This window comes from Artemia franciscana, chromosome 21, assembly GCF_032884065.1.
Source record: "Artemia franciscana chromosome 21, ASM3288406v1, whole genome shotgun sequence".
NCBI classification, from domain to species: Eukaryota; Metazoa; Arthropoda; class Branchiopoda; order Anostraca; family Artemiidae; genus Artemia; species Artemia franciscana.
This window is the reverse complement of record NC_088883.1, coordinates 18,618,008-18,690,096: the sequence shown is the minus strand read 5'-3', so window position 1 is coordinate 18,690,096 and position 72,089 is coordinate 18,618,008. Positions and strand designations below refer to the sequence as shown.

Here is a 72,089-nt window from a genome sequence, read left to right as displayed (position 1 = left end):
TCAATCGTTCGATTCCTGGTTGGATTTTTTTTTTTCAATCATGGTTTGTGCCTTCTTATGGTTACTTCTAAGGTAATCCACTATTTTTGCCGATTTGATGCACTCATTTTGTAAAGCATATCCCGGGAAGGCTCATTTTAAAGTCATTACTCATATCTACGTGCTTTTTCTCGATTATACCATCCATTAGTGTCATATAGTACTAAAAACGGCACCTTTGGTGCCACTTCTTAAGTGTAAGGGTTCGGAAGCATAAAACGGTACCATTGCAATAATTGTGGTCCAAAGCTCTTACCGGGATTTTTATAAAAACCCCTCACCCTCACATATAATCCCCCTCCAAGCCCTCTTAGTAAGTTCCATAAATCGCCTACTCATCTTAAAAGTAAAAGACTATTGCAAAAACGAATTAACTAAAACTAAAAAGTTTTCAAATAAAAATTAAGCTTGAATGATCAACAGTCTTGAATTGAGCTTTCAAACTTCACTCTGTGGTGAAGCCTGTGAAATAGTTCTAACGGAGGTAATTGAGGGGAAGGGACGTTCTTGCCCCCTTAGTTTTTTGCTCCTGTCTAGGTTTGAAAAACACCTTTTTTTAGTCATTTCATTGGAAAAATACACTTTTTTTTATTTGAAAAAAATGGAGGAAACAACCAAAGTGTACTTTATAGGAATATCCTATCGAGTCAAATGTATTAAAAGCGAATAGTTATAAATATAATCTTTAAAATGAGACCTTAAACAGCTCTCTTTTGTTTCAGAAGCTTGTAAAGTATAGATAATAAACTTTGTTATAGACTGAAAGTTTTCCATAGCTGTCAATGTTGTCTGCAGTATTTTCTATAGGTGTTTTATCTTCCATAGGTCGGTGATGGTTAGAAACTATATTAAAAATAAGTTTTCAACTGAAACTAAGGAGTGATATTAAAAATTAAAACGAACAGACATTATTGTGTGTTAATAAAAAAGATCATGGGAGCATTGTTTCTGAATTAAATTTTAATCAAAAACGAGCAAAGATAAATTTTAAAAAAGGAAAGTTTTTCCGAGGGAAGTTGAAACTTGAAACGGACAAAAATTATTACTTCATAGCCTATCGAATATATATATATATACAAACACAAACATATACATATACAGCACAAACACAAAAAAAAAAAAAAAGAGACAGAAGGAGAAAAGGAACATTTTTAGATTGTTGCTGCATTAATTTTTTTTGTTTAATTTGGTATCACTTTTGCACAAGGGATAGTTAGCGAATATGCACTGTAAATAACCTTCAATGTTAAAGTACTTTTATCAACTATGCGTCCGAGACTCTTTCGGAGTAGGATATCCCACCAGCTCTTGATGAAAAGTCTAGAAAACGAAAGGGTTCGACTTAGTGCGACCCTGAATTGGAGGAAGAAAACCTGCCCGTACTTGATAAAATAATTATCAGAATGCTTAAAGCTAAAAAAGCAGAATACTAAAAAAAATTCTTTCAGAATTAAAGAGCCAAGTACGAACAAGAAGAATTATTGCTTCAGAGATTGCGCAAGCTATATCTACAAGACTACTTCAACTAAACTAACTCAACAATAATATTACTATTACTAAAAACTTACTGCACCACCAACCCGCCTGAGGGCAGCACACCAATGACCACTACTCTTGCGTCCCAACCTATTCAAAGCTGACCTGTTTACACCCTCCCAAAAAGTTCTCATTTCCCTAAAAATGTTCTTTACGAAACCCTCCCATCCAATTTGGGGACGGCCTGCTTTTCGTTTGGCCCTAGATGGTTGGTCGACAAGGACGATTTTTGGCTATTTGTCGATCCATCAACCCCAGAACGTGTTCTAGCCATCTCAAACTTTCTCTCATTATAGCCCTAGGAAGCAGGATTGACCAACATTTTTCGCGCAGCTTACTGTTAGAGACACGGTTAGTTAGTCGGCTATTCAAGACAATCTATTGACAATTTCCCTGGAAAATCAAATTTTCCTCCGTTTTTCGGAGCATCCTCGCTTTAGAACCATACTTGACCACCGTCATTCTTGCTACGTAGACTTATCTTCCTATTCTTCCAAACTCTTTTCAATCTTTAAAAAATACCTTGGGTCTCGGCTATTCTACTTTTAACATCTTCATTGCACCCACCGCAAAAGCACCCGTTTAGTCATCTATTTTCAAACTCCCCCTGTTTATGTTCAAGGGTTTCAATTTTCAGGGGTACCTAATTTCAAATTGATGATAACTTTGAAGTAAACAATTAGGTTCAACCCCTTATACAGAATTCGAAAAGAGTATAATAAAAGAAATACGGAAACGAAACTTGTAACAGGAGGTAAAGAAACATATAAACAAATAAGTGCCAAAAAAGATCATTAAAACTCGAAGCAACTCATATTAGCGAAAGACAATTCAGTAAAAAATTAACTATTGATTCAGATCGAATTCTAAATCTGACGGTTAAAGCATCGGCTTCCTCTCAAATTTCGAACTTCTAATGCGTACCTACTTCGAGTCCAAAACAGAAATACAAAAAAAAATTACCCAATAAAAAAACGGAGAAATTTGCTTCCGTCCAGAAACAAAAAGCTTACAGACCTAAAAAGTAAAAGCGATTGTAACTTAAAAAACTACAGCAAAAACAGAATTTGTTTCCTCGCTCTTTGAGAAGGAGGAGAGGTTCAACAACTCCAGCTGAGGATTAAATACTAAGAAAAATCGGTTTGTAATCTTAGAATGTACAGTCCCGAAAATTATATACTCTTTGAGCAAATATTGATGTTTTGTGCCACAAAATGGTTGAAAACGCTATTTTGATGTAACATTATTCCTTTTAGTATTTAAAAAGATTATGATTTGCTGATGAGGATGGCTTGACTGCTTAAGCTAATCACTGTAGTATTCATTCTATTTTCCGCTGAAAATTTGTGAATAAATATGGCACTCACTGCGGCCTTTATGTAATACTGTAGAGCTTAATCTGCCTACTTTAAAGTCGTTTCTGAAACCAGGGGGGCTCAAAACAATCTTTCGAGGGCTTTAGATCATGACAAATCAATTGCACTTCTTAGAATTCATCTTTCTTAGCATTTTGAACGTCTTCGGGCAAAAATTAGTGTCATGGGGCGCAAAATGGTATAAAAAGACATTTTCCTGTGGCATGACTTCTTTGGTTACTTAAAAAGGAATAAGATGTTACGCACTCATTTCATGTGGGTCATCTCCCAACACTCTACTACTCATCGTTCGACAGTCAATCTACGACTCCTCGTTCGACTTAGTTTGAATATCATCCCTGGGGAGAAGAAGAAAAAAAGAAAAAATAGACACATGTGTGGAACATTTTGTGATGTTAAAGACTTTCCTTATTGTTTAATACGAGGCACTGTGGTCCTCTTTTGTAGGGTTTTTAGGATCACTATTTTGTTCAGAAAGCATATTTTTTTTTGGGGGGGGGGGCTCAGGCTTCTTTTTAAAATTCAAAGAAATTTGATGTTACCGCTTCTGAATCACCTCAAGTTGAATTTTTTTAACTAGTCAGTTTTTTTAACGTATTTATAACTCTTGGTTGTAATTGGGTGGTTTTCGCTCTTTTTACAAGTTTGGAGCTATTGGTCCATAAACATATTATGGCATGTGAATTAAAAAAAAGGTTGAGCTTGTGCATCTTTTTTTTCCTTCAAAAGACTAAACGTGTAAATAAACTATTTTTCTGGGTATAAAAAAATCTATTTGGCCTATTTGATTTGCCAAAATGTTTCATTTTTCTTTTTTCTGGTCCTTGGTTTTTCAATATATTTTTGAAGTTTTTTTTTTGGAATCGATGCATACTTGCCCCCCCCCCGCTTTCCTTTGGTCGTGATTTAATAATTGCAATAGCTGTGACATAGTGTTTTTTTTTGTTTTTTTTGTTTTTTTTGTTTTTTTGTGCAAAGCTGGCAAAATGGAACTCAATCTAGTAAATCTTTAGGTGAAATCTTGTAAATAAAAATTCGTCGGGCTGGCTATCCTGACCAGCGTTTTTTTTTTTTTTTTTTTTTTTTTTTTTTTTTTTTTTTTTTTTTTTTTTTTTTTTTTCTTTGTGTGTGTGTGTGTGTGTCTTCGGCGTATAGCATTTTTTCGGTAAAGTTAATATAAAAACAGATTTCTTATTTGACTCGTGCACTTAATTAAATACAAAACGTAATTTAGTGCTATATTCGATACCATGAAATCCCTCGAGAAATCCATGCTGATGCAAAGGCCTATGAGAACACTAATGTTGTTGGGAGTAATTGGAGGGAGGTCTCCAGGGTGACTTCTGGACTCGCCTATTCATCTACTGTTCGGACTCATTTTGTGTGTATATCCTTACACCATTCCAGAGGTAAATATGTAAATACACTAAATCAGTTCCTTCATGGTAATGACAGAAAGTAGAAAGTCGGCAGTAAAAGATCAGAGAAAACGCGTTTTTAAAAACATCAAGTTACGTTTACATATTTTAACTGCCCTCCCTGAGGCTTTTTATTTTATTATTATTTTATTTTCTTTGAACCTTTTGCAGATGGATTCAAATAAAATTGATATAAAATTCCGGTAAAATTGATTTATTTCAGTTCAAAAAGTAATTCACAATAGTCTTCTTTTTTCTCATCACTTCTTTGATTCTTTCAGTGTAAGCCACTATATTATAGTGCAAATCACCGTCAGGAGGATATCCGGGTTTCTGGGTTCTTTCCCCACTCTGTGACGAAGCACAGAATCATTGAAAATTCGTCTTCGTTTTACTTGTCATTGCTTTTATGACATAACAAAAGGTGTTTGGAATACTTTTTGTTAGGTTTTTTTTTTATTGCACTTCGAATTACGGATGCTCACATTACAACATAATGAAACATATTGTTCTAGGGCCTACCATGACAGGCGTTTAAAAATAAACCTTTTAACACGACTTAGGGGCAGGAATCATCCCTAATGTAATTTTATGTATGAAAGTTCAGTGCAATTAGACTTAAGGATTCAGAGACTATTTTATGACAAAAATGGAGGTGGATTAATCTAATTCTAAAACCTGTTTATGGCGATATTTTTCGATGTCGTATATAGAATTAGAAAGCTCTGACGCCAAACAAAAAGTGAAAATAAGAGAAGAAGAAAAAAGAATATACCTTTATGAAGATGTTAGATATATGTGCTTTATTCAGTTTAAAGTCTTGCGAACATAAATTTTCAGTTTTAGCGCTGCCTCCTAGACCCTCTGTTCATTGTGCTAAAGTTTGATTTACACCACACTAATATTTGAAGAACCGTTTTTTAATGATATTAAAATATATTTCTATGATAAAATTTATGTAGTTTTAGAGGAAGGGGAAGCCGCACTACAAAAGGGCAACAGTGTTGATGAATATTACACCATCAAGTGCAATACATCTGAAAGCTCCAAGCAGAAGTTTTGGGAAACCCTTCCCATCAGGTTTTTTTTTTTTTTTTTTACCGTGGAAATCGTGTTGAATCAGCCGTCAAAGAAAACAAGAGAGGGCTCATGCGAACGGATATTTTCAGTTTTAGCGCTGCCTCCTCAGTCCTCTGTTCTTTGTGCTAAAGTTTAACTTGCACCGCACTGAAAGCTGAAGAACCTTTTTATCCCCTTAAATTAGCAGTTTAAGAAGAGATGCAAGTTAATACATTGTGAAAGCGTTTCTTTTCTTTCTCACAAACTTCGCGGGTAGAAACTGAGGAACTTCCAAAAAGGCTCAGCAAAAGCGGCTCTGAAGCATATTAAGTACTCCCTCGAAAGACATTACTATATAGCGCCCAGGTTCATAGAAAGTTTCGGGCTTTCTGAAGTATATCAATATGAGATTCTTTCTTGTTTTCTGATATCCTCCATTTTGCAGGTGTCTCGTATTACCAATATTAGACTAACTTAAAGTATATTTTCCTACTTTAAAACAGAGGGGTCTATTCAACCTTTTGAGGCCCCTGGTAGCTTAAAAATATACTTCTTGATTAAAAATGAATTCTCTAAGAATAAAAGTGCTTCACGGTGAGACCACTGTAATTTTAACTCCAGGCCAGTGGCACTTGCCCGTCTGCAAGTTTTTTGTCACTTGCCCGTCGGCTATGTGCCATATAGCGACCGCAATTTCTGTCCATCAGTCTATCGGTCGGTATATTGGTCCTGGGTTTGCTAGTTCGGGCACTGCCAGATAAGCTAGGACGATGAAAGTAGGCAGGCGTATCAGGGAACTAGATTAAATTGGAAATAGTCGCTTCCCGATTCGACCATCGGGGGGGGGGGGGGGTTTATTCGGAAAAAATGACTAGTATTATTTTAAAACTTTCGTTGCAAGCCTGCCTAGCGCAGTGGATATGGTGTTGTTATTCTGCCCTGAGGGTCGTAGGCTCAGTTCCTGACAAAGACAATTTTTTTTAGGTTTTTTTTCTTGCTCTGCCACTTTTAGCTCTGCCACTTTTAGCTCTGCCATTCGATTATCATCACCATCAACAAAGCTCGAGGGCAATCATTAGAAAAATGTGGTATAGATCTGAATACGGATTGTTTTTCCATGGACAATTATATGTTGCATGTTCAAGAGTCGGTAAACCTGACATTATATTTATATGCACGGACAATGGGACAGCGAAGAATGTTGTATATTCGCAAGTTTTACGTAGTTAAAAACATGTATCTATATCTATCTATATTCACAGGTGGGACACACGGACACAACTACAATGGCGCGTAACTAATATGGCGCGTAACGACTTACGCGCGTGGGGGGGGGGGGGGCTATGGGGGCGTTTGGGGCGAAATGCCACACCAACAGCTAGTAAAATATATATTTGCATATGCTCAATAAAGCCTAGTATAGCGTTAATTTTATTAAAGAGAACTTTCACAAATGAAACTAACCCCAAGTTACTGTCTCGAGAACCTCCAATTTAAAAACTTCACGCTCAAAACATGCAAGAAATAAAAGACCAATAAATTAGAAAAATTCAGTGACCTTAGAGTTCAAAAGAATTTGAGGAAAATAACTTGGAAAAGCAAATTTTGGGTCTATATTTTTCAAATGTACTAAAGATTATAAAGAACTTCAAAAGTATTTTTTTTTACTAATCTAAGATTTTATATTATAATTTCAGTTTTTCCTTTATCCAGCTGATTGAAGATGATCATCGTATCCCTATGATTTTTTTTTTACAGTTTTTTAAGGTTATTTGTTACTTTTTGATTTTGTCCTTTTTTGTATTTCACTTTTTTGGACCAAAATCACGCAAGGGTTTCAATCTTTATCTTTCAAGAGCCAAAATTGGCCTGTATAAAATTTGGAATAAATAAAATGGAATAAATAAAAATGGAATAAATTGAACAGAATAGTGAATTCAAAAATAACTCTTCTGTTAGATGATATGATCTTAGCTAACATCGTGAACGCAGTGTCTACTGGCTACTGCTGCAATCTATTGTTTTGAAACCTGTTTTATTTCTTTAGGTGAAAATTGCATAAGTGATATTTCTTTCGGTAAAAATTGCAAATTTAATTCCATTTAAACTTGCTCTCTATCAAATCTCCTCCCACACACACACACATCTTGCTGTCAAATTTATTTGGGGAAAACGCAAGAATATTTCACTTTTTTGGACCAAAATCATGCAAGGGTTTCATTCTTTATCTTTCAAGAGCCAAAATTGGCTAGTATAAAATTTTCGAATAAATAAAAATGGAAAAAAACTGAACTGAATACTGAATTCAAAACTAACCAGAATTCAGATAAAACTCTTCTTTTAGATGATATGATCTTAGCTAACATAGTGAACACAGTGTCTACTGGCTACTGCTGCAATCTATTGTCTTTAAACCTGTTTTATTTCTTTAGGTGAAAAGTAAGCCACGAAGCAAAAAAACTGAAGGTGATTCGACAAGCAAAGGCAAAGGCAAGGTAACTCAGGGTGGTAATAAACCTGCAAGAGGAAGAGGAAGAGGAAAATAAGATAAATAAACACATGTAACTTTTTGGCTCTGTGGATTTATTGATAAATTGTATTTTAAGTTTTTCACCAATTTGTCTAATTAAAAAGTTCGAATTTTAAAAATGTCAAAATGTAGGGAAGCGATGCAGCTTTTGATAATGGTTAAATAAACTGGCCGCAAGACCCACTGTACAAGAGGTTTAGTGGCGACATGTTAAAAAATCTGAAGACTGCAATTAGATTTAAACTTCTTTTCCGCTGGTTAGGTTAGGTGATCAATATTTTCACAAACACTTCCAGGACAGGGTGGGGGGGGGCTGACGTATAAAAGTAATTGTTATAAGAATAACTTATTTTTTCCCAGATGGTTTCAAAGTATGCCTTTTCTAAATTGTTGGTTTTCTAGAGGGGATGACCTCTCCCCTTCCAGGGCCCTTTCAAGCTGGTTTTGCCATGATTGTTTATTAGTAAGTTATTCCAGAGTAGCGCATTCAGATCTCAATTTAACTAAGACTGCAAAATCAAGAATTAAGATAGCTTATAAAATTAGTTTATTACTGGTTTACCTTAATGCTTTAATCGTCAGGTAGGGAATATCCTGGACGTTATTTTTTGTTTCCCGTTTCACTTGTGTATGAGCATGCGCTGGAGTATGAAAGATGTGTTTAAGTTCATTTTACTGTAGACTTCTGTAAAAAAAAAAATAGTATGCTACTACTGCTACTACTATTAACAACTCATCGCATCACCAAGCCGTCTGAGGCTAACAGAGCTACGCACGCTCTTCCTCTATCCCAATCCGTTCAAAGCCTCCCTTTTTACATCCTCCAAGAAAGTTTCCATTTCCTTTAAATCTTACTTTATGACGTCCAACTACCCCAGACGAGGACGACCTTCTTTCCGTTTAGCCCTAGTTGGTTGGTCGAAAAGGACAATCTTCGGCAATCTATCATCCTTCATCAGCACAACGTGCCCCAGCAATTTCAACCTTTCTTTCGTTATAGTCCTAGAAAGCAGGATTGAGCCACATTCTTCGTACAGTCATCTGTTCGACATACGGTAAGTAAGTTGGGTATCAAGATCAAACCCTAGGCAATTTCTCCAGAAAACATCTAGCAAATCTTCATCTGCTTTTCGGACCGCTGTCTGTCATCACTGTAGCTTCTAGTTTTCTAATCTTGGTTGGCCGACTTATCTTCCTATTCTTCCAAGTCTTTATTAACTGTGAAAAAAACATCCCGAGCCTTTACTGCTCCTACTGTCTTTACTAATAATGCTACCAAGGTAAGCAAAGCTGCCCACCTGATCAATCTTTTCGTTACCCAAGGTCAACTTTTCATCTTCACTTATTCCTAGCCTTAAGGACTTGGTCTTACTAACATTAATTTTGAATCCTATTCTAGCACCATGAACTCGCAAAACCTCTAAAAGTTCATTCATTTTGCTTTCATTTTCATCTAGGGTGCTTAAAGCATCAGCATAATTTAAGTCCAGGAGAATTTTTCCTCCCCATTTGATTCTGTGGTTTCTTATTGACTTTCCTGTGCTCCTGGTGACAAGATCCATCAAAACCATCCATATTAAGTGGAATAGAACCCAACCTTGCTTAATTGATGATTTAATACAAGACCAGCTGCTAACCTGATTTCCTACCTTAACCAAAGCAGTGTTATTCTCGTACATAGCACTGATCATTTTAATGTATTTGTCTGGTATACCATACACGGATTACCTGGCTTACCACACAAGGACAAGACATTTGCTAAATATCTTCTATCAGAAGAATCGAACGCTTGCTCATAATCTATACAACTGAGGACCAAAGGTGTTTGACAAGTAAGGCACTTCTCAATTATTAACCTACAAGTGAAAATTTGGTCTACACATCCTCCACCTTTTCTACCTTTATCCTTTACCTTTACCTCCACCTTTTCTAAAACCGCACTGCTCTTCTCTTACAACTTTGTCTACAACATCTCTTAGTCTAAAAAGTATCATATTACTAAGCAATTCGCTACCTAATTTTTTTCACCTTTTCTTATACAGTGGTTTAATTAAGGTTTTCCTAAAATCTTTAGGTACCTCCACTTTTTCAAAAATCTTATTCATAATTTTCTACGGCTTTTCACCATAGTCACCATATTTAAGAAACTTATTTAACCCAGTATCAGCCCTTAGATCCTTATTTATTTTTTTTTCATCCTTTTAATACTGTTGCTAATTCTTTCTCACAAAACAAATCTTCCTTCATATCCAAGATATCACACATTTCTTCATTTTCCTATATATCTTTCCGCGTAAATCTATCTTGGTTTAGCAGATTTTCAAACTGTTCCGCCCACCTCTCTTTAACTTTTTCCCTATCACTAATTGTGGTCTCGTTCCTATCTTTAACTGGGATAAGTTCTGATTGACTACTTCCTCTAAATTTACTAACATACTAGTGCAACATTTTACTATTATGCTGTCTGCATCCTTCAGATCTTCGGTAATTGTATCCATGGCCTCTACTTCAAACCTCCTTTGTTCATATTTCAATTTTTTCTCCGCTTTCTTACATTCCTTTTGTTTTTATATGATCTATCACTCAGATAATTCTTGTAAACGCCCCTTCTCCTCTCTATTAAATACTCTAGTTTAGTATTCAACTGCTCCTGGAAGATTTATCTTTAATTCTCATCTTGGAGTCTACCAACATTATAACTTCCTGATAAGTAGTTACCATTTAGATATTTTCTCTTTAAATTAACCCTAGACACTAGTAGATGATGATCTTCAGTACTTCAGTATTGGTATTGATCCTGTCAGTTTTCGTTTTACTATAACATAATTAATAAGGGTTGCTGTCTTACCCTCATGTGAATACCACGTTAATTTATGGACCATTTTATGATCAAACGCCGTATTGGTTATAACAAGATTAGTATACCTGTAAAATTGCAGAAGTCTTTAGCCATTAGGCTGCTGTTTTCTTTTCCTATACCAAATTTATCTAGGCTAGGATATCACATATCCCTATTTCTACCCCCCTGGGCATTAAAATATTCTCGTAAAAACATCATATTTCTACCTGGGTTTCTGTCTATTGGCTCCTGTGTAGTAACACAGTAAACTGTAAGTAAAATTAATCTATGGGGAGTCACTAGAATCTCTGTCAGTCGGTTCTACAGGAGATATTACTCTAACGGATACCGTGAACTTTTTAGTCATTAAATGAGCAATTAGTATTCTATTAGTAATAACTCCCCAGTCTAAACAAGACTTAACAGCTCCCATATTCATGTCTATATACTCCATCCTTCCTACCTGAGTAAACAAATCCCATATCACATAATTTTATTCTTCCTACCCCTGAGATATGAGTTTCTGAAACTCCTAATAAGTCCAGTTTGAGTCATCTTCATTCGTGAGTCAAAATGTAACTACGATAGTCATTTTTAACCTCATAAAATCCCAAGTTCCAATGTTCATGTTCTTTAAATCATTGAAATTATTTTGGCCTCAGGAAAAGTAATGATCCGTTATGCCAGTGCAGGATCACATATCCTATCAAGGCTACACCGAAGCACTTAGGCTGGTTTAGCAGGGTTGCAAACCCTAGTGATTTATCACTAGTTCTCATAATTTTTAAGTTGCCTAGTAATTTTCTTCTTGCTAGTGATTTATAGTGATGTCTGTTCTGAAGCCAGTGATATTTCCCAAATGTAGTGGTTTTCACGATATAGCGCGCAGTTTTGAATAACCAAAGACGGAAAATCAATGTCCACATAAAACTGACAAAGCATTTAGTTTTTCTATAATCTACTGTCATCAGCTCGAAATTCACTGTTCAGCAAATAGACCCATTATCTGGCACCGTTTTTTTTTTTTTTTTTTTTTTTTTTTTTTTTTTTTTTTTTTTTTTTTTTTTTTTTTTTTTTTTTTTTTTTTTTTTTTTTTCTCGGATAGACCAACACAATTTCTCAAGTCTGCACCGAAGTTCCTAAGCCGGCTTAGAACCGGACAGCATTAAGTCCCTGGGACCTCCAGTAGGAATGGAGTTTCTTCACAATCTTGGGTCCACTCTTAACCACAACATAGTTTTCAGCACTTTACGATGCTCTTCTATCATCAAGAGACGAAATCCTGCACAGACAGTCTCAATAGTTCAAAAAAACAAATTGAGAGATACAAATTTTCATAGAAGGTAAGTAAAACATTATTGAAACTATCTCCACCAAGATCATGAAGCTGTACGTCTTTCTAAGTTCCTTGCAACTCAAAGAATATAGTTGTAAAAGTGGCAGGTGACGGTCGGTCAGAATATTCTACGGGAGTCACCGGATCGAAATTCCGAGATAGGGATTTTATTCACCACAGTCAAAAAACCTAATAACTATGTCTTTGGGGACGACTTGCTCCCAAACAGTCCCTGTGGGAGGGGCTGCAAGTGTCAAACTTTGACCGTTGTTTACATATACTAATGGATATTGGGAAGTGTACAGACGTTTTCAGGGGGATTTTTTAGTTTGGGGGGGGAGCTGACGGGGGGTTACGTGGGAGGATTTTTCCATGGAGGAATTTGTCAAGGGGCAAGAGAATTTCAATGAAGGAAGCGCAGGAATTTCTAGTATTATTTAAAAAAAAACAATGAAAAAATAAATATGAAAAGTTTTTTCAACTGAAAGTAAGGAGCAGCATTAAAACGAACAGAAATTATTACGCATATGAGGGGTTCTCCTGCTCGTAATACTTCACTCTTCACGCTTAAGTATTTTTAGTAATTTCAACTATATATTCCATGACCTTTGTCATTCAGTGGTCATTCTTAAGCAATTAGGACAAAATTCAAGTTTCAGTGTAAAGAGCCAGGTATTCACGAGGCTCATTTACGTAATAAAACATACGAATATAGAAGTTTGTTACATAAGTTATGTATATATTTTTACTAATGATAGCGTTAGTAAAAAATTCAAAGTTCGAGTTGCCTTTTTAAGTAATCAAAAAATTAGAGAGCAAGTTGGCCTCCTCCCTCACTCCTTTTTCTCTCAAAATCTTCCGATTTAAACTGTGAGAAAGTCATTTAGCCATATCGGGGGGGGGGTGGTTTATTCGGAAAAAATGACTAGTATTATTTTAAAACTTTCGTTGCAAGCCTGCCTAGCGCAGTGGATATGGTGTTGTTATTCTGCCCTGAGGGTCGTAGGCTCAGTTCCTGACAAAGACAATTTTTTTTAGGTTTTTTTTCTTGCTCTGCCACTTTTAGCTCTGCCACTTTTAGCTCTGCCATTCGATTATCAATCACCATCAACAAAGCTCGAGAGCAATCATTAGAAAAATGTGGTATAGATCTGAATACGGATTGTTTTTCCCATGGACAATTATATGTTGCATGTTCAAGAGTCGGTAAACCTGACATTATATTTATATGCACGGACAATGGGACAGCGAAGAATGTTGTATATTCGCAAGTTTTACGTAGTTAAAAACATGTATCTATATCTATCTATATTCACAGGTGGGACACACGGACACAACTACAATGGCGCGTAACTAATATGGCGCGTAACGACTTACGCGCGTGGGGGAGGGGGTTTGGGGCGAAATGCCACACCAACAGCTAGTAAAATATATATTTGCATATGCTCAATAAAGCCTAGTATAGCGTTAATTTTATTAAAGAGAACTTTCACAAATGAAACTAACCCCAAGTTACTGTCTCGAGAACCTCCAATTTAAAAACTTCACGCTCAAAACATGCAAGAAATAAAAGACCAATAAATTAGAAAAATTCAGTGACCTTAGAGTTCAAAAGAATTTGAGGAAAACAACTGGGAAAAGCAAATTTTGGGCCTATATTTTTCAAATGTACTAAAGATTATAAAGAACTTCAAAAGTATTTTTTTTACTAATCTAAGATTTTATATTATAATTTCAGTTTTTCCTTTATCCAGCTGATTGAAGATGATCATCGTATCCCTATGATTTTTTTTTACAGTTTTTTAAGGTTATTTGTTACTTTTTGATTTTGTCCTTTTTTGTATTTCACTTTTTTGGACCAAAATCACGCAAGGGTTTCAATCTTTATCTTTCAAGAGCCAAAATTGGCCTTTATAAAATTTGGAATAAATAAAATGGAATAAATAAAAATGAAATAAATTGAACAGAATAGTGAATTCAAAAATAACTCTTCTGTTAGATGATATGATCTTAGCTAACATCGTGAACGCAGTGTCTACTGGCTACTGCTGCAATCTATTGTTTTGAAACCTGTTTTATTTCTTTAGGTGAAAATTGCATAAGTGATATTTCTTTCGGTGAAAATTGCAAATTTAATTCCATTTAAACTTGCTCTCTATAAACTCTCCTCCCACACACACACACATCTTGCTGTCAAATTTATTTGGGGAAAACGCAAGAATATTTCACTTTTTTGGACCAAAATCATGCAAGGGTTTCATTCTTTATCTTTCAAGAGCCAAAATTAGCTAGTATAAAATTTTCGAATAAATAAAAATGGAAAAAAACTGAACTGAATAGTGAATTCAAAACTAACCAGAATTCAGATAAAACTCTTCTTTTAGATGATATGATCTTAGCTAACATAGTGTCTACTGGCTACTGCTGCAATCTATTGTCTTTAAACCTGTTTTATTTCTTTAGGTGAAAAGTAAGCCACGAAGCAAAAAAACTGAAGGTGATTCGACAAGCAAAGGCAAAGGCAAGGTAACTCAGGGTGGTAATAAACCTGCAAGAGGAAGAGGAAGAGGAAAATAAGATAAATAAACACATGTAACTTTTTGGCTCTGTGGATTTATTGATAAATTGTATTTTAAGTTTTTCACCAATTTGTCTAATTAAAAAGTTCGAATTTTAAAAATGTCAAAATGTAGGGAAGCGATGCAGCATTTGATAATGGTTAAATAAACTGGCCGCAAGACCCACTGTACAAGAGGTTTAGTTGCGACATGTTAAAAAATCTGAAGACTGCAATTAGATTTAAACTTCTTTTCCGCTGGTTAGGTTAGGTGATCAATATTTTCACAAACACTTCCAGGACAGGGTGGGGGGGGGGGCTGACGTATGAAAGTAATTGTTATAAGAATAACTTATTTTTTCCCAGATGGTTTCAAAGTATGCCTTTTCTAAATTGTTGGTTTTCTAGAGGGGATGACCTCTCCCCTTCCAGGGCCCTTTCAAGCTGGTTTTGCCATGATTGTTTATTAGTAAGTTATTCCAGAGTAGCGCATTCAGATCTCAATTTAACTAAGACTGCAAAATAAAGAATTAAGATAGCTTATAAAATTAGTTTATTACTGGTTAACCTTAATGCTTTAATCGTCAGGTAGTGAAATATCCTGGACGTTATTTTTTGTTTCCCGTTTCACTTGTGTATGAGCATGCGCTGGAGTATGAAAGATGTGTTTAAGTTCATTTTACTGTAGATTTCTGTAAAAAAAAAAAATAGTATGCTACTACTGCTACTACTATTAACAACTCATCGCATCACCAAGCCGTCTGAGGCTAACAGAGCTACGCACGCTCTTCCTCTATCCCAATCCGTTCAAAGGCTCCCTTTTTACATCCTCCAAGAAAATTTCCATTTCCTTTAAATCTTACTTTATGACGTCCAACTACCCCAGACGACGACGACCTTCTTTCCGTTTAGCCCTAGTTGGTTGGTCGAAAAGGACAATCTTCGGCAATCTATCATCCTTCATCAGCACAACGTGCCCCAGCAATTTCAACCTTTCTTTCGTTATAGTCCTAGAAAGCAGGTTTGAGCCACATTCTTCGTACAGTCATCTGTTCGACATACGGTAAGTAAGTTGGGTATCAAGATCAAACCCTAGACAATTTCTCCAGAAAACATCTAGCAAATCTTCATCTGCTTTTCGGACCGCTGTCTGTCATCACTGTAGCTTCTAGTTTTCTAATCTTGGTTGGCCGACTTATTTTCCTATTCTTCCAAGTCTTTTTTAACTGTGAAAAAAACATCCCGAGCCTTTACTGCTCCTACTGTCTTTACTAATAATGCTACCAAGGTAAGCAAAGCTGCCCACCTGATCAATCTTTTCGTTACCCAAGGTCAACTTTTCATCTTCACTTATTCCTAGCCTTAAGGACTTGGTCTTATTAACATTAATTTTGAAACCTATTCTAGCACCATGAACTCGCAAAACCTCTAAAAGTTCATTCATTTTGCTTTCATTTTCATCTAGGATGCTTAAAGCATCAGCATAATTTAAGTCCAGGAGAATTTTTCCTCCCCATTTGATTCTGTGGTTTCTTATTGACTTTCCTGTGCTCCTGGTGACAAGATCCATCAAAACCATCCATATTAAGTGGAATAGAACACAACCTTGCTTAATTGATGATTTAATACAAGACCAGCTGCTAACCTGATTTCCTACCTTAACCAAAGCAGTGTTATTCTCGTACATAGCACTGATCATTTTAATGTATTTGTCTGGTATACCATACACGGATTACCTGGCTTACCACACAAGGACAAGACATTTGCTAAATATCTTCTATCAGAAGAATCGAACGCTTGCTCATAATCTATACAACTGAGGACCAAAGGTGTTTGACAAGTAAGGCACTTCTCAATTATTAACCTACAAGTGAAAATTTGGTCTACACATCCTCCACCTTTTCTACCTTTATCCTTTACCTTTACCTCCACCTTTTCTAAAACCGCACTGCTCTTCTCTTACAACTTTGTCTACAACATCTCTTAGTCTAAAAAGTATCATATTACTAAGCAATTCGCTACCTAATTTTTTTCACCTTTTCTTATACAGTGGTTTAATTAAGGTTTTCCTAAAATCTTTAGGTACCTCCACTTTTTCAAAAATCTTATTCATAATTTTCTACGGCTTTTCACCATAGTCACCATATTTAAGAAACTTATTTAACCCAGTATCAGCCCTTAGATCCTTATTTTTTTTTTTCATCCTTTTAATACTGTTGCTAATTCTTTCTCACAAAACAAATCTTCCTTCATATCCAAGATATCACACATTTCTTCATTTTCCTGTATATCTTTCCGCGTAAATCTATCTTGGTTTAGCAGATTTTCAAACTGTTCCGCCCACCTCTCTTTAACTTTTTCCCTATCACTAATTGTGGTCTCGTTCCTATCTTTAACTGGGATAAGTTCTGATTGACTACTTCCTCTAAATTTACTAACATACTAGTGCAACATTTTACTATTATGCTGTCTGCATCCTTCAGATCTTCGGTAATTGTATCCATGGCCTCTACTTCAAACCTCCTTTGTTCATATTTCAATTTTTTCTCCGCTTTCTTACATTCCTTTTGTTTTTATATGATCTATCACTCAGATAATTCTTGTAAACGCCCCTTCTTCTCTCTATTAAATACTCTAGTTTAGTATTCAACTGCTCCTGGAAGATTTATCTTTAATTCTCATCTTGGAGTCTACCAACATTATAACTTCCTGATAAGTAGTTACCATTTAGATATTTTCTCTTTAAATTAACCCTAGACACTAGTAGATGATGATCTTCAGTACTTCAGTATTGGTATTGATCCTGTCAGTTTTCGTTTTACTATAACATAATTAATAAGGGTTGCTGTCTTACCCTCATGTGAATACCACGTTAATTTATGGATCATTTTATGATCAAACGCCGTATTGGTTATAACAAGATTAGTATACCTGTAAAATTGCAGAAGTCTTTAGCCATTAGGCTGCTGTTTTCTTTTCCTGTACCAAATTTATCTAGGCTAGGATATCACATATCCCTATTTCTACCCCCCTGGGCATTAAAATATTCTCGTAAAAACATCATATTTCTACCTGGGTTTCTGTCTATTGGCTCCTGTGTAGTAACACAGTAAACTGTAAGTAAAATTAATCTATGGGGAGTCACTAGAATCTCTGTCAGTCGGTTCTACAGGAGATATTACTCTAACGGATACCCTGAACTTTTTAGTCATTAAATGAGCAATTAGTATTCTATTAGTAATAACTCCCCAGTCTAAACAAGACTTAACAGCTCCCATATTCATGTCTATATACCCCATCCTTCCTACCTGAGTAAACAAATCCCATATCACATAATTTTATTCTTCCTACCCCTGAGATATGAGTTTCTGAAACTCCTAATAAGTCCAGTTTGAGTCATCTTCATTCGTGAGTCAAAATGTAACTACGATAGTCATTTTTAACCTCATAAAATCCCAAGTTCCAATGTTCATGTTCTTTAAATCATTGAAATTATTTTGGCCTCAGGAAAAGTAATGATCCGTTATGCCAGTGCAGGATCACATATCCTATCAAGGCTACACCGAAGCACTTAGGCTGGTTTAGCAGGGTTGCAAACCCTAGTGATTTATCACTAGTTCTCATAATTTTTAAGTTGCCTAGTAATTTTCTTCTTGCTAGTGATTTATAGTGATGTTTGTTCTGAAGCCAGTGATATTTCCCAAATGTAGTGGTTTTCACGATATAGCGCGCAGTTTTGAATAACCAAAGACGGAAAATCAATGTCCACATAAAACTGACAAAGCATTTAGTTTTTCTATAATCTACTGTCATCAGCTCGAAATTCACTGTTCAGCAAATAGACCCATTATCTGGCACCGTTTTTTTTTTTTTTTTTTTTTTTTTTTTTTTTTTTTTTTTTTTTTTTTTCTCGGATAGACCAACACAATTTCTCAAGTCTGCACCGAAGTTCCTAAGCCGGCTTAGAACCGGACAGCGTTAAGTCCCTGGGACCTCCAGTAGGAATGGAGTTTCTTCACAATCTTGGGTCCACTCTTAACCACAACATAGTTTTCAGCACTTTACGATGCTCTTCTATCATCAAGAGACGAAATCCTGCACAGACAGTCTCAATAGTACAAAAAAACAAATTGAGAGATACAAATTTTCATAGAAGGTAAGTAAAACATTATTGAAACTATCTCCACCAAGATCATGAAGCTGTACGTCTTTCTAAGTTCCTTGCAACTCAAAGAATATAGTTGTAAAAGTGGCAGGTGACGGTCGGTCAGAATATTCTACGGGAGTCACCGGATCGAAATTCCGAGATAGGGATTTTATTCACCACAGTCAAAAATTCTAATAACTATGTCTTTGGGGACGACTTGCTCCCAAACAGTCCCTGTGGGAGGGGCTGCAAGTGTCAAACTTTGACCGTTGTTTACATATACTAATGGATATTGGGAAGTGTACAGACGTTTTCAGGGGGATTTTTTAGTTTGGGGGGGGAGCTGACGGGGGGTTACGTGGGAGGATTTTTCCATGGAGGAATTTGTCAAGGGGCAAGAGAATTTCAATGAAGGAAGCGCAGGAATTTCTAGTATTATTTAAAAAAAAACAATGAAAAAATAAATATGAAAAGTTTTTTCAACTGAAAGTAAGGAGCAGCATTAAAACGAACAGAAATTATTACGCATATGAGGGGTTCTCCTGCTCGTAATACTTCACTCTTCACGCTTAAGTATTTTTAGTAATTTCAACTATATATTCCATGACCTTTGTGATTCAGTGGTCATTCTTAAGAAATTAGGACAAAATTCAAGTTTCAGTGTAAAGAGCCAGGTATTCACGAGGCTCATTTACGTAATAAAACATACGAATATAGAAGTTTGTTACATAAGTTACGTATATATTTTTACTAATGATAGCGTTAGTAAAAAATTCAAAGTTCGAGTTGCCTTTTTAAGTAATCAAAAAATTAGAGAGCAACTTGGCCTCCTCCCTCACTCCTTTTTCTCTCAAAATCTTCCGATTTAAACTGTGAGAAAGTCATTTAGCCAAAAACAATTAATATACAAATTTGTTTTAATTATTTATGTGCGGAGAGCAAAAATCAAAACATGCAATAATTCAAAAACATTCAGAAATTAAATGAAAAAGCAAGTTTTTAACTGAAAGTAAGGAGCGACATTCAAACTTAAAACGAACACAAATTACTCCGTATATGGAAGAGGCTTTTACTCCTCTACACCCCACTCTTTACGCGAAAGTTTTTTACGTAGATAACTTCTGTTTTTACTTCAGTTAACTTCTGTTAACTTCAGTTTTACTGCTGATGATGAACACTGTATATGTGTTCGAAATATCCAGTTAAATAATTTTATATTTCACTGTCAATAAAAAGGTATCATCCCTATTTTGAACTGTTTTACTTTCGTCAAAGTTTTTTACTGTTTTAAAAAGTAGAATTAAGAAAAATAATCAAACTTTAGCGTAAAGAGCGGGGCGTAGAGGAGGAAAAGCCCCTTTCATATACGGAGCAATTTCTGTTCGGTTGAAGTTTTAATGTCGCTCCTTAATTTCAGTTAAAATTGAAAACACTTTTTTTCTTCTATTTAATAGCGTAAAGAGGGAGGTGTTAAGGTGTAGTAGTTTCTTATTTTAATCTAATGCAAGCTTAACAGGAAGTATTACGGCAATTTACATTTGGTTAAATGGATTTATTATGTTAATTTCTATTCGTTTCGTTTTACACCATACCTTTATCATTATTTTAATGTCTAACAGAAATGATATATCTTAAGATATAGTTTTACAATTAGCACCGTCAGAGAACAGTTTTGATATGTGTCAGACTTCAGATGCCACCTGGGAAACCACCTGTCCCCCAAAATAGTATGTTCTGACCTGTCAGATCACTTTCCAATCTATCTCTCCCTACCCTCCCTACCAGCTACTCAACCGTCTAGAACTAATACCCCTACGTATAATAGAATATATAATACTGTGAATATGAACAGGTTCACGGATCGTTTGAAATCCTTCGACTGGTCCAAGGTTTTGGTTTGTCAGGATGTTAATTCAGCCACAAATGGTTTTACACAGGGACTGAGTGATCTTATCAGTTCAACCTTTCCAGTTCCTAAATCAAACCGAAAAACTATCCATATACGCCCCTGGATGTCTAATAGCCTGATAATCTCTTCATACAAATTCATATAAATAATTTTGTGGTTTTTTAAAGTTTTTTTCCCCCTCCTTTTCCTTCTACCCGATAAAATAACCCCTTTCCTGTTTTGTTCAGCATAATAGAACGGCCTGGCAGCTTTGTCTTAGGGATATTTGGCATTTCAATCCCCCAAAATTATTCAATTGGCCTTTTATGCTTTAAAATTAAATATTGCTTTAAAATCAATCAAAAGGCATTGTGTTTATGGTTGCAAATAAGACACCTCAGTAATTTATCGAGACCGACTGGGGGTAGTAAATTGAATCTTCTGGAGATACTACTATTACTACATCTGTTCTTACAATTTAAATAAATGTAAAGAGTGCAGGTGTATCCAGGTTGTCAAAGAGTACAGAGAGAATTTTTTTGGAATAATATTAGGTTTTATTTATCAGGTCAACTTCAGAAGCTATATAATTGAGTGAAAAATTACTGTTTGCGTCAAGATTAAAAATTGCTGTAAAACTTTCTCAAACATATAAATAGCAGCCCATACTATGGATTTTTATATAAAAAAAAAAACTGAAAAGATTTAAAATATAACTTTTCACGAAAAAGACTGTCTCAATATAAAACAAACAGAAGTTATATTAAAAGAAACTTTTTTCCGCAAAACAAGTTTTTCAAAGAAAATTAAAGAGCTCTATTAAGCCAAGAAAGAACAAAAATAAGGTCAAATAATCTTCTAAGTGCAAAGGGACCATGAAATCACTACAATAAATAAATAAAACTCAAAACGATAAAGTCAAATAACCTTCTAATTACAGAGGGACCATGAAATCACTACCAATAAATAAATAAAATTCAAAACGAGCAAAAATTAGCATAAATACGGCTGATAAATCCCATTTCCTCTCAATACCAGAACACAAATTTTGCTTTACTGGAAAAAAAGTTTGCAAGTATTTTTTTTTCGTTATTTAGTTATGATATCCAAACAAAGGAGCCATGCTGTTCTACGTTTAAATGTTCATTTGCCAGGACATTACCTAATGTAAAATATCAGCCAAGCCAAAAATGATTTGGTATATAACGCAAGTTTTCTGGATCATACCAAGTGATTCTATTTGCAAGTATTTCTGCATTATCTGAAGAAGGCAACAAGTTTTGAAGATTTTAAAATAGATGATAACATTGTTCATTCAACGTACAAAACAGCATGTCTGGCTCATGGCCTTAAATTCGACGACTATCCGTGGTTCGATGCCCAAAATGAATTGGCACTGTCCAAAATGCACTTCTGTAATGCGAATACTATTCACACAGATTCTTGGTTTTGGTAATCCTACAGATCAAGAAGCTCATTGGGAAATATTGAAAAATTAATTAGCAAAGGAAGTAATTTGCTAATTAATGCATTCGGCATCCAAGACGAAGTAATTTGTCTAAAGATCTTGCAGTAATGCATGCTTATCCCATGATTGTAGTTAAATACAATGACAAAAGAAGGTTGAAACTTAAGTTTTTGGGCAGAACGATATGGCATGGACAACAATGAGACCAACAAAAATGATCAAAATTTGGAATTTCTAAATCTAGTGAGTCAGCTGTTACTGGAGATTGCCTGTATCGGCTTCTGCAAGGAAAACAGGTTGAAATTGTTGACAACATGCTGATAGTATGTATTGGCTTCTGCAGGGAAAACAGCTTGAAATTGTTGACAACATTTTACATGCTGTCAACGATCCTAATTTTTTTGGAAAAAATGTTTTTTTTATAGATTGACGAGGCAGTATCTGTAAAACATTTGTTTATGAGACCTTGTACCACATTCTTTGTGAAAAAAATTATAAAGTAAAATATATGGCTTATACAGCAATGGCACCAACTTTCCTATATAAGACCCGGTTTAAGCAAAGGTTTACAAGTGCTCTCAAGTAGATGATATCTACTTGAAGAAGAACCTATGCTTCCTATATATGATTTACCAAATATGAATCAGATTCTAAATTATAAAATAAGAATTGGATTCTAATAATAAGAATTTAGATTCTAAAATCTAATTTCTTTGGAATTTGCAAAAAGATGACTGTGCTATATAGCACTTGCAAGTGGGGAAATTTGTGAAAAGCCCTTAGATGTGAGATATGGCTTATAAGATTTGCTGTGAAAACTGTTCCCACTGTTTCATTTCAGTTAGAATGAGCCCTCTCGCAAAAATGACGTCACTGTTCATATACAATAATTTTTTCATAACGTCACCTCGTAGAAACATCGTAACAGCGTGAAATTTATGACGTCATTTTAGGTATATAAGACGAGTTAGTGAGCTAAGATATTTAGTATAAAAGGTATATAAGACGAGTTAATGAGCTATGATAGTTAGTATAAAAATGACCGATGAAGATAAAATTAATAAGGAGCCCGCATTTGTGAGCGAAAGTTTGAAAACTAAGTATATTTTACAAGAGAGAGCAGACCCTGATTTGAAGGATGAGAAATGGAGAAAAGGTTCACATATTCCTGCTGAAGATGGTAGATTATACATTTTTCAGTCACTACCAATGCCGTCAAATGGTGCAAATATACATGCTTTAGATTTTAAGAAGAAGACATATGGGACAAAACCTCCTTTAGAAAAAGAAGCACAGACAAAAAAGCTTGGTTGGTTTCAAAAGAAAATAATTGGCTGGTTTCAAAGGAAAACTGACGTGAAAGATAATGAAACTTCTAAGAAAAGTCGAAACTCGCCAGTTGGAAACAAAGATACACTAAATGCAGACAAGACAAAAGATAAAGCATTCTGGAGAAACTTTAAAAATCCAGGAAAGAATAATCCAACTCACCGTCATTCAAACAAACTGGGTAAAGTAAGAAACATCATTGGTGACGAAAAACCTCCTGCTCTACCAGCAAAGATATCACCCGCTTTTTGTGAGTCATCAGCGAGTTCCTTAAAGCCACCTACGTTTCAAAGTCCTCCGCCAGTATTATCTGCGAGACTATCCCCCTCGGGCCTTGAAAATCGGCCAATGACCCCCTATTCATCCCCACTGCCACTACCTTCTGTAGTCTCTTCAGATGGTGCTCTGGAAGATGAACCACAGCCTCTTCCTCCGCCATCGCCACTTCTTTCAAAAGGAAACAATAAAGAATCCTATTCAGAGACAGCCGGGAAAGTGACAAGTCCTGTCATGTCTACAGACAATTTTACAAGCTTGGATTCACCTTGTGCTCTTATGAGTTGCGAGAAATTGCATAACATCAACTCGACTGAGACGACAGTGGTATTCACCTCTGAAGATTTGGCAAAAATCAAAGAAAAACATAAAATGGTTCAAAAGCTATCCACTGAAAGCACCTACAAAAGCAAAATAATTATATACCCACCCAACGAACAAGTACAACTTGAAATCCTAGCTAAAAAACAAAATACTGAAGACTTAAGTTCTCATTTAATTGTACCAAGAGAGAAGGGGCTTGAAGAAATCGAATGTGATAAACTTACCGTAGAACTAGCTAAACAGCTACCTGAATCTGATGAATTGAAATCTTTGCTGGGTGTTACAGATGTCAAAACTGCTTCTGATTATGTGAAAGAAATTTTTGGACCTGGTACAATAAACATTGTCTCTAAAAATTATAGTTATCCTGCAAAGAATGACATAGCAGCGATGGAAAACGGAGAAGAAACGTTTGAAACAGGATCTCCTCAACGTTCTGTTTCACCATTAGCTAAAAACTCTGTGTATTTGATATCATCCGAGCCAAAAACCAATCTGTTGACACAGTGCAACGATTATACTGAAAAAACATACAGCGACACAGATTCCTTGTTGCAGTTAAAGGAGGACCTAGTGAAAAGGCTGAACAAAAAGCTGGAGATCCTGTGTTTGGAGAGTCAAGCCACTCACAAGAATATGTCGTTCAACGAAAAACTGGGAAAGGAGGTTTCTTCACGCTTAGCCGAAGTCGCTACGTCTGGTGAGCAAAATAAGGTGGCGCGGCATGTCCTTGAAGTTGAAACGATTACTGCCCTCCTTTTCGGCTTGGCTGGTCGACTTGCCAGGGCTCAGAATGTATTAGCATCCCTTGGCGAGGATGTAAACTCCCAAGAAAAGACGGTTCTGGAGAGCAAGAGAGACAAATTAATAGACCAGATCGAAGAGGCCCGAGTGTTGAAGCTGGGTATTGAAAAACGAAGACGAAACGTGTCGACATTACTCCAAAAATATTTCACACGAGGAGAATATGCTGACTACGAACATTTTGTCACAATGAAAGCCAAACTTGCAGTTGACGCTCGAGAGATCAAAGAAAAGATTAAACTTGGCGAGGAACAGCTATTGGCATTGAAAGAAACATTAAGTGAAAATCTAGGGCCTATTCTGTGATTATATTAGTCGTCTTGGATTTGTGCAGCAATGCCGCTAAGTGATGCATTCAAGGCACTTCTTTTTTTTACTGGCTAACTGCAGATTTTGTTTCATGAACTGAGCTCGAAAATAAAATCAGTTTTAGGCTGGTCAAATTTTTGTTTTTCGTGATAGGTTGAACTAGTCTTTCAATGAAAGAAATAGAAGAAATTAAATAGTGATGTAACCGAGCTACTACCAATTTATTAAAACAAACTCTGATTTAATGTCAATAATATTCTCTAGTATCAGTCCTTTTTCTGTTATCTGAATTATTCTAAAATTTCAAATTCAATTCAGTTTTGTGCTTGCACCGCTATTAACCGAATATCTACTTTGAATGCTCCAAGTTTAAGATCAAGAGTAATCCTGCGAAAGGGAGTTGGCACAGGTGGCCAAAATAATAAATGGAGCCCTGAACTTAAAAATCCAGGAATTGAGAACATTTTACTACTATTTAAATATGCTCTTCGTTAGAATTTTTTAACTCCCCTGGAAAGTATGTCCAACTCGTGAAAATGTAAATATAAACACATTTTCGATGCATAATTTAAAGTTTGATGCAACCCCTCCCCTGAAACAATAGCTTTGTAACCCCTTTGAATAATAATCCTTATGTTATTGACATAATTTTGATGGAAGACTAGTTGGGTCCCGGCGGCATCGCCACCAGGCCCCAGCATGGCACGTGACAGGCTTTTATATATGGATTCTCATTGTTCTTTTTGTTCTATTGCAGTTTTTTTCAAAGATATTTGATTATTAAAGCAAGTCCAATTTTTAACAATCATATCTAATAAGCTTCAATAATGTCTGGTGCCGTTGCTTAACAGCTTATTGTCTGTTGCTGTAACAGTTTATTGTCTGTTGCTGTGCTGTAACAGTTATATTAAATGTTGCTGTTGCTGTCCTAAGCCGCAGTTTTGAATTGCCAAAGACAGAAAATGAATGTCTGTTATCATTTAGTTTTTCCAATTTAATGATGGCAACTAATGACCTTTTTTTATTAATTGTCAATACCGTGTTTGACTATAGCCTTCCTAGGCCGTAGTTCTGTGATGCCAAAGACGGAAAATGAATGTCTGTTATCATTCAGTTTTTCCAATGTCATGTTGGCAACAAATGATCTTCCTTTATTCATTGTTAATGCCGTGTTTGACTATAGCCTTCCTAGGCCGCAGTTTTGAATTACCAAAGACGGAAAATCAATGTCTACATAAAACTGACAAAGCATTTAGTTTTTCTATAAACTACTGTCATCAGCTCGAAATTCACTATTCAGCAAATAAGCCCATTATCTGGCACCGTATTTTTTTTTTATTTTTTTTTTTTTTTTTTTTTTTTTTTTTTTTTTTTTTTTTTTTTTTTTTTTTATACAGTCTCGGATACCTGTGCAGGACGGAGACCAACACAATCTTTCAAGTCTGCACCGAAGTTTCTAAGCCGTCTTAGAACCGGACAGCATTAAGTCCCTGGGACCTCCAGTAGGAATGGAGTTTCTTCACAATCTTGGGTCCACTCTTAACCACAACATGGTTTTCAGCACTTGATGATGCTCTTCTATCATCAAGAGACGAAATCCTGCGCAGACAGTTTCAATAGTACAAAAAGACAAATTAAGGATACAAAATTTTCATAGAAGGTAAGTAAAACATTATTGAAACTATCTCCACCAAGATCATGAAGCTGTACGTCTTTCTAAGTTCCTTGCAAATCGAAGAAGAAAAACCTAATAGTTTTAAAAGTGGCAGGTAACGGTCGGTCAGAATATTCTGCGGGAGTCACCGGATCGATATTCTGAGATAGGAATTTTATTCACCATAGTCGAAAAACCTAATAACTATGTCTTTGGGGACGACTTGCTCCCAAATAGTCCCTGTGGGAGGGGCTGCAAGTTACAAAATTTGACCGTTGTTTGCATATAATAATGGGTATTGGTAAATGTACAGACGTTTTCAGTTTTTTTTTGTTTGGGGGGGGGGAAGCTGACGGGGGGTTACGTTGGAGGATTTTTCCATGGAGGAATTTGTCAAGGGGGAAGAGAATTTCAATGAAGGGGGCGCAGGACTTTCTAGTATTATTTTTAAAAAAACAATGAAAAAATAAATATGAAAAGTTTTTTCAACTGAAAGTAAGGAGTAGCATTAAAACTTAAAACGAACAGAAATTATTATGCATATGAGGGGTTCTCCTGCTCGTAATACCTCACTCTTCACGCTTAAGTATTTTTAGTAATTTCAACTATATATTCCATGGCCTTTGTGATTCAGTGGTCATTCTTAAGCAATTAGGACAAAATTCAAGTTTCAGTGTAAAGAGCCAGGTATTCACGAGACTCATTTACGTAATAAAACATACGAATATAGAAGTTTGTTACATAATTTACGCATATATTTTTACTAATGATAGCATTAGTAAAAAATTCAAAGTTCTAGTTGCCTTTTTAAGTAATCAAAAAATTAGAGAGCAACTTGGCCTCCTCCCTCGCTCCTTTTTCTCTCAAAATCTTCCGATTTAAACGGTGAGAAAGCCATTTACCCAAAAACAATTAATATACAAATTTGTTTTAATTATTTATGTGCGGAGAGCAAAAATCAAAACATGCAATAATTCAAAAACATTCACAAATTAAATATAAAAAAACAAGATTTTAACTGAAAGTAAGGAGCGACATTAAAACTTAAAACGAACACAAATTACTCCGTATATGAAAGAGGCTTTTACTCCTCTACGCCCCACTCTTTACGCGAAAGTTTTTTACTGTTTTAAAAAGTAGAATTAAGAAAAATAATCAAACTTTAGCGTAAAGAGCGGGGTGTAGAGGAGGAAAAGCCCCTTTCATATACGGAGCAATTTCTGTTCGGTTGAATTTTTAATGTCGCTCCTTACTTTCAGTTAAAAAACTGACAACACTTTTTTTTCTATTTAATAGCGTAAAGAGGGAAGTGTTAAGGTGTAGTAGTTTCTTATTTTAATCTAATGCAAGCTTAACAGGAAGTATTACGGTAATTTACATTTGGTTAAATGGATTTATTATGTTAATTCCTTAATTGGAGTAATGGCGACACAGATTCCTTATTGCAGTTAAAGGAGGACCTATTGAAAAGGCTGAACAAAAAGTTGGAGATCCTGTGTTTGGAGAGTCAAGCCACTCACAAGAATATGTCGTCCTGAATATGTCAGTATTGATTCAGAGTTCAAAGTGAACGCACCTGACTTAGATTGGATATTTTTTTTAACATTAACAAATCAATATACTTTTTCATACCGATCTGTCATTCAACGTGTGAACTAGAAAAGTTGTTTGACTAGTATTACTGACGGAGCCCAGTCTCTGTTATTTGGATTAAATATAAAAAAAACAAGTTTTTTTAACTGAAAGTAAGGAGCGACATTAAAACTTAAAACGAACAGAAATTACTTCGTATATGAAAGAGGCTGCTTCCTCATCAACGCCCCGCTCTTTACGCTAAAGTTTGACTCTGTCTCTCAACCCTTCTTTTTAAAACAGTAAAAAACTTTAGCGTAAAGAGCGGGGCGTTGATGAGGAAGCAGCCTCTTTCATATACGAAGTAATTTCTGTTCGTTTTAAGTTTTAATGTCGCTCCTTACTTTCAGTTAAAAAAACTTGTTTTTTTTTTATTTAATTTCTGAACGTTTTTGAATCAATGCATATTTTGATTTTGGCTCTCCGCAGAGGAATAATCAAAACGAAATTTGTATTTTTTTTTTTTTTTGGCTAAATGGCTTTCTCATAATTTTGATCGAATGATTTTGAGAAAAAAAGAGCGGGGGAGGAAGCCTAGTTGCCCTCCGATTTTTTGGTCAATTAAAAAGGCAACTAGAACTTTTAATTTTTTTTACGTAACTTATAAATTAGCTTACGTATAGAACTTTTGTATTCTCATATTTTTATTACATATATGAGGGGGTTCGCCCCCTTGTCAGATCCTCGCTCTTTACACTAAAGCTTAAATTTTGTCCCAATTCATTAAGAATGACCCCAGAATCACAAAAGCCGTAGAATAAATAGTTGACATTACTAAAAATACTTTAGAGTAAAGAGCGAGGTATTAGGAGGAGGTGAGCCCCTCAAATGGGTAATAATTTCTGTTTGTTTTAAGTTTTAATGCTGTTCCTTACTTCCAGCTGAAAGAACTTTTTCATATTTATTTTTTCATTGTTTTTTTTTTAAATAATGCTAGTAAATCCTGCGTTCCCTTCATGGAGATTTTCTTCCCCCATGACAAATTATCGAGGGAAAGTTCCCCCAGCATATCCCCCTCTTCTCAACCCCTCCCCCAACCAAAAAAATCCTCCTGATAACGCCTGTACACTTCCCAATAGCCATTACTATATGTAAGCATTGGTCAAAGTTTGTAACTTGTTGCCCCTCCCATGGGGACTGTGGGGGAGTAAGTCGTCCCCAAAGACATAGTTATAAGGTTTTTCGACTACGCTGAATAAAATGGCTATCTCAGAATTTTGATCCGTTGACTTTGGTAAAATAATTAGCGTGGGAGGGGGCCTAGGTGCCCTCCAATTTTTTGGGTCACTTAAAAAGGGCACTAGAACTTTTCATTTCCGTTAGAATGAGCCCTCTTGCAACGTTCCAGGACAACTGGGTCGATACGATCACCCCTGGGAAAAAAAAAATAAATAAAAATAAATAAATAAACACGCATCCGTGATCTGCCTTCTGGCAAAAAAATACAAAATTCCATATTTTTGTAGATAGGAGCTTGAAACTTCTACAGTAGGGTTCTCTGATACGCTGAATCTGATTATGTTATTTTCGTTAAGATTCTATGACTTCTAGGGGGCGTTTCCCCCTATTTTCTAAAATAACGCAAATTTTCTCAGGCTCGTAACTTTTGATGGGTAAGACTAAACTTGATGAAACTTATATATTTAAAATCAGCATTAAAATTCGATTCTTTTGATGTAGGTATTGGTATCAAAATTCTATTTTTTAGGGTTTTGGTTACTATTGAGCCGGGTTGCTCCTTACTACAGTTCGTTACCACGAACTGTTTGAATACGGCTAGCAACTGAGCTAATGTTTTTAATTAAAGTTTAAATTTCACTTGAGAGCGGACTTTAAAGTTAAACAAATATGTCGTCAATCAGCCAAAAAATGTTTGATGATTGAATGAAGGCTCTGGAAAAGAAGCTAGATTTCATAATTAAGAAACAAAGTGAGTTAGCTATTACACTGTCGTCGATTTCGGACGAGGTTCAAATTTTGAAAAATGAATCAAAGTCTCGTGATTCGAAGATTGTCATCCTTGAAAACCAGCTTGAAGAGCAAAAGTCGAGATGTGATACAATCGAACCGAAATTACTCGAAATGGAAGTTAAAGACCGTAAACTCAACTTAATCATCCACGGATTATCAAAAGAAAAACAGCAACAGACAGTTTTCGCGAATGTATCAACATTATTCTCATCGACAATGGAAATCACGGACAAGGTTCAAATATTAGAGTGCTACCGAATGTCTCAGAAGTCGAACGTGTCTACCCGTAAGCCGACCGCCCCTCCAGTTTTCCTCTCAGTATCCTCAGAAAAAGATATTCAATGTATTTTCAGATCAATATCGAAATTGAAAGGAATAGGGGTCCGGATCTGCACGGACTTGCCGACCAAATTAAATACTGTGAGAAATGAATTACTGGCTAAAGGCAAGGAATTACGAGATAATGGATCCGTACAATTTACACGCCTGTAGTAAAAAGGTGCCAAATTGTGGCTTGAATACAAATCGGATTCAGAGTCGCAGTGGGAAAAAGCGTAAGATCACTAAAGGCGACTAGTGTGAGAAAATAAGGTCTACTCCGCTCTTGATTGATATATTTTGCATTTTTGTGTTTGTGTGATGTTGATTATTTACTTTCGTGTGTTACTTAGGCTAACTTGGTTCAAGATTCTCTTCATTATTTTTGCCCCAGTTATTTCAGTTCATTTATACCTACTCAATATAAGTTTGCTCGAAGGATGGCAGGTTTTTCATGATTCATCAATGGCACGGGGTCCTTGTCGCGCGGACTTGCTGGCACGAGGTAGGATCTTTCCGACTCTTTTTAAATGAATTCTAAGTTTGCGGTTGTGGGGGGACGCGATAGGCTGGCAGCTTTGAAGGGGAAACCTCTAAACCTTTCGTTACTTTCTGAAACTTTTAATGTTTTTGGCCAAAGAGAAAATAATACTTTTTCAGAAATAAAACCGTCATCGTATGTTTCTCCTGATGAAATAAATAGACTTGAAGATAATTCGAAGAGAATTGGATTTATAAACACACAGGGACTAATTAGTTCTATTGATGAACTAACCAGATTATTGCCAAGAAATCAAATTGATATTTTGGGAGTTTGTGAAACATTCATCAGTGATGCGACAAAACATAATGTTAAAATTCCGGGATATAATTTCATTGAAAAAAGTAGATAAAACCATGGAAAAGGTGGCCTCGGGTTATTTTTGAAAGAAGGAGTGCATTTTAAACGTCTGCCAGAGCTCAAAAATATGACGTTGAAAAATTGTGTGAAATTTTGGCTGTTGAATGTCGGGCTGGAACCAAGAAATTACAAATTTGTGTCGTTTATAAGCCTCCGTTGGCACCAATCCCGCCTTTTCTGCAATCTTTGGAATCCTTATTAGCATCTTTAGACGATAAAGATGTTGTGGTCATGGGGGATTTTAATATAAATTTACTGAATTATGATGAAAATACTCAAACAACCGAATTTATTTCTCTAATGACATCAAAATCACTGATTCCCTCATGTACAATACCAACGCGGGTTTCACTTACTAGTGCAACTCTCATCGACAACATATTTTTAACAACACCAGCCACGTCTTCACAAGTTGTTTTAACGGATTTTTCTGATCATTTTTTGTTTATTTCCGATGTGAAATATCAGCTTCAAACAAAAAAAGCACCAGAAATATCACACCGGATTATCAACAAAAAAAATCTGGACTGTTTAAAGGATAAATTGAATATTACCGATTGGTCTCGTGTATTTGATGCTGAAGACGTAAACTCTGCAATGGCTCATTTCTTCGAAAAATTTAACGCTGCTTTTGACGAGTCATGCCCCAGAGTAAAAACACGAAAAGGAAAATATAATCAACCCATTCAACCGTGGATATCACCCTCCCTTTTGACCTCAATAAAACAAAAAAACTGTCTTTATAAAAAATTGTTATCATTCCCAAGCGAAGAAAATAAAAAACATTCAAAAAATACAAAAATCTACTTTCAAAAATAATACGAAATGCTAAAACAAAATTTTATTTTGATTCTTTTAGAAATGTAAGTAAGTCACCAAAGAAAACTTGGGAGCTAATCAATTCATGCTTAAATCGATCACCCAAAACTTCTAAACCATCAGAAATAAAGGACGCTCATGGTCATATAATTGAAAGGGAGCTAGAAATAGCTAATTACATGAATTTGCATTTCGCGTCAATTGGACACTCGGTAGCCAACAAGCTCCAACATAACCTGCCCTATGGTCAATGTGATTATCGTACATACCTTGTAAAGCCTTCTGTAAAATCTATGTTTTTAACACCGGTAACAGAGAAAGAGCTTGCCAATATTGGTAAGCTTTTGAAAAATGGGAATTCCCCGGGGATTGATGAATCGTCTACGAACGTTGTGAAAGTTGTTTTACCGAGTATTAATAAAGTAATGTGTCATTTGATAAATCTGTCATTTAGATCAGGAACTTTTCCGTATTCATTGAAGAAAGCAAAGGTGATACCACTGTATAAAAGCTCTGACCGGAGCGATTGCACGAATTACAGACCGATATCTATTCTTTCATGCTTTTCTAAATTAATGGAGCGATGTTTTTATAATCGAGTGTATAATTTCCTTACTTCGAATGATTATTTTTCAAAAAATCAGTATGGGTTTAGAAAGGGATATAGTACGCAGGACGCTATCCTGACAATGGTCCAATTTATTCACGAATGTCTTGATAAAAAAATGATTCCGGCAAGTATTTTTTGGATCTTGAGAAGGCATTTGACACGATTTGTCACGAAATATTGTTGTTTAAATTAAGCCATGGCGGGATACGAGGACCAGCGCACGATTTTATCGCATCTTACCTAACAGGTCGATCCCAAGTAACAACTATCAATAAAACAGCTTCGGATCCATGCTTATTGCCCAATATTGGTGTTCCTCAGGGTTCAATTCTGGGACCACTGCTCTTCCTAATATACATAAATGACCTTCCATCAGCAACAGAAACCAACAGCCTGAATGTCCTTTTCGCCGATGATACCGGATCAACACTTGCAGGGAAGTCGGAAGATGATGTCAAAGAGAAGCTGCAAATCGTGTTTTCCCAGCTGATTGTATGGCTAAAAGCTAATCTTTTGTCATTGAATGCCGCCAAAACGAAATTCATCATTTATAGTAGACTTGGACACAAAGCAAAAGGAATTTCAACTATAATTGATCAGGCTACAGATATTCGAATTCAAAGGGTAACTTCACTCCGGTATCTTGGTATAACTATTGATGAAAATCTATCTTATAAAGAACATTGTGATAGATCACGCGTTAAAATCGCCCAAGGAGTTGGTATAATGAGGAGGCTTCAGCATTTTTTCCCCTATGAAGTTCTACGACTCATTTATTTTGCCTTGGTGCATTCCCATCTTACGTATTGTCCCCTAATTTATTTAGCAACTTTCAAATATCATATAAAACCGATACAGACTCTTCAAAACCGGGCTCTTCGAATTTTGCAAAGATATTTACCGTCACCTTCTTCCTATCCAAATAAATCTAAAACTGAAACTATATATTTATTAACTAATATTTTGCCTGTTTCAGAATTATTCACTCTTCATTCTTTTTTATTCAAGGTAAAATATAACCGCTCAGAACTGCCTCCGTACTTTCGTACGAGAAAATTTTTCCCTGAGCAACCTGACCATGTTTATGAAACCCGTAATAAATGGAGAATGCAGCACCTGAAATTAACCACTGAGAGATCACGGTTCTCGCCATTTTTTTCGATCATGGGTTCATGGCATTTTTATCTACCATATATTGACTGCAGTAAATCTCTCCCATATATTAAAAAGCAACTTCATTCTATCCTTATAAATAAATTCAAGAATCAGTAATAAAAAAAATCTTAAAGTGAATAGTTGTTTGTTTGATATTGATAAGGTGGGCTCATTTTATTTTTTTTATTTTTTTTTTTTTCAAATATGTTGCCAGTCATCGGTCACCCTCGCTTGCACACTGTTTTGTTTTGTTTTTCGGATTGATATTTGCCGAGTGTCAGTTGTTTTGTGGGCGGTTTCCCGTCTAGTGGTGAGTCGTGGATTTATTGATATTTATTTTATGCATTTGTTTTTGTTTCTTTTTTTCTGTCAAATAGGTGTGCTATATTGTTATACCGGGTCTTTGTCAATCGACCTTGTGTCTCCGGCTTGACCCTTTTTTTTTATATATTGTGTGTGTTGTACAGAAGTTTAAATAAAATCTTGAATCTTGAATCAACGAAAAACTGGGAAAGGAGGTTTCTACACGCTTAGCCGAAGTCGCTACGTCTGGTGAGCAAAATAAGTTGGCGCGGCATGTCCTTGAAGTTGAAACGATTACTGCCCTCCTTTTCGGCTTGGCTGGTCGACTTGCCAGGGCTCAGAATGTATTAGCATCCCTTGGCGAGGATGTTGGCACATCCTCGCCAAGGACATGCCTTGCAAAGGACTTCCTCTCTTGCAAAGGGAGGATGTTGGCACAACCTCCCTTTGCAAGGGAGTTGGCACAGGTGGCCAAAATAATAAATGGAGCCCTGAACCTAAAAATCCAGGAATTGAGAACATTTTACTATTATTTAAATATGCTCTTCGTTAGAATTTTTGAACTCCCCTGGAAAGTATGTCCAACTCGTGAAAACGTAAACATAAACACACTAGCTGTTGGGGTGGCGCTTCGCGCAACCCCAATACCTAGTTGGTGGGGGTGCTTCACGACCCCAAGCCCCCCCCCCCCGCGCGTAAGTCGTTACGCGCCATATTAGTTACGCTCCATTGTAGTTGTGTCCCTGTGTCCCACCTGTGGATATAGATAGATATATATATATTTTTTTAACCACGTAAAACTTGCGAATATACAACATTCTTTACTGTCACATTGTCTGTCCATATAAATAGATTGTCAGGTTTACCAACTCTTGAACATGCAACATAATAATTGTCCATGGGAAAACAACCCGTATTCAGATCTATACCGCATTTTTCTAACGATTGCCCTTGAGCTTTGTTGATGGTGATTGCATATCGAACATTCCCTGCGTCCCTGTCGTCATTTTTAAATCCCCCTGTGCCCCCAGCGTCCCCGATGTAGTTGTGTCCCTGTGTCCCGGTCGTCATTTTTGTCCCGGTATCCCAGTCTGTAATTTCTCTTTGAGTGTCCCGGTCGTCATCATTTATATTTCCTCTATCCCGGTTGTCATTTATGTCCCGGTCTGTAATTTCTCTTTGAGTGTCCTTATTACCTTTTTTCTTTTTTCAGTTTCCTTTTTCTTCTTTATTTTTCAGCGTCACTATGAAATACATATCGCCGAACCTTTGTTTTTTTTTAACTAAAATCTGGTAGGCATTGATGACCTTATCCAAGTGAAAATCCCAAACCGAATCATCATCGCTATCATTTTCAGTTTTGATATGTTTTGACTCTCGCTGTCCAGGTGAATTTTCATCTAACTGCTCGGTTTTGCGTTCTTTAGCCGCAAGCCTGTTTTCATGCTGCTCTTGTGATTCCTCGGCATGTTTTCTTTTCTTACTTTCTCTATCAGCCGCAAGCCTGTTTTCATGCTGTTCTTGTGATTCCACGGCACGCTTTCTTTTCTTACTTCCTCTATCAGCCGCAAGTCTTTTGGCAGTCATTTTACAATTAAAAATTTCTCTTTCAACGATCTTCTTACAATTAAAAATTTGTCTTTGAACGATTTTTTTTTTAGTTTTTTAGTTTTTTTTAAGTATTTTCTTCTTAGTTTTTTTTGTAGTTTTTACCTTTTTTAATTTTTTTTTCTTTTGCATTAATGCTAATAATTTTTTTTGTTTTTTTTCTTTTGTTCTTTTTATTTTTTTTGTTTTTACCTTTTTTTAGCTTTTTTAGTTTTTTATTTTTGCTTTTTAGTTTTTTTTGTAGTTTTTACCTTGTTTTATCTTGTTTTTTTCTAGCTTTTTTTCTCCTTTATTTTTCAGTTTTTTTCCTTTTTTAGTTTTTTTTATTAGTTTTTAGATTTTTTTTTTCTTTTTAGTTTTTTTTTGTAGTTTTTACCCTTTTTTTAGTTCTTTTTCTTTTTTAGTTTTTACCTTTTTTTAGTTTTTTTTTTAGTTTTTTAGCTTTTTTAGTTTTTTCTCTTCTTTTGTATGGGTCGAACCTGGAACCTCTCGAACCTAAAACCTGGAACATAACGCTTTACGAACTCAGGTACATCGCCTTGAATACTTTCATTCTTGAATTGGTATATGATGAAATAATTCAGACGTCATATGCGGACAGACAGACCGACAGACAAACAGAAAGACAACTTATTTATATATATATATAGATTTTTGTTGCATAATTTAAAGTTTGATACAACCCCCTTCAGCCCTAGGCCGCAGTTTTGAATTACCAAACACGGAAAATCAATGTCTAGATAAAACTGACAAAGCATTTAGTTTTTCTATAAACTAGTGTCATCAGCTCGAAATTCACTATTCAGCAAATTGGCCCATTAGAAAGTTTTTTGATGTTTTAAAAAGTAAAATTAAGAAAAATAATCAAACCTTAGCGTAAAGAGCGGGGCGTATAGGAGGAAAAGCCCCCTTCATATACGGAGTAATTTCTGTTCGGTTTAAGTTTTAATGTCGCTCCTTACTTTCAGTTAAAAAACTGAAAAAAAAACTCTTTTTCTATTTAATAGCGTAAAGAGCGAGGTGCTAAGGTGCAGTGGTTTCTTATTTTCATCTAATACAAGCTTAGAAGGAAGTATTACGGTAATTTACATTTGGTTAAACGGATTTATTATATTGATTTCGATTCGTTTCCTTTTACACCATACCTTTATCATTATTTTAATGTCTAACAGAAATGATATATCTTAAGATATAGTTTTACAATTAGCACCGTCAGAGAGTTTAAATGACCTTAGAACAGTTTTGACATGGGTCAGACTTTAGATGGACATCATGCTTTTTATCTTGTCTCTGCGTCTTCTTCTGTCTCCTGCGTCTTCTTCCGTCTTCTTGAATCAAGATTCAATTCTTTTGATGTATCTATCGTTATCTAAACTCTGTAACTTAGAGTTTCGATTACTATTGAGCCACATCGCTCCTTTCTTACAGTTTTTTACCACGAACTGTTTGAGAAATTATCTTTGTTACAAATAATCATTGACTTATTAGTTGCTCTCAAATTTTTTAGCATTAAATTGCTATACCCAAGAAGTTGGCTCATTCAAAACCCAATAATTTCTCTACAGAAATGACATCTGTTTTACTTACACCTAGCATTTCCAAGAAGAAACGTCCTTGAAAGAAGCTGAAGAAATTGTCGAAGGGCGTATTGTGCGGAAAGTCTAAAAATGAAAAATGCTGGATTTCTGAATTAGTCAAAGCTTGATTATGTCTCTTAAGGCGTGTGTAATTTAAGAAGGATTGGAATAGTGGGTAAGTCAATTGAATTCGCTTAATTTAGTAGAGCAGATGTATAACTTAACAAAATGTTTTCATTTGCTCATTGATCCTAAAAGGCTCAGTCCAAAACTAGCTTATGTGTTCCTTAATTTACATCTTGGAGCCACCTTAAGATCTGATCTGTGTGGATTTCAAATTTACACTGTTAAAATTGTGTTTTATCAAGAATTTGCTTGCTCAAAAATTGAATAGCCAACACCACTTCATGCATCCTTCAAAATGGATAGGCCTATCATTTATACTAATCAGTAGAATTCTATTTAATTGACTTTTTGCTATCTTAGAAAGGGTTTTGGTTAGGAAAATGAAACTTTCATGGATGGATCTACAGGCTAAAGTAGCCTATGTCCCAGGAAGATATTTTAAAGTACCTACCTCCACTTCTTCTCCCTCTAGAGGGTCCTGAAATTTGCCTACATGACAGGTGAAATTTTGAGAAAACAACATTTTACCTTAATTTTCAGTTTATTTTTCTTTCTTTTTCTCTGTAATAGTTTCTTTTTCTCTGCCTTTAGTTCTGAAAATGCAATTCATTTTATTTGAGTAGCCTGGAATTCTGAGCTGTATCAGTGTTTTTTTTTTTCAAAATTTAGGAAATGTATTTGCATATCTTTAAAACCTTATAAAATAGAGTTGAGCAAAGTTATGAAGCTGAAAACAATTTTGTTGTAGCCTATTTAATTAAGCAGAAGATCTATTTTGCAAGGTTTCACTTTTGTAACACACATATTTGTACAGGTCATCAAAGGTCAGGGCCTTCTAGAAGGAGAAGGAGAGGAGGAAGTTGCTTCAAAATGCCTTCCTGGGACATACTTTAGTCTGTAGATTCATCCCTGAAAGTTTCATTTCCCTAACCTAAACCCTTTCTAAGATAGCAAAAAGTCAATTTACTAGAATTTTACTTATTAATCATTATGTTTGTAATTTTGACCCAGCCCTTCCTCCTAATGGGACCAGATATAGACTGTATAAGTAGTATATATGACTATCAGTTATAACATCAATTAATAGGCAAGGCTAGTAAGGGAGCTCAGGGTTGTTTAGGACAAAGGTTGGCTTTGACACTGCCATTATAGAATCAAGTTTTATACCAAAAACCACAACCAAGAATTGACAAGTGGCCAACTTTGTGCCAAAGTTTCTTTACACACATATCAAAAATATTTTCTTTGAACCATTTTTTTAAGCTATTTTTTCATTTCCACTAACATACACAAGTTTTGGTAGTTGTGTTGTTTATGTGATTATGTATCTAAGTTTTAGCAAGTACTTGGATTTATCATATTGCTAGCTAACAATAGTCACAAATTATATCCACCTTAACTATTTTGTTTTCTTCAAGCATTTTTTAGAAATGGTCAGTGTGGGGTTAATTTGGGTTGGCCTAGACAACTTTTAAAAGGCATCTGGAACAACCCTCTTTTGTCAAATTAGCCCTAGGAGAGGAGATACAAAGGCTAATTATCACATTTAATACAGTGCTTCTGTATTTAGCCCAACAATATAGGTTACAGTTTTGCTGTTGAGGTAAACCTAGAGCAGTCCACATTTCTGACCTATGAATAAACTGAATATACCACTTAATGAGTCAGGTCAATAGGATAACCTCTTTACAAGGTCATCATAAGACCAAACCTTGACTTTGGAAACTGCATAGCCACTCCCCAATATAAAGGCAACATGAGAATTCTTGAGGGTGTGTAGAGGCATGCCACTAAGGTTATAAAAGGGCTGAAATACCTCCTCTACAATGAAAGACTAAAAAAACTCAAATTACTCAATCTAGTGTACTGCTGCAGATGAGGTGACATGCTGCTTACCAATAAACTCTCTACTGACACATCTAGTCTCCTCAACTTGAATATGTCCTACCAATCCCATACAAGAGGCCATTCTAAGAATCTTCCTAAATGCCACATGAACACAAGAATCTATCAAAACATCTTCTCCAAAAGAATTGTCAATGACTAGAATTCCCTTTCTGTGTCCACAGTGTCAGCAACTTCACCTATTACTTTCAAGAAGTCACTGGATAGCAAGTGGTCATGCAGGAACTGGAAATACTGCTGGCAAGATTCAGATCAGTTTCAGATGTCAGTCATGATCACTCACAGAGCAACACAGATCCATTGGACCTTATTGCTCTGAAGTGCAAATTAAGATCATGCCTTTTCTATGCTCTTTCCTTTTTTCATCCTAGGAAATAAGGGCACAAGCTTCAATAGAGCTGGATGAATACATTCCTGAGGTGAGAACAGTGCAATTTCCATCTGATCCTCCAAGGCAACATGTCAAGATAAGTTAAAGGGCTTCAACAAAGTGTTTATTGGGAGATTATTTGCTAACCTTACCTTAGTCTATGCCTAATACCAAATCCCTCCAGACCGTGTTTGGCACATCTACAAAACATCCCAACTCTATTACCTACTCCTAGAGTGCTTGCCCAGAAGGACTAGAGGCAAGTGGCCTTGACAACATCAGCAAAATATTCTCAAAACATGACCATGGTATCTTTTATGTGATACCATGTAGGTAAACATAATATGTTTATGTGAACCAAGTAGGCTACTTCTGTTTTTATTGTTAAAGGGTTAATTTCCAATCACAGATGCAGAAAGATAGGTCACCTGAGTACTTTGGAATTAGTTTATCTAAGTGGTTATATTAATTCTGAATCTTCTGTGAAGACCATGAAACATTTTTGTAAAGCACACCAGATCATCAAAAGAGACCAAACTTTACTGTTGCTAGGTAATCATGACAGTCACTTGGACATCCAAGTAGTCAACTACTGCAAAGAAAATGAGGTATTCTTAAATATCTCCCAACCTCACTGCTTGTATCCCTTGTAACTCTACAGACAATTCAAATAATGATGAGAAGTAACTTTAATGAGTGGTTGAACCTTTGTCCAGGGCAATGTATCTCCATATGTGAAATAATAGAACTCAGCCATGTTCCATAACATAAGAAGTTTAGTATGGGTAATATTATGGCTGGCTTTAGAAAGCCTGGACTATGGCCATTTGACTATAATACTTTCTTCTGTGCTGAATTTTCTGCTGCTTCAATTTTAGATAGTCAATTGCTAGACAGCCATTCTCAACTTGCTGAGCCAGACCAGGGTGCTGACAAAACTAAAGAGCCTTCTGTAGTCTTTTCTGTAACTCCTGAGTCTTAATTCAAAAACAACACTATCCTTATACCAGTAACACATCTAAAAAAGAAGAAAAATTGATTTAGAGCTTGACATTTTTATCTGGAATGACCATTATCCTGTCGTTTTTTAGTTATTTTTGTAATTATATTCTATTGTCTATTTTTCAAACACATAAAACGGCTTTTATTATTGCACCAAGGTTTACTAAATTAGCAGCAAACTAGGTTTGGTTTCCTCGAATATTTGAATTATTTTGTATTACTTTTCTCTTCTAAGTTCAACGGCTAGTTTCAAGATTTCATCATAAATCAAATTTCATTGTATATAATTCATTTGCTTTGTTATGCTTTATAGTAAAATTGTTTTAATAATAGTATTGGTTTTTCCAATTTCCTCCTTTCTTTAGTACGATTTACGAAGAAGGTAGATGCATTAATGTATACACTTTTCTGTTTATTTGGTATTAAAATGTGAAAGTAAATAATCTGCAGGGACACTGAGTGGTAGTTTCCTCATAAATAGGAATGGTAGAAGAAGTTTGGGAAGTACTATGTTAATTAAACAACAAACGTGACACATATGGGCCTGCTATTAATGGCACTTGGAATTTACCAAGTGAATTTTCTAATTTTGAAAAATTAGAATAATGAGGTATTTTTAACTTAAAAACAGGCGATTGGATCCTAAAGAAATCTGATATTTAGAAGGACCTCTTGTCACTAGACAAAACCATAAAATCTTGAAAAACACAGAGCGGAGAAATTGTAATGATACTTGCTGGGAAGAATAAGCATAATTCCTAGATACATGATTGACATAATAAGACCAGATCGGCTCTCTTTGGGGGAGTTGGGGGGGCTAATTTGGAAAAACTTGAAGAAATCAGGTATTTTAACTTACAAACGGGTGATCAGATATTAATGAAATTTTAAATTTTGAAGGAACCTGTCTCAGAGTTCATATTTTAAATCTCAACTTGATCCAGTGACATTGGAGGGAGGTGGAGGGGGAACTGTAAATCTTGGAAAACGCTCAGAGTGTAGAAATTGGGATGAAACTCGGTCGGAAGAATAAAAACATGTCCTAGATACATCATTGACATAACGGGACTGAATCTGCTCTCATTGAGGGACTTATGGGGAATGTTAATTCAGAAAAATTAGAAAAATTGCAGCATTTTTATCTTGCAAAAGGGTAACCAGATCTTAACAAAATTTGATATTTAGAAAGAATCCATGTCTCAGAGCTCTTATTTTAAATCCTGACCAGATCTGTTTACATTGGGAGAAGTTGGATGGGAAAATGAGAAATCTTGGAAAACACTCAGAGTGAAGAGATTGGGATGAAACTTGGTTGTTAGAATAAGCAAATATCGTAGATACGTGATTGATGTAACTGGACTGGATCTGCTCTCTTTGGGGAAGCTAGAGGGGTCCAGTGCTTTTGCAAGTTCAGTGTTTCTGGGTGTGCTAGGACGATAACAATTGTTGCGTGTTTTAGGGATCTGCACAAATTGACTTGATTAAGTCGTCTTCCCTGATTCGACCCTCTTTTGGGCTGAAGAGAGAGGAAAAATTAGAAAAAATGAGGTATTTTTAACGTGCGAATTGGTGATCAAATCTTAAATGAGTTTTGATATTTAGAAGATCCCTGTGTCTCAGGGAATTTTAAATCCTGATCTGTATTAAGCTTCTGATTTTCCTTTTAAATCAGTCTATTGATTCTTAGAATTTTGCTATTCTCTCTCTCTCCTTGTATTCTATTTTCATTCATCTGTAATGTTTTGGACTTCCTCATAGGACAATTCTTTCTATTATGTTATTTAGAGACAGTTTAGAGCCTTTCTAAGAATTGATTTCAAATTATGTAAAATTTGAGGAACAGCTTGGTTGAATGCAACCAAAACCAATGTTAGATCAACTTATGTAACTGCAGTAATTCTGTTTTTATGCAGTTTAATTTAACTTGCTCAGTGTGGTGAAATGTAAATCCCCTGAAACTCATATGATCAGCCAGATCCACTTCTAGATACATTGAGTTTTTACATACATTGGAACTACTTTTAGCAAAGACTCAGGACTTCAGGAAGACTAAAGAACAGCTTTAGCTTTACAAACCAAATGGATTCAGTCTAATTGGCCTGATATTTTAGATAGGGACTGATTTGTACTGGCAATACATACATCAGATAGCTGCTTCTATGTTATAGATAATCAACAACAACGAATTATAGTTGATTGTAAATAATTCAATTGTTCAATTTACAACCTATTGTATCTAATGAAACTATTACTCATGATTAATAACTATGACTACCATCACGTAGTAAATAATTAACCATTTATTCATTAGTGAAATTTATTGCCGTCTTTCAGTCCAGACTACAATTTTATTTTAGTATATCAAGCAAAACTTTCAAGATGAAAATAAAAAGAATTTCTTGTCATGATACACCATGCATGCTAAGAATGGCTGTAAATCAAAAACCTATTCAATATTTACCACTGATTTTTTTTTTCAGGTGCAAAGCAGAAGAGAAAGCCAGCAGCTCATTCTTCACAAAGATGCTTCTGTAAAGCTTTCAGTGAAGAATGATTTCAAATACTTATTGCTGAAATGTTCGTGTACAAGAAATTCAGGGACGTTTGATATTACGTTAGATAGTAACTTTGGTGGAAACCCTCTTTTGTATAAAGGCTGTTCTAGTGGTACATGGACATTCTTATTAAATAAGAAATCCCATGGTACCTTAAGGATGAAGAGTAACTACCCAAAAGAAATTAAAGTATACAAATTAGGAACAGGAGATGTAACAGAAGAAAAAACGCTTGGTGTTCTCCAAGAGAGTGGTAAAATTCGGTTAGAAGAGCTAGGCAACTTTTCTAGGCCACAAGTACTTGTGGTTCTTTTGGGACTTCGTGGATCTGGAAAATCAACCACTGCCTCATTGCTATCAGGAAATGAAAAAATGTTTCTCCAGGGAAGAAGTAGCACAAAAACAACAACTATAGGCATTGATATATCCTCAATAATTCCTGCTAATGAATATGTTCCTGCAATCAATAATGCATTAAAAAACAGTTTCAATAACAGTGGATCAACTTTTCCGTTAGTATTTACTGACAGTGAAGGAATTGGAGTGAAAGGCGACAGCATTGATTTTGTTTCAACAATTCCTCCTTTGCTTTTTTCCAACGTTATAATATGGGTGACAACTGATTCTTTACGGGCAGATGAGGAACTTACAAAATTGAATCGCTATCTGAATTTGGCAAATAAAATCCAAGATGAGAATGGTGAGCTTTGCACTGACTTTATGGGCGGGCGATTAGTCGTAATAGTGAATAAAATGCAAGGCTATGAAAGTGACGAAGAGCTTACAGACGAACTTTTAGGAGAGTTTGAATCAGAAACCCAAGCAACAAACAGAAATTCTATACGCAAAAAACTAAAGCAATGTTTCAAGTCAATTCAAGTTGTAGGATTCCCTTATTTGTATCTCCCGAGAACAGATGAGTATTTAAAATATACTAGCCTTAAAGGAGAAAGATCAGATCGTTTCAAACAAAGTCTAATTAAATTAATTACATTGATTTTACAAGAAAGAAGCCAAGCTAGAGTTCTTGCTGGCACTGTTGTTACACCAACAATAATGACAAATTTGTATGAACTAGTACTTGAAAAGATTAATTCAGGTGCCAAATTTCTTAATACTGATATAATGGATAATTTGTTTGCTGCCAATATAAGACAAAACTTAACCGAGTATGCGTTTTTCTTTAACGAAAATTTAAATGAAATCGAGAGAAATAATAAGATTGAAGATCTGGTTGAAGCTATCAGTTCTTTAACAGAGGAGAAAAAAATCAAATTGAATGTCCTTGTAGAGCAAAGCGAAAATGAACGACAGAAAAAGATTGTTAAGAAAGAATGGGAGGTTAACAAAATTAATGAAAAATATGATAACATACAGATTTAATGGTACTATAAGTGAAAGTCATTCATTGTTGATGAAACTCCTTCACGTCTGCATGTACTTACCAAAACAAGACCGTGAGTGCTTGAAGGAACATTTTTCCACCACACTTTCAAGCTCCCAAGATCTACTAAGTAAATTACCATTAGGAATTACACAAAAAATTAATCATATGTTAGACTCATTTTTATTGGAAATAGAAAATATGTTTATTCGATGTTCCATACAACGAATGTCAATTGCTTATATTGAACGTGCTGAAGCAGAGAAACTTGTACAGGAAGGTATTCGAATCCTGAATACGTTGAACTCAACAAGAGACATTAACAAAGCATTTAACACGTTTGAAAGTTTTAGAAATAGTGTTGCAAAAAAAAATCAGTTTGATATACCTTCATCAATCTTACCATGTAATTTGAATGGCCATCTAGAAAACGGACACAGGATGGTTCAATATGTAGTATTATCTTTCAACAAAAACTTGGAAATGCTAAGGAATAGACTCGACTTCCATGAACGGATGGATTCAAGTGAAATATGATTCGATTTCAATATCCTGTCCCCAAGGAATACTTTAAACGGCAATACAACGAGAACATTTGATAAGGAATGTGATTTGAATTCTATAGTATCATCTTTATCCTCAGATATAGAGGAACTTCAGCTAACTTGCCTCAACGTAAATATTCATGGCAACACCAGCACAACTTTAAAGTTTCTTTCGATCGAAACAGTTTATTTAAATATTGATGATAGCGGTTCCAATCTCTATTTAGTAACGCCTGATCCTCCTTTGAAGTCAAGTATTGGTCACGTAGGGAGAAATGACTTTAGCGGAGGAACCGTATCAATAAAGGTGCATTATAAAGTCAGTGGTGGTGTGTTGAGCATCAGCGGAAGTGGAGAAAATGGTGGTGAAGGAGGAGATGGTTTTAATGGTTCACAGGGAGCTGAAGGAAAAAGCGGAACCATATATCCTATGTTTTATAACATTTCCTTCTATGATGCTAAAAAGGAGCATTTACTAAACGAAACCTCTAAACATGTGGAGGAAACAATTGAGAGCAAACTAAGGGTGTTTAGCTGTTTAGCTCCATTATTGATTAATAATTTTGTATGTCTTTTTGTTCCTTTCACTAGGATTTATTATGTCAAAATTACAACTATTACAAACTTGAATTACACATCGACTAATGCAATGCCTGGCGGAAAAGGTCTTCAGGGGGATCCTGGCCAACCTGGAGGAAATGGAGGTAAGCCTGGAAGACTTCTGCTTGATGTTAATGCAAGCTTTAGAAAACATTTTGTTCTATTAACTGAAGGTGGAAAAGGAGGAAAAGGTGGTAGAGGTGGCAAAGGAGGTCTTGGAGGTAAAGGTGGAAAAATTATGGTTTTGACGAAAACATACACTAGAATATGGGAGTACTATAATCATTCATCATTCACAGCTATTGAACGTGTAATACAACCTAATCATGTAACATTCAAACCTGTCGAAGGAAATTTCAATACCACTACTGAAGTCAAATCGAAAAAAGTTCTTACGACTGACTTAAGCAATGACAAAGAAACTTGGTCTGAAAGACAAGAAAAGCGGTGAAACTGGAAATGCTGGAAAGAAAGGAAAAGATGGAAGTGAAAATAAAATTAGAAGTGAAATCGAATACACAATAATTACTGAGAGCAGTCTTTTTTCTATATTTAAAGAAATACACTCTTTAAGCTTAAAGGAAAAAGAGGACTCAACACGTATAAGAGAACGAAATATCCCTGGAATGATTTATTTTATTGAAAAAGATATCATTCATGCTGCAATACAGAATAATAAGCTTTCTAATTTAAGAGTTCAATATCCAGCTTTGCTAAATAGCAAAAACTTTGACAGCCTTGTTACAGATGACGTAATTTTAGCAGATCAATCGATCCATGCTTACAGAATTAGACAAGAGTCTCTGAGAGATGATTTAAAAAAATAAATAAACAAATTAAGGCTAGTTAATGATGAAATTAGTCACTTTAACACAGGCCACCTTAAACATATTGTCGACAAATTGAGATTTAAACTTTTGTCAGAATCAGAAGACTTTTTGTCTAAGAGTAAAAAAGAAATTAGGAAGATGATTATCAAAACTGTGTTTGACCTTGGAAATGTTTTTTCAGCCATTTATGGGAATACTGGAGGTTTAGTTACTGGACCTGAAGGATTTGTAGACTTGTTAACTTCAGAACAGACAATGAACATCGACAAAGTGTATCAAGATTATTTATCGCTTCTTAGAGCTAGTCACAACACAACAAATGAGTAAAGTGAAAAAATTCAAAATTTTATCAAAAGTGTTAACAACACTAGAATAAAAGATCAAATAGAGTTTGGAGTTCAATTTTCGGATTTGATGAATGCTTATACTCCTGTTTCTTTGACAAATAATGATATAAGCACCAGGTTTCAACGTCACGAAGTTCGTCAGTTGGTTTCTCGGTTAAAATCTGTAATTTTCGATGCTTCTAGCCTACTAGGAGGCTAAAACGTACCGGAGCTTGATTCGCTGATGTCTCTTGTTGATTTGATTTAAAAATTGATCTTGCAGAAAAGGCTATCGAAGTTAAGTCTGAGATTGCTAATATCGAGTTCACAATCAATGAATTTCAAAGACGTACTGGAATCCTAAGAAACACATTAAAGGCTACATTGGACAATGAGGCGTCCAGTAAAAATGCACTTGATGACCTAGTCGCTTGCACAATGCTTAATTTTCTATCGACAGGAAAGCAAATCTATTCCAGTCTGTCCAAGCTTATAAATGTGGCAGCATATATTCAACAGAAAAACGATTTTTTGTCCAGAATTCCGTCATATTCTCCTCTTTCAACCCCAGAAGAATTTGGAAAAATTCTCAAGCTCCTGAGCAATGAGCTGAATGCAGAGCCTATCGTGCATAATAGTATATTTAAATAAATTCTAGACGAGACAGACTTTCCCTCTGAGTTTGAGCTCCTTAGATCAAGCCGATCCGCAAAATTTCCCATTTTTTACGAAAAAAATAGCAACATCTGGATTGAAAATGTTCAAGCCATATTGAATAATGTCTCAAGTGATGGGAAGTGCTATATGACTTCAATAGAGCATAGCGGCTCAAAACTTTTTGTTATTTATTTCTCTTGTGAGATCCTTATTTTTCTTATTAGGTGGTACATAGGTGAGACCCACACCTTTGCGAAAAACCACAATAATGAGAACATTCAAAGCGACTAATCAGATATTAGTGCAGTGACTAATCGTGTTACAACGATTGAAAATAAACATAATATGCTGGAGAATGAACTTGTATCAGTTAAATCGGAACTTCGGATTTTGAAGAATATGAACACCTTGTTTTTGGATATTAACCTTTTAATAAAGCAAGGTTCAACCTGTGTGATTTCCCCAGAGACATTTATGATCGGATTACCTTTTTACCTGGTACTGACACTTTTGCTACTTATTATAAATTCCCTTGGGATCTAGTGATTTATTAACTGCAGAGACTTGGACTAAGTGTTTTAATTTAACTCTGAATCTAATTGGATTGCGCAAATAGTTAAAGGAAATAACGCTGCGTTGACGAGAGAAAGGATTTGCTTGTTTTGGGTTTTCTCAAACTTTTTCATCGTTTGGACGATTGCGTTACGATAAAGGAGAAAAGTAAAGGTAAGAGGAGAGAAGTAAGCAGAAGCATGGGGGAGAGCTGTTTGCAAGAGCCGTGGTACCCGCCGGGCTTTTCCCTTAAATTGCGGGGACAAGGTAGGCAGCCTCCAACGCAAAGGAAATTGTTAGGGTCTCAAGTCTCGTCTACGCTTAAAGTGTTTTTCACAAAACCTGAAATTTTTCTCTTGACCACTTGATATGCTTAACTATTTTCTACTTGCGCTTTATCTATGCTTTGGCTTCCTTGAGTACTTGAGAGGCTGTTGAAGATAAGCTCTTAAAACGTTTTCTTTTCCGATTCTAGAAGGATATGAACTACTGTTTATTTCATGATGCTACTAGTTTAATAAAATGTTTATTCATCCCATAAATTGTTGAGTGGCTCTGAACTGCTATGGATGAACTATTTATATAACCACACAAACATGAAACTAATTGACAAGAAGGCTCCATAATTTTACTCCTTTAAATTTGTTCTTCGGATATAATAACACCTTTCATAATGATTTCCTGGCTCATCCATCAGGACGTTTCTGTATAAATTGGTTATAACTTCCTAATTTAAGGTAAAAATGAAAGTATCCAAGATAGTGACTAGGCAAAACTGTTTCCTAATCTGTCTGCTTATGTTTACTATTTAGAAAAGAAGCAACAGAAAAAACTATTTAGAAAAGAAGCAACAGTCTCTTATTGATTTCCTTATGCTTGGATCTCCACGAGGGGCTTAAGTTCTAGTTTTAGCGGAACAGCAAAAGCTTCTTAGATAGAACGAAGAGAAGAAATTCGTCTTTTTGACATATTGGAAGCTGTTTAGAAATATGCTCGTTGCTTCCATTATCCTCAAATTTTTTGGTGGTTTCCTCGATAATAAAATTGAATTTTTAGAAATCTCTAAGGAAATTAACGTTTGTAAGTATACAAACTTTAGCAATAAATACAAACTTATAATGTTCGCTTATATTTCAAGGAGATTTCAGAGAACCTATTTTTTATATGGGGAAATTTGGAAAAGCCCAAAAAAGTTGGGTTAATGGAGTCCTTACAGCATTCTGCAATGTCCTATGAGGTAAAAACTCATGACGATTTACATCACAATCAATAAATTATATAATAAGACAATACCTTGGCATTAAAGGCTGAAATCTAAAAATAAATGGGAAAATAAAAAATATAGGATTAAAATATAATCATAAAGTTGAAGTGATAGATGTTTTACTGTCTATAATTAAAAAATGAACACTTAGTGTGACAAATACTTCTATTTTCATATCCTTTATGTTCCTCAAACAAAAATAAAAATCATTTAGTTTTTTGCTCATGCTATTTTCTTAATGCTATGTTTGTGGCGTTTGATATATGTCGTCATGATCAGATGTGATTGACAATACACCTATACACAGAGTAAAATTTTTGGTGAAAGGGGTAAGTTTGTCAAAACTGCAAAAAAAGACAAGTATTGTTTACGATAGTTTGCAGAAAATCGGGGAAATGGAGGAAATTATAAGATATTCAGAATAGGCTCCCAAGCCCGGTCTCTTCCCCCGTGTGCTTGTCCACATTAGGCCTGTGTGAAATGATATAAGAGAAATATCTTGCATGTTAGGGATATTTTACTGAAACTTTGGGTGAAAATATGTCGGTGTGACCACAGGATCGTAAAAAAGGATTGTCGGCAATAACGTTGCAGAAGGAAATGTTAGAACGAGGACAACTGTTCTAGACAGAATATTATTTTCCTTTATGGTCTCAAATTCTTTTCCTTGAGTCTCCACCAGAATCTTATATTTAATTTTTTAGCAATACTTTCTAGCTTTAACGAAAAATATGAAATATCTTGGAGAGATAAACAGAAATAAAGACTGGATTTTGATCTAGCTATCGCCGTTCAAAAATATATTTGGCTAGTAATAAATTGTTCTTGTAAATAGATTTAGAACCTATTCAGTGGGGTTACAGAGTTAATTCTAGAGACTAGGATTCCACACAACATAGACATATTTTGCTTGTATTTTAACACATGAATTAACTTCAAAATCTTATTAAAGCAGGGATATGTCTTCTCAATGGATCATAACGAATTTCATTGTCTTTGAACTGCCTTGATATCTTCATGCGCATAGTTGTACAAAATAAGTTTTTTATCATAAAATTTACTCGCAGTCTTACTTCATATATTTGTTAATGTCGATTATTACTAGCCAGATAGTGTGATATTATACGGTTGGCATCTGAGGTGTCTCCCAATTCGAAGATACAACAATCAAATTTTAAGTGTCAGAATGTTTTCAATAATCATCAAAGAGAATGCTTCTATTTTTTGTCTTAAATTTTATGCATTTTTTAAGTGATAATACTTCATTATAGTGACTGCATATAGCCAGAACTCATTAAAAGGTGACCAAATTAAAATGTTTAACGGGTTTACCATGTTTTGTCGCATGATTTATACCCATCCACGCATTGCACTCCCGTCCGATTGCAGAAAATCGGGAAATCGGTACCTAGGCTACGCAGACCATTGGTCAGCATGCACAAAAAATTACTCTGTTTTGTCTCGTGGCTTGGGAATCGATTCGAAGCTTGAAGGAATTTTTTTAGCGGGAGGGGTTAAATGGACTTAAAATTTTGTGTCTGGAGAGCAAAACATTTTTACCTGGGCCTGATAAAAGAGCCTATGGTAATGTTTTTTTCTTTTATTGTTGCCTTTAGCCCGACCGGCTCTGTGGCTAGTTCTGTTATAATGAAATTCAATTATTTAGAAAAAATTATCAATGAGTCATACAGATTCAAAGAGTTGACATCATTTGTTGATGTCCTGTATTCTTAATTTATTTATTTTTTAGAATCTATTCTTGGTGGCGACAGCCTTGACAGTCTAAGCTTTGGTTCTATGATGAGTTTCTCTAACAAAGGACAGATGGCATCGAAAAACCAAGTATTTTTCCAGCGGGAGATGTCGCCAAGCCCACGTCTTTGCCGGAGTAACAGCATGAGAAGCAGCAAATCTGACAAAATATATTCAGCCCTGATACAAAGAGTTGAGGATATGGAGAATGTGGAGACGATGGATTCTGTCATGGCTCAAATGGCTCAAAGGTGTGTGAAAAACATTGCAGACACAGTTATAAACGGCAGTGCATCCATTTTCAGATGCATTCAGTACTGAACAAAAAAGAGTAAATTATTCAAAGCCGGAACTTCTTATGAAACCTCTTATGACTTAATATTCAAGAAAATAAATTGAAATGTCATAAAACTATTCAAGCAACTCTAGAACCTTGAAAGTAATATTTGATGCCCAACGAATATTGCCAAGTTTATTTGCGAATATGGACTTCATTCGGTGTCACCAGGCATGGCTAAGTTCTATAAATTTGGTTTTTAGATACTTAATTTGGCCAGATATATCTACCAAAATTAATTGGCTGGATTTTTCGTTTAATGAACCCTTAATTTGACTTTTAATGGGCGCGTAAAGTATGAAAATTTCAAAACTTAAGTTTTTACGCTTCAAATTTTTTACCTAGATCATACACTTTAAGGATCCTTCACTACTGAAAAAGAGTAGATTTCAAAAAGAAAGTTACAAGGGAAGTACTTTACTTCAAGACAAAATGTCTACGCTTTCTTGTTAAAAAAAAATGTGGCATAACGAATTAATATTTCTAAGAAAAGTAAATTTTGGACTTCGGAGTCTCTAAGCACAAAAGCTTGTGTCTCACATAATCTTGTGTTGTTCTTACTATGAATGTTCGAAATCGGTGAATGTCGACAGTTACCGGTGAATGGCCGAAATATCTTTTTTCTGCTTAGATTTAGTCATTATTGCCAGCCAACTCTTTCATTTTTATGCAATGTTTGATGGTGGCAGGTTAGGTTTTTAACCCATTTCTGAGATTTGCAACCTAATTTAACCTAACTTAACTGTTACCATCAAAGCTTGCATAAGACTGAAAAAGCTGATTTGTAAGGCTAATTGAATCCAAGCAGAGGAAAAGGAATTTAAGATATTCACCGGTGAACGTCAACATTAACCAGATTTCACACATACACAGCAACATTGTCACTATCGTTAGAGGTAACTTTATACAAAAATAATTCAAAGGAAAAAGTAAAAAACTTTACCACTGAGACTCATCTATTTGCTCTTGAAAGAAGAAGAGCAAGAAAACTTATAGGTATGGGGAAATGTGCTATCCTACTCAGGAGCTACTCGAGTATTTCAGGAGCTACTGGGTTTCCTCTGGAACCCAGCCGTTGAAATTTGGCTTGTGAGAATTTCGGTTTAATTGTACAATTTTCTTGGTAAAGCTACTTACTTAAGAAATAATTAAAGGTTTGCACTGTATCATCAATTCAGCTAGATGAAGGAAAGGGCCAATTTGTTTTACTGGTTCTTGCTGATTGGGTTATTGTGTTCAAACAAAATGTTGCAACCCTGCCTTAATTTACTTAGCAACTCGTCTAAGCTTTAGACACAAATAATATGGGATCATCATGAAGCTAGTTTAGTTCTTAAATACTATTTATTCTTTTTCTCCCGTAGAGATTGAGTAAATGCTATTGATTTCAAAAGAAAATTGGGTTTAAACCCAGGGGCATAACCTCCTTGGTTAACAAGAAATGGATAGTATAAGATAAAAAAAAAATTAACCATTAATTTAGTGAGGCTTAAAATGTCTTTCCATTTTTCACCGTCTTTCCTTATCTTTTCTCATAAATCGTATTTAGTTTCTTACACGTATTTCATTCTTTTGGATTGTTTTCAGGCTATACTACCCTCCAAATCCGATGAATTCAAGCCCATCTTTTCAGTCATATGGCCGTTCAAGTTTTGGAAACTAGAGTCCTGCCGACAAAATTAGGGACTAGAGAAGATGAATGTATGTTGACATCTTTTCTCTATTTAGCTTGTTTGTTTGTCTTAAGTTCATTCCCTTCCCACTTATCACAAATACTGAATAATTAAAATTCAGTCCAAGTTTAGGATTGGAAAAAAATGAAATTTCTCGCATTGTTGTATGTTTTTTAGATTTGTATTTGACTCAGAACAAAAATTTAAGTACATTAACCCTTGCTTTTTTGATTCCATATCGTCTTTCAAAGAGGAAAATACAAAATGAAATAAAAAAAAATTGCTTGTCGGTATATATATAAAAATGAATGTATGTCTGAATGTGCATTACTAAACCACTAATATGATTGCCATCGGACTTATTACTACCACTGCTACCACTACTACTAAGGCTAATGTTATAAAGGTGAAACTTTCAGAAGATGTTAAAAAAAACACCGTTTGCATGAATGTTGTAAAAGACATATTAGTAATGTCCCAGGAACAGCTTAGGGTAATAAGTTGGAACTTCTAGGGCGTGTTGAGTGCATGTTGAACTAAACAAAAGACCCAGCATATGAATGTTACTACTACAACCGCTACTATTACTACTGATATTACTACTGCTGCTATTACTGCTACTGCAACGTCTGGTGTCACTGCGACTACTTGTGGCGGTTACTGCTTTTCACTGTGACTGCTTGTGATTACAACCACTTTTGACTGCGATTTCTTACGACTGTGACTACTTGCTACTGTGGCTCCATTTATTTGTGACTACTAGTGTACCTCTTGTGCCTATTACTGCAATTAATTGTGATTTTAACATCGGTCACTTACTGCGACTATGCCTACATGCTATTGCGACTGCAATTACTTGGGATTGTAACTGTGACTGCAATAACTTGCGATTGCCGCTACTTGTGACTGTGACTAGCTGCAATTGTGAGTATCAAACGAACATAAGTCACAATTGATAAATATGTGAAACCGAAAACGAAAGGAAATTATAGTGAATAATCAAGTTAAACTTAAAACAAACAGAAATTACTACAAACAGGAGTATGACCGCCTACACCTTTTCTGGCCCAGAACGGCATTTGCATTTTGCTGAAAACGAAAAACATCTTAAACATTTTCTCTCTTATAACATTAGTAAATACAAAACTGCTGAAACTATCAGGAAAGAATAAAAATGTATATTGCACTTTAAATCTATATTCTTTTTTCCAGTAATCTTGATCAATATAATGAATCTTTTTCTTTCTTTTTCAATATTAGGTCAAATGAAAACTCGCAGCTCAAAATAAGAATTGCTTTAAGCGAATCACAAGGAACAATCTAGTCTTTAAAGGCTTAAGGGCGTTGACTCTTTCCCTGTTTGTGGTAGTTTGTTATTGATTGTAATTTCTGTTTCTTTTGGGTTTGACTTCTTTATTGATAGTGGTTCATGATCGTTTAACACTTGAGTTACTATTTGACTTTATTTCCACTCATATTCGATTTAATGTAGCTCTTTACTTTTCTTTAAAAAATATGTTTTGTGGAAAGAATTTGTCTTAATCAATTGAAAATCGAAAGACCAGCTATGGATAAGAAAAAGTAGAAAAATAAGATTTCCCACTTATTCACTATTATTGAGCTGATGTGTGGGGGGGGGGGGGGTATAGTCTTGGACATTTTGTTTCAAATTTCTTAGAAAAGAAATAACTTGTACCAAATACATTGCCTTCTTAAATCGTAAATCAAAAGATCCCTAATGTCAAAAATCAAAAGACACTAATTGTTTATCTTATATATCCCAGGAACGTGTGGGACTGTTGAGTGGAAACTTTAAAGAAGTGTTAAAAGGGGGTCAAGGATGCCTGGAATTTGCTTCTCAGAAAGTGACACCCTTATTCCTCTAACTTTTCTAGTATCCCCGTCTGAACTGTTTTCAGTTTTTAATGTCTTATTAAAAATGTCGTTGTAAGTTATTACAGACTGTTTTAAGAGCTATACTGCATGAGAAACAGCGATTTTTAGAGCCACCTTAAGGTCAATAAGTGTACTTAGCTTGACCAAAGGCTGTGATATACCCCCAAAATCCCCGAACCCAACCTAGCCTAATCTCTACAAGTGACATAATGTCATAATGACAAAAATCTACACTGACATACATGAATAAATCCACAGTGACATAATGGCATAATGGTGCTGATGAATGTGAAGGACATCAAAGGCAATTACAGAAGTACCAACCACATTTTGATTGACATATATCACTAATTCATTGACCGCTGAAGAATATGTCCCTCTCTTAGTAAAATACTGCATGTTTTATGCTTAAGCTATGTATTTAAGATATAATAAAATAATTGTAAAATATAAGCCATCAAATTACTCTTAATCTTGAGTGCCAAATTACACTTATTTTAGAAATTACAATTATAAAATGTCCGTTCCAACTTTAGAAACATTTTTTTTTTGTCTAGAAGGAAAAACTGTATTTTGTTTTTTCTGTGTTAGTCAAGCTTCATCATATCCGAACCAGTATTTGCGTTATATTTTGCTGCTTCTATAGCACACTTAAATAACGAAGATGTGATGCCTACTACCCCATGGTATGAGTCAAAACTAGTTGTCAATGAAGAAATATCTGTAATTAACAATGTTCTTGCAGAAAAACTGAAACTGAACATCGACAAAAGTTCTATTTATGACCCCTGAGCTTAAACAGGATATGAAATTATATTCTTAAAAAAAAAACTACAATTTCTTCTAGTGCTATGAAATGTTTGTTTACATGACCTTTCCATGAAGGTACATCGCCAATGAGCCCCGATAGCTATGTATAAGTATTATCTTGTTTTATTACTCTGGAGAGCGGGCAAACTTTCCAAAGATATGAAATTTGAAGGGTCAGTTAATCTGGACCTATGATATTGATTGAAGTAACTCCTGGATAAACGCACATTTCAAAACAATTGTTTTCCATATATTTCCTTTTTTTGAGATTACATCAACGCATAGGTCTTCGACTCAGCATGTATCCTTAATGATTTTGATGATTTAGTTAACGAATTAACTAAAACTAAAAAGTTTTCAAATAAAAATTTAATAAATATTAAGCTTGAATGATCAACAGTCTTGAATTGAGCTTTCAAACTTCACTCTGTGGTGAAGCCTGTGAAATAGTTCTAACGGAGGTAATTGAGGGGAAGGGACGTTCTTGCCCCCTTAGTTTTTTGCTCCTGTCTAGGTTTGAAAAACACCTTTTTTTAGTCATTTCATTGGAAAAATACACTTTTTTTTATTTGAAAAAAATGGAGGAAACTCCATAATGATTTTGATGATTTAGTTAACGAATTAACTAAAACTAAAAAGTTTTCAAATAAAAATTTAATAAATATTAAGCTTGAATGATCAACAGTCTTGAATTGAGCTTTCAAACTTCACTCTGTGGTGAAGCCTGTGAAATAGTTCTAACGGAGGTAATTGAGGGGAAGGGACGTTCTTGCCCCCTTAGTTTTTTGCTCCTGTCTAGGTTTGAAAAAACACCTTTTTTTAGTCATTTCATTGGAAAAATACACTTTTTTTTATTTGAAAAAAATGGAGGAAACAACCAAAGTGTACTTTATAGGAATATGCTATCAAGTCAAATGTATAAAAAGCGAATAGGTATAAATATAATCTTTAAAATGAGCCCTTAAACAGCTCTCTTTTGTTTCAGAAGCTTGTAAAGTATAGATAACAAACTTTGTTTTAGACTGAAAGTTTTCCATAGCTGTCAATGTTGTCTGCAGTATTTTCTATGGGTGTTTTATCTTCCCTAGGTCGGTGATGGTTAGAAACTATATTAAAAATAAGTTTTCAGCTGAAACTAAGGAGTGATATTAAAAATTAAAACGAACAGACATTATTGTGTGTTAATAAAAAAGATCATGGCAGCATTGTTTCTGAATTAAATTTTAATCAAAAACGAGCAAGCAAAGATAAATTTTAAAAAAGGAAAGTTTTTCCGAGGGAAGTTGAAACTTGAAACGGACAAAAATTATTACTTCATAGCCTATCGAATATATATATATATATATATATATATATATATATATATATATATATATATATATATATATATATATATATATTTCAATAAAACTAGTAAAAATAAACCAATAAATCATATTTCCCTATGTTTCTAGGATTATAGGAAACTAGCACTTTACTGAAAACACAAAATAATATAGAGGTTTTGGTACAGTAAAAGCAAACCAATTAAGGACACTTTTTACTGAATAAAAATATTATCAATCCCTTTTAAATTAAAGCTACAGTCCATTTTTAGATTGTTGCTGCATACATTTTTTTTGTTTAATTTGGTATCACTTTTGCACAAGGGATAGTTAGCGAATATGCACTGTAAATAACCTTCAATGTTAAAGTACTTTTATCAACTATGCGTCCGAGACTCTTTCGGAGTAGGATATCCCACCAGCTCTTGATGAAAAGTCTAGAAAACGAAAGGGTTCGACTTAGTGCGACCCTGAATTGGAGGAAGAAAACGTGCCCGTACTTGATAAAATAATTATCAGAATGCTTAAAGCTAAAAAAGCAGAATACTAAAAAAAAATTCTTTCAGAATTAAAGAGCCAAGTACAAACAAGAAGAATTATTGCTTCACAGATTGCGCAAGCTATATCTACAAGACTACTTCAACTAAACTAACTCAACAATAATATTACTATTACTAAAAACTTACTGCACCACCAACCCGCCTGAGGGCAGCACACCAATGACCACTACTCTTGCGTCCCAACCTATTCAAAGCTGACCTGTTTACACCCTCCCAAAAAGTTCTCATTTCCCTAAAAATGTTCCTTACGAAACCCTCCCATCCAATTTGGGGACGGCCTGCTTTTCGTTTGGCCCTAGATGGTTGGTCGACAAGGACGATTTTTGGCTATTTGTCGATCCATCAACCCCAGAACGTGTTCTAGCCATCTCAAACTTTCTCTCATTATAGCCCTAGGAAGCAGGATTGACCCACATTTTTCGCGCAGCTTACTGTTAGAGACACGGTCAGTTAGTCGGCTATTCAAGACAATCTATTGACAATTTCCCTGGAAAATCAAATTCTCCTCCGTTTTTCGGAGCATCCTCGCTTTAGAACCATACTTGACCACCGTCATTCTTGCTACGTAGACTTATCTTCCTATTCTTCCAAACTCTTTTCAATCTTTAAAAAATACCTTGGGTCTCGGCTATTCTACTTTTAACATCTTCATTGCACCCACCGCAAAAGCACCCGTTTAGTCATCTATTTTCAAACTCCCCCTGTTTATGTTCAAGGGTTTCAATTTTCAGGGGTACCTAATTTCAAATTGATGATAACTTTGAAGTAAACAATTAGGTTCAACCCCTTATACAGAATTCGAAAAGAGTATAATAAAAGAAATACGGAAACGAAACTTGTAACAGGAGGTAAAGAAACATATAAACAAATAAGTGCCAAAAAAGATCATTAAAACTCGAAGCAACTCATATTAGCGAAAGACAATTCAGTAAAAAATTAACTATTGATTCAGATCGAATTCTAAATCTGACAGTTAAAGCATCGACTTCCTCTCAAATTTCGAACTTCTAATGCGTACCTACTTCGAGTCCAAAACAGAAATACAAAAAAAAATTACCCAATAAAAAAAACGGAGAAATTTGCTTCCGTCCAGAAACAAAAAGCTTACAGACCTAAAAAGTAAAAGCGATTGTAACTTAAAAAACTACAGCAAAAACAGAATTTGTTTCCTCGCTCTTTGAGATGGAGGAGAGGCTCAACAACTCCAGCTGAGGATTAAATACTAAGAAAAATCGGTTTGTAATCTTAGAATGTACAGTCCCGAAAATTATATACTCTTTGAGCAAATATTGATGTTTTGTGCCACAAAATGGTTGAAAACGCTATTTTGATGTAACATTATTCCTTTTAGTATTTAAAAAGATTATGATTTGCTGATGAGGATGGCTTGACTGCTTAAGCTAATCACTGTAGTATTCATTCTATTTTCCGCTGAAAATTTGTGAATAAATATGGCACTCACTGCGGCCTTTATGTAATACTGTAGAGCTTAATCTGCCTACTTTAAAGTCGTTTCTGAAACCAGGGGGGCTCAAAACAATCTTTCGAGGGCTTTAGATCATGACAAATCAATTGCACTTCTTAGAATTCATCTTTCTTAGCATTTTGAACGTCTTCGGGCAAAAATTAGTGTCATGGGGCGCAAAATGGTATAAAAAGACATTTTCCTGTGGCATGACTTCTTTGGTTACTTAAAAAGGAATAAGATGTTACGCACTCATTTCATATGGGTCATCTCCCAACACTCTACTACTCATCGTTCGACAATCAATCTACGACTCCTCGTTCGACTTCGTTTGAATATCATCCCTGGGGAGAAGAAGAAAAAAAAAGAAAAAAATAGACACATGTGTGAAACATTTTGTGATGTAAAAGACTTTCCTTATTGTTTAATACGAGGCACTGTGGTCCTCTTTTGTAGGGTTTTTAGGATCACTATTTTGTTCAGAAAGCATATTTTGGGTGGGGGCTCAGGCTTCTTTTTAAAATTCAAAGAAATTTGATGTTACCGCTTCTGAATCACCTCAAGTTGAATTTTTTTTAACTAGTCAGTTTTTTTAACGTATTTATAACTCTTGGTTGTAATTGGGTGGTTTTCGCTCTTTTTACAAGTTTGGAGCTATTGGTCCATAAACATATTATGGCATGTGAATAAAAAAAAAGGTTGAGCTTGTGCATCTTTTTTTTCCTTCAAAAGACTAAACGTGTAAATAAACTATTTTTCTGGGTATAAAAAAAACCTATTTGGCCTATTTGATTTGCCAAAATGTTTCATTTTTCTTTTTTCTGGTCCTTGGTTTTTCAGTATATTTTTTAAGTTTTTTTTTGGAATCGATGCATACTTGCCTCCCCCCCCCCCGCTTTCCTTTGGTCGTGATTTAATAATTGCAATAGCTGTGACATAGTGTTTTTTTTTTGTTTTTTTTTTTGCAAAGCTGGCAAAATGGAACTCAATCTAGTAAATCTTTAGGTGAAATCTTGTAAATAAAAATTCGTCGGGCTGGCTATCCTGACCAGCGTTTTTTTTTTTTTTTTTTTTTTTTTTTGTGTGTGTGTCTTTGGCGTATAGCATTTTTTCGGTAAAATTAATATAAAAACAGATTTCTTATTTGACTCGTGCACTTAATTAAATACAAAACGTAATTTAGTGCTATATTTGATACCATGAAATCCCTCGAGAAATCCATGCTGATGCAAAGGCCTATGAGAACACTAATGTTGTTGGGAGTAATTGGAGGGAGGTCTCCAGGGTGACTTCTGGACTCGCCTATTCATCTACTGTTCGGACTCATTTCGTGTGTATATCCTTACAACATTCCAGAGGTAAATATGTAAATACACTAAATCAGTTCCTTCATGGTAATGACAGAAAGTAGAAAGTCGGCAGTAAAAGATCAGAGAAAACGCGTTTTTAAAAACATCAAGTTACGTTTACATATTTTAACTGGCCTCCCTGAGGCTTTTTATTTTATTATTATTTTATTTTCTTTGAACCTTTTGCAGATGGATTCAAGTAAAATTGATATAAAATTCCGGTAAAATTGATTTATTTCAGTTCAAAAAGTAATTCACAATAGTCTTCTTTTTTCTCATCACTTCTTTGATTCTTTCAGTGTAAGCCACTATATTATAGTGCAAATCACCGTCAGGAGGATATCCGGGTTTCTGGGTTCTTTCCCCACTCTGTGACGAAGCACAGAATCATTGAAAATTCGTCTTCGTTTTACTTGTCATTGCTTTTATGACATAACAAAAGGTGTTTGGAATACTTTTTGTTAGGTTTTTTTTTATTGCACTTCCGAATTACGGATGCTCACATTACAACATAATGAAACATATTGTTCTAGGGCCTACCATGACAGGCGTTGAAAAATAAACCTTTTAACACGACTTAGGGGCAGGAATCATCCCTAATGTAATTTTATGTATGAAAGTTCAGTGCAATTAGACTTAAGGATTCAGAGACTATTTTATGACAAAAATGGAGGTGGATTAATCTAATTCTAAAACCTGTTTATGGCGATATTTTTCGATGTCGTATACAGAATTAGAAAGCTCTGACGCCAAACAAAAAAGTGAAAATAAGAGAAGAAGAAAAAAGAATATACCTTTATGAAGATGTTAGATATATGTGCTTTATTCAGTTTAAAGTCTTGCGAACATAAATTTTCAGTTTTAGCGCTGCCTCCTAGACCCTCTGTTCATTTTGCTAAAGTTTGATTTACACCACACTAATATCTGAAGAACCGTTTTTTAATGATATTAAAATATATTTCTATGATAAAATTTATGTAGTTTTAGAGGAAGGGGGAAGCCGCACTACAAAAGGGCAACAACAGTGTTGACGAATATTACACCATCAAGTGCAATACATCTGAAAGCTCCAAAGCAGAAGTTTTGGGAAACCCTTCCCATCAGGTTTTTTTTTTACCGTGGGAAATCGTGTTGAATCAGCCGTCAAAGAAAACAAGAGAGGGCTCATGCGAACGGATATTTTCAGTTTTAGCGCTGCCTCCTCAGTCCTCTGTTCTTTGTGCTAAAGTTTAACTTGCACCGCACTGAAAGCTGAAGAACCTTTTTATCCCCTTAAATTAGCAGTTTAAGAAGAGATGCAAGTTAATACATTGTGAAAGCGTTTCTTTTCTTTCTCACAAACTTCGCGGGTAGAAACTGAGGAACTTCCAAAAAGGCTCAGCAAAAGCGGCTCTGAAGCATATTAAGTACTCCCTCGAAAAACATTACTATATAGCGTCCAGGTTCATAGAAAGTTTCGGGCTTTCTGAAGTATATCAATATGAGATTCTTTCTTGTTTTCTGATATCCTCCATTTTGCAGGTGTCTCGTATTACAAATATTAGACTAACTTAAAGTATATTTTCCTACTTTAAAACAGAGGGGTCTATTCAACCTTTTGAGGCCCCTGGTAGCTTAAAAATATACTTCTTGATTAAAAATGAATTCTCTAAGAATAAAAGTGCTTCACGGTGAGACCACTGTAATTTTAACTCCAGGCCAGTGGCACTTGCCCGTCTGCAAGTTTTTGTCACTTGCCCGTCGGCTATGTGCCATATAGCGACCGCAATTTCTGTCCATCAGTCTATCGGTTGGTATGTTGGTCCTGGGTTCGCTAGTTCGGGCACTGCCAGATAAGCTAGGACGATGAAAGTAGGCAGGCGTATAAGGGAACTAGATTAAATTGGAAATAGTCGCTTCCCCGATTCGACCATCTGGGGGGGGGGCGGTTTATTCGGAAAAAATGACTAGTATTATTTTAAAACTTTCGTTGCAAGCCTGCCTAGCGCAGTGGATATGGTGTTGTTATTCTGCCCTGAGGGTCGTAGGCTCAGTTCCTGACAAAGACAATTTTTTTTAGGTTTTTTTTCTTGCTCTGCCACTTTTAGCTCTGCCATTCGATTATCAATCACCATCAACAAAGCTCGAGAGCAATCATTAGAAAAATGTGGTATAGATCTGAATACGGATTGTTTTTCCCATGGACAATTATATGTTGCATGTTCAAGAGTCGGTAAACCTGACATTCTATTTATATGCACGGACAATGGGACAGCGAAGAATGTTGTATATTCGCAAGTTTTACGAAGTTAAAAACATGTATCTATATCTATCTATATTCACAGGTGGGACACACGGACACAACTACAATGGCGCGTAACTAATATGGCGCGTAACGACTTACGTGCGTGGGGGGGGGGGGCTATGGGGGGGTTTGGAGCGAAATGCCACACCAACAGCTAGTAAAATATATATTTGCATATGCTCAATAAAACCTAGTATAGCGTTAATTTTATTAAAGAGAACTTTCACAAATGAAACTAACCCCAAGTTACTGTCTCGAGAACCTCCAATTTAAAAACTTCACGCTCAAAACATGCAAGAAATAAAAGACCAATAAATTAGAAAAATTCAGTGACCTTAGAGTTCAAAAGAATTTGAGGAAAACAACTTGGAAAAGCAAATTTTGGGCCTATATTTTTCAAATGTACTAAAGATTATAAAGAACTTCAAAAGTATTTTTTTTTACTAATCTAAGATTTTATATTATAATTTCAGTTTTTCCTTTATCCAGCTGATTGAAGATGATCATCGTATCCCTATGATTTTTTTTTACAGTTTTTTAAGGTTAGGCCTATTTGTTACTTTTTGATTTTGTCCTTTTTTGTATTTCACTTTTTTGGACCAAAATCACGCAAGGGTTTCAATCTTTATCTTTCAAGAGCCAAAATTGGCCTGTATAAAATTTGGAATAAATAAAATGGAATAAATAAAAATGGAATAAATTGAACAGAATAGTGAATTCAAAAATAACTCTTCTGTTAGATGATATGATCTTAGCTAACATCGTGAACACAGTGTCAACTAGCTACTGCTGCAATCTATTGTCTTTAAACCTGTTTTATTTCTTTAGGTGAAAATTGCATAAGTGATATTTCTTTCGGTGAAAATTGCAAATTTAATTCCATTTAAACTTGCTCTCTATCAAATCTCCTCCCACACACACACACATCTTGCTGTCAAATTTATTTGGGGAAAACGCAAGAATATTTCACTTTTTTGGAACAAAATCATGCAAGGGTTTCATTCTTTATCTTTCAAGAGCCAAAATTGGCTAGTATAAAATTTTGGAATAAATAAAAATAGAAAAAACTGAACAGAATAGTGAATTCAAAAATAACTCTTCTGTTAGATGATATGATCTTAGCTAACATAGTGAGCAGAGTGTCAACTAGCTACTGCTGCAATCTATTGTCTTTAAACCTGTTTTATTTCTTTAGGTGAAAAGTAAGCCACGAAGCAAAAAAACTGAAGGTGATTCGACAAGCAAAGGCAAAGGCAAGGTAACTCAGGGTGGTAATAAACCTGCAAGAAGAAGAGGAAGAGCTGTGAAATAATTTCAATTTTTTATTATATAACTTTTAAAAAAAATTAAACCAAGTTTTAATCATATTGTTTTTTTCGTCAAAATAAACACCTTATTTCACATCCAAAACTAGGGCATGGAGCTATATCTGAGTTTGCTCTAAATCGAAAGATGTTTTCTTGTACATTGCCAAAGCACACATACACAAAATTCTCGTGTCAAAGGTAAATTATTTGAAAAATAAGTACATTAACAGTATCTTAAGCAATAAGTATTTCGTTCTCTTACTTAAGTATCAAGTAATAAGTACACCCTAGAGTTTTTACTTAACTACAAGTACAAGTAATGGAAAATTTTACTTAAGTAGTACTTCAAGTAAAATAGATCTTTTCTTGAAAATAGTTCAAAAGATCATATAACGATGCCTTCAGGTAAGGCCGTATACATGAATATTTTTTTTTCAGAGGTTGTTTTACTCAGGATTTTATTTTTGGAGGAAAGGGGGGGGGGTTTACACACACAAAAACTAAAAAAGGCACACACAATTTGTTTAAATCCTTTATTGTTACGTTTTACGAATCACATAAACATTTCATGGGGGTTCAAACTCCCCTAGCCACCCCCCTCCATACGGCCTTGCCCCCAGGGTTGATACAACCTCCTGTCCTGGGAACAAGGGTTGTTAGTTATAAGTCTATATGTTATAAATTATAAGTATTGTTTAAGCCGAAGACGTGAAAAACTATAAGATCTTCTGTTGGCTGAGTCAAAAGCTTGCTAATAATCTGTAAAAATCATGACTACGGGGATCTGATGGCTCGGGCAATTCTAAATTACTACTTCAAGAGCAAAAATTTAGTCAAAACACCAATTCCTAAAACCACACTATTTTTCTCTTAAAACTTTTTCTACAGCAAATCTATATGCTTGACCTAGTCATCAATCTTCTTTAACCTACACCCAAAATCAAATTAAGTCATCCACAACAGTTATATTTTCACTCTCAATCCCAGACCTATATTTCTTTCCTTCTCAGTTTTCCCAAAAACCGCGATTACTGATTCATTAGCATTAACCACTAGCTTTTTCTCGTGTAGATCTGTATACCTCTAACATCCAAAAGCCTCTTGACAACAGAATCACATCAGGAAACAATAGAGCAATAGCACCGCATCAAATTAAGCTGTCAGATTATGCGTCAAAATTAAGAGACTAGTTTTCCTTGAACTTTTCAACTACATCATTCAGATACATTAAAAAAAAAAAAAAATTCAGGGTAACTGTGGAACCTTGCTTTCCCCTAGGCGTATTTACAACAACTCTAGAAAGAGATTGCTCTACCCTTGATACTATCTTAATTACAAAAGAAGGTAAACCAATTTAGCAAGAGAACATGTCTGATGGCCTAGATCCAATTAAGTCTTGATTAATAAATCTCTTTCATCATCATCAAGCACAGCCCTAAGAATTAAAAACACAAACCATACCCTGCCATTCTTTTTCCTAGTTGACTTCTTTACTGAATTGACTGTAAGAATTTGATCGACTGCAGAATAAATGTGCCTAAATTATACTTGTCTTTTCCCCGTTTTCAACAAAACGTCTAAGCTTATTCTTATAATAAGCTTAAGCTTATTCTTAAAAAAAAACTACAATTTCTTCTAGTGCTATGAAATGTTTTTTTACATGACCTTTCCATGAAGGTACATCGTCGATGAGCACCGATAGCTATGTATAAGTATTGTCTTGTTTTATTACTCAGGAGAGCGGGCAAACTTTCCAAAGATATGAAATTTGAAGGGTCAGTTAATCTGGACCTATGATATTGATTAAAGTAACTCCTGGATAAACGCACATTTCAAAACTATTGTTTGTTCAGAAAAGTGTTTAAGTTTGTTACTGTCACCTGGTGACATATTCTTTAGGTAGGCTGTTTGTAATCTAGAGTTGAACTTTTTTCTGCAGGTCATGCATCTTCACTCAGCCTTGTGTCAACTGGTAGCTCACTGTATAGCACTCAAGAGGAAAAGCAAGCTGCATAAATTAGAAAGCTAAGAAAGGAACTAGTGGAAGCCCAGACAAAAGTGAATACTCTAAGTGGTCAGCTCTCTACAAACGTAAGTAAGCTTTTTTCTCTTACATCAAAGTTTACTTAGGGAATACTGGAGGGAAGACAGACCCAAGGACCTAACCTCCTAACTAGAGACCTCTATTTATATGGATCCTCACTTGACTTAAATTTCAGTAGGACCTGATATTTCCATTATTTGGGAGATATATATCTAATATATTTTTGGTATTGGACGTCTGTATTGTAATATTAGCCTCAGATTGAGCACGAGATCAAGGCCCGTACTTGTGTAACTAATTAAAAGTCCTTGAAGGATTGAAGAGTTTTGTATGAGTCTGATTTAAACCAAGCGTAGTCTAATTTACTATTGAAAAGAATCCAAAAAGATACAAAAAAGGGCGAGTTGGAGGTGGCACAGGTGCAGGAGCATCACCTTTGGCCCTTCAATCGTACAGATTGAAAATCCTTGAAACAAATATTCGGCCAAGAGGGGGGTGGTATATAGTTCATGAATTATGGCTGTTAAATCATGTACACTGAAAACACCATTTATTGTAAATCCCTATTATTTAGTCGTATTCGGAGGCACATTGTTCATATCTTTCAATATCCTTGACTGAAGTGGCGTTCTTGAAAATCAATTCAATGCTACATGGGGCTTCTGGAGGCCGCTTGGTAATGAAAGGGTTTTATTTTACTGTTCAATTGGTTTCGGCCCTGAAAAGGACAGCTTGATCAAAATAGCCGTCTCAGAAGTTTCAATGACTATCCCTTGTATAGCACGAGGCTAGGAGGGAGGGGGATAAAAGTAATAATGATAACCTATGAAAGACATAGAGCTTTTTACCAAACCAACGGTATTGTGTTGGTTATGCTAGAGCAGAGCTGGAGCATATACTATAATTACAGAGGGTTTGAAAATGACGAAAATTTCCATTTAGTTCGTTGTAATCATTACTCGTGTTGACCATGTTTAATTTCACACAAGAGACAAGAGACTTATTTATTATATATCTTGTTCATAAATAGTCAAACAGTTAGTGGTAACGAACTATTAGTCAAAAGTAACTCGGCCCAATAGTAATCAAAACTCTAAAAAACAGAATTTTGAATAATTGAAAGAATTGCCGTTTTATGCTTATTCCAAACATATAAAATTCATCAAGTTTAATGTTACCCATCAAAAGCTACGGGCTGGAAAAAAATTGCCTGATTTGAGAAGCAGGGAGGAGACACACGCAAAAAGTCAAGTAATCTTAACGATTCTTTATTCTTCTGGGAGCACAAGTTCGGTCTTTATATTGTAGAAATTGATACCAATAAAAACATATTTTGTACAAAAAGCTTTTAGAAAGCTGCTTAACTTTTGTCCTAGGGCTGAGATGCTTTCATTTTGATCCTAAATATTTACCATTTTTATACGAGCAAGTATTTTTAACACAGGCAAACTTTACGGGCGAAAAATTCGATAAATACAAGTTTAAATAGACTATTCTTTAAGTTAATATTTTATCCCGATGGAGCGCTTTTCCCGGGCTGGACTGGAAAATTATAGTCTGAGACAAATCGTCAGATTTATTTAAATATTCTTAGCTGAATTTTTGGAGACCTCGAGTGAGTGGAAATCCATAACATTTCAAGGCGAGTTTGATTATTCTTCGCTGGCGTCATAAAGAACCAATGAAAGATTCTCCAGAATGATTCATCTTGGGAATTATCTGCGATTCATTCAAGTTCAGACTTATTTTTGATTTCATCATTTGATGAATGAAAACGTGGTTTCAGTTAATTGTGAAGCTTTTTGAGTGATGACCAATAGTTTAGTTTTATAGTTGTCAGTGAAGGGAGCTAGAATAAAAAAGAACTATCTATTTAATGGTATCTATTCAAGGTATTTAACTATCTATACTATGTGTTAGAATTAGTTTTATTCATTTTGGCTTACCTAATATATTTTTTATATTTAATGCAATTTTTATCAGCCGCTATATTTTGAGAAAAGATTGTGTGGTAATGCTTAAGACTGGAGATACTTAAGAACTTCTCATCCAAAAACTATTTGTCATATGCACGTGGCTTATATATATTCCGCTATCTGTATATGCCATATGGCATGAAAAAATGCACTTTTATCCCATTTATCAAGGGGTGGGGTTAGGTGGCTACCAGAAAACCATAGATAGATTTTTGATAGCTCATATAAAAATATTGCTCATATCTACGTTCTTCCTATAAATTCCACCATCCGTAAACTTCAAATGGCATAAACAACGACACCAATTCTACCATTAGTGAGATATAGCGCTAAAAACAACATTTTTGGTGCCACTTTTAAACTGGAAAATCTTGGAGGTATTAAACGGTATCATAATAATAATTGTGGTCCAAAACTCTTAACTGGAGGTTTGCAAGAACACTTTCTGCATGTTCGTCCTCCAACCCCCCTTAATAAGCTATGCAATTAAAGACCTACAAACACGAATATATAAAATTGGATTATTAGAGGCATGGTTCTGTTAGAACAGCACTAGACTTCAATTTAGGTTATCAATCGTTCGATTCCTGGTTGGATTTTTTTTTTCAATCATGGTTTGTGCCTTCTTATGGTTACTTCTAAGGTAATCCACTATTTTTGCCGATTTGATGCACTCATTTTGTAAAGCATATCCCGGGAAGGCTCATTTTAAAGTCATTACTCATATCTACGTGCTTTTTCTCGATTATACCATCCATTAGTGTCATATAGTACTAAAAACGGCACCTTTGGTGCCACTTCTTAAGTGTAAGGGTTCGGAAGCATAAAACGGTACCATTGCAATAATTGTGGTCCAAAGCTCTTACCGGGATTTTTATAAAAACCCCTCACCCTCACATATAATCCCCCTCCAAGCCCTCTTAGTAAGTTCCATAAATCGCCTACTCATCTTAAAAGTAAAAGACTATTGCAAAAACGAATTAACTAAAACTAAAAAGTTTTCAAATAAAAATTAAGCTTGAATGATCAACAGTCTTGAATTGAGCTTTCAAACTTCACTCTGTGGTGAAGCCTGTGAAATAGTTCTAACGGAGGTAATTGAGGGGAAGGGACGTTCTTGCCCCCTTAGTTTTTTGCTCCTGTCTAGGTTTGAAAAACACCTTTTTTTAGTCATTTCATTGGAAAAATACACTTTTTTTTATTTGAAAAAAATGGAGCTGTTGAGGTAAACCTAGAGCAGTCCACATTTCTGACCTATGATTAAACTGAATATACCACTTAATGAGTCAGGTCAATAGGATAACCTGTTTACAAGGTCATCATAAGACCAAACCTTGACTTTGGAAACTGCATAGCCACTCCCCAATATAAAGGCAACATGAGAATTCTTGAGGGTGTGCAGAGGCATGCCACTAAGGTTATAAAAGGGCTGAAATACCTCCTCTACAATGAAAGACTAAAAAAACTCAAATTACTCAATCTAGTGTACTGCTGCAGATGAGGTGACATGCTGCTTACCAATAAACTCTCTACTGACACATCTAGTCTCCTCAACTTGAATATGTCCTACCAATCCCATACAAGAGGCCATTCTAAGAATCTTCCTAAATGCCACATGAACACAAGAATCTATCAAAACATCTTCTCCAAAAGAATTGTCAATGACTAGAATTCCCTCTCTGTGTCTACAGTGTCAGCAACTTCACCTATTACTTTCAAGAAGTCACTGGATAGCAAGTGGTCATGCAGGAACTGGAAATACTGCTGGCAAGATTCAGATCAGTTACAGATGTCAGTCATCATCACTCACAGAGCAACACAGATCCATTGGACCTTATTGCTCTGAAGTGCAAATTAAGATCATGTCTTTTCTATGCTCTTTCCTTTTTTCATCCTAGGAAATAAGGGCACAAGCTTCAATAGAGCTGGATGAATGTATTCCTGAGGTGAGAACAGTGCAATTTCCATCTGATCCTCCAAGGCAACATGTCAAGATAAGTTAAAGGGCTTCAACAAAGTGTTTATTGGGAGATTATTTGCTAACTTTACCTTAGTCTATGCCTAATACCAAATCCCTCCAGACCGTGTTTGGCACATCTACAAAACAGGGGTCCCGACTCTATTACCTACTCCTAGAGTGCTTGCCCAGAAGGACTAGAGGCAAGTGGCCTTGACAACATCAGCAAAATATTCTCAAAACATGACCATGGTATCTTTTATGTGAGACCATGTAGGTAAAAATAATATGTTTATGTGAACCAAGTAGGCTACTTCTGTTTTTTTTGTTAAAGGGTTAATTTCCAATCACAGATGCAGAAAGATAGGTCACCTGGGTACTTTGGAATTAGTTTATCTAAGTGGTTATATTAATTCTGAATCTTCTGTGAAGACCATGAAACATTTTGGTAAAGCACACCAGATCATCAAAAGAGACCAAACTTTACTGTTGCTAGGTAATCATGACAGTCACTTGGACATCCAAGTAGTCAACTACTGCAAAGAAAATGAGGTATTCTTAAATATCTCCCAACCTCACTGCTTGTATCCCTTGTAACTCTACAGACAATTCAAATAATGATGAGAAGTAACTTTAATGAGTGGTTGAACCTTTGTCCAGGGCAATGTATCTCCATATGTTAAATAATAGAACTCAGCCATGTTCCATAACATAAGAAGTTTAGTATGGGTAATATTATGGCTGGCTTTAGAAAGCCTGGACTATGGCCATTTGACTATAATACTTCCTTCTGTGCTGAATTTTCTGCTGCTTCAATTTTAGATAGTCAATTGCTAGACAGCCATTCTCAACTTGCTGAGCCAGACCAAGGTGCTGACAAAACTAAAGAGCCTTCTGTAGTCTTTTCTGTAACTCCTGAGTCTTAATTCAAAAACAACACTATCCTTATACCAGTAACACATCTAAAAAAGAACAAAAATTGATTTAGAGCTTGACATTTTTATCTGGAACGACCATTATCCTGTCGTTTTTTAGTTATTTTTGTAATTATATTCTATTGTCTATTTTTCAAACACATAAAACGGCTTTTATTATTGCACCAAGGTTTACTAAATTAGCAGCAAACTAGGTTTGGTTTCCTCGAATATTTGAACTATTTTGTATTACTTTTCTCTTCTAAGTTCAACAGCTAGTTTCAAGATTTTGTCATAAATCAAATTTCATTGTATATAATTTATTTGCTTTGTTATGCTTTATAGTAAAATTGTTTTAATAATAGTATTGGTTTTTCCAATTTCCTCCTTTCTTTAGTACTATTTATGAAGAAGGTAGATGCATTATTGTATACACTTTTCTGTTTATTTGGTATTAAAATGTGAAAGTAAATAATCTGCAGGGACACTGAGTGGTAGTTTCCTCATAAATAGGAATGGTAGAAGAAGTTTGGGAAGTACT

The 72,089-nt window shown here is 35.1% G+C and overlaps 2 protein-coding genes across 6 annotated transcripts in view; both read left to right on the top strand.

Moving 5' to 3' along the window:
* The window catches only part of LOC136040547 (uncharacterized), a 22,891-nt gene extending 14,814 nt beyond the window's left edge, over positions 1-8,077 (top strand). For all 4 annotated transcript variants that reach the window (XR_010620800.1, XR_010620801.1, XR_010620802.1 and 1 more), the window contains one exon: positions 7,861-8,077. The gene's annotated coding sequence lies outside the window, so the exon portion shown is untranslated. The remainder of the gene's footprint in view (positions 1-7,860) is intronic.
* Positions 8,078-37,810: 29,733 nt separating this feature from the next.
* On the top strand, positions 37,811-64,715 carry LOC136040889 (uncharacterized). Of its 2 annotated transcripts, none has more exons than XR_010620906.1 (5): positions 37,811-37,958; positions 43,667-48,809; positions 51,650-51,902; positions 53,576-53,689; positions 64,546-64,715. XR_010620906.1 is itself a non-coding variant. In XM_065725300.1 (5 exons), exons 2-4 carry the CDS (start codon positions 43,901-43,903, stop codon positions 53,649-53,651), a joined length of 870 nt encoding a protein of 289 aa, XP_065581372.1. In that variant the 5' UTR covers positions 37,842-37,958; positions 43,667-43,900; the 3' UTR covers positions 53,652-53,689; positions 64,546-64,715. The 2 variants fall into 2 exon arrangements, 1 of the variants encoding a protein (XP_065581372.1); XM_065725300.1 differs by having other exon boundaries at positions 37,842-37,958; positions 43,667-44,441.
* The last annotated feature ends 7,374 nt before the right edge of the window (positions 64,716-72,089 follow it).

Coding starts and splice junctions, on each gene's coding strand:
- LOC136040889 (XM_065725300.1), top strand. CDS start 43,901: ATGAAGAGTAACTACCCAAAAGAAATTAAAGTATACAAATTAGGAACA. Junction 44,442..51,649: donor TAAAATCCAAGATGAGAATG/GTGAGCTTTGCA, acceptor TTTATTTTTTAG/AATCTATTCTTGGTGGCGAC. Junction 51,903..53,575: donor ATGGCTCAAATGGCTCAAAG/GTGTGTGAAAAA, acceptor GATTGTTTTCAG/GCTATACTACCCTCCAAATC.